The sequence below is a fragment of the Tetrao urogallus genome (genome assembly GCF_951394365.1).
Source record: "Tetrao urogallus genome assembly, chromosome: 4".
NCBI classification, from domain to species: domain Eukaryota; kingdom Metazoa; phylum Chordata; class Aves; order Galliformes; family Phasianidae; genus Tetrao; species Tetrao urogallus.
In genome coordinates, this window is record NC_136817.1 from 14,326,967 (window position 1) to 14,399,055 (window position 72,089).

At 42.6% G+C, this 72,089-nt stretch overlaps 1 protein-coding gene across 1 annotated transcript; it reads left to right on the forward strand.

Moving 5' to 3' along the window:
* Positions 1–21,407: 21,407 nt before the first annotated feature.
* SCLT1 (sodium channel and clathrin linker 1) lies at positions 21,408–42,705 on the forward strand (the record flags this gene model as incomplete). The annotated part of the gene is made up of 21 exons (XM_079534891.1): positions 21,408–21,441; positions 21,946–22,010; positions 22,727–22,779; positions 23,210–23,279; positions 23,435–23,490; positions 23,876–24,008; positions 24,836–24,958; positions 27,154–27,219; positions 28,349–28,416; positions 29,925–30,015; positions 30,207–30,298; positions 30,468–30,645; positions 32,027–32,125; positions 33,920–33,991; positions 35,051–35,125; positions 35,643–35,788; positions 37,555–37,747; positions 39,259–39,455; positions 40,307–40,385; positions 41,459–41,554; positions 42,643–42,705. 21 exons carry the CDS (start codon positions 21,408–21,410, stop codon positions 42,703–42,705), a joined length of 2,049 nt encoding a protein of 682 aa, XP_079391017.1.
* Between the last annotated feature and the right edge of the window lie 29,384 nt (positions 42,706–72,089).

Below are 72,089 nucleotides of genomic sequence, written 5' to 3' on the forward strand. Positions count from 1 at the left end.
TTGAGGTCCCTTCCAACCCGGGTGATTCTGTGATTCTGTGAAGTGCTCTGTAATGATAAGGGTTAGTAGGTAAATGCCTGCTGCTTGGGGAAAATAATCCTGCTCCCACAGAGAAATGTAGCCATGGAAAGCTGCCACTGTAACACTGCTACGTGCAGGTGAAGCACTTTACAAAGATTTGATCTCCCTACATTCACAGCTCTAGCTGAGTGAGACGAAGGATAACAATTCCTCACGGATGCAAAAGGAGAACAAGGATTAAAAGGGCATAGATCATGGATCAAGGCTGTAAGGTCTTGTAAATAAGAATGTGAGAATCACCTCTAGGCCATGGATTCTTTTCTTGCAATTTATCTTTCCCCTCTAAGTTACAGATGGGCCTTTCAACACACACTTGTATTGATTTTTTTGTTATATGCATCAAAGCCCTTATCTTAGGTCAGGATATAGTGAAGCTACCTGCTGTAGAGAGGAAAAAAAGATCCTTGCTTGAAAGGGCTGACTGGTGACTCGTGTGAATCACAGCCTCTAGTTGAACTGTTCTTCAGTGCCAGAGGAAATAATGTCTTACATGGGTAGAATTGAGGCAATGAGTAGACTAAACTTTACCCTTTGAAAACATGTAAAGTTTGTCCCCATTATGTGACAAGTTTGTGGCTGCTCAGAAAATTTATCATAGGGTGTTTCTGTGTACTGGTCTGGACTGGTTGTGGAAGAAATTTGTACTGAGGTGACTGCCCTGTCTTGCTTTGTGTAACAGCTTCAAAGTGTTGAATGACAGCAAGCCTGAAAGTCATCTTTAGGGACCTAAAGAAGTTTCTTTTTTTTTTTTTTTTTTTTTTTTTTTTAAAAAAAAAAAAAAAAAGAAAAACTGAAAAGCCTGCTGAAAATGGAGAAGAATACCTCTAGTTAGGCAGTTGATAATGCTTACAAACAGGCTGTGTTTCTTCATTCTGTTCTTAGGTGTGTAACAACAACAAAAAGACTTCATTCCAGAAAAGTCATTTTGTAGTGAAGCCAACAAACAGATATGCTCAGGAATTTCTCCTTAAACTTCAATGATGACAGAAAGCATGGAAGGGTAATTGATGAACCATCATGCGGATGTTTACAGAGCTGTTGAGATTTGACTGAAGAATGTTCAACCCTGGAGCTGCAGTGCTTTTGTGAGGAAGAAGCTGACAGGTCAGTGGGAGATAACCTTCTCAATTTCTTTTCCTGTCAGTGTAAGCTAGTTTCAGACCTGATTTAAAAAACAAATCTAGTCCAATCGTCTCCTCACCACCACAAGCACTAAACCATGTCATACAGCACGTCGCCAGGGACGGCAAATCCACAACCTCCCTGGACAGGCCATTCCAGTGCCTGACCACTCTCTGAGATAAATAGTTCTTCCTTATGTCTAATCTAAACCTCCTCTGATACAACTTGTGGCCATTGCCCCGTGTCCTGCTCGTTGCCTGGGAGAAGAGGCCAAATCCCTCTTCATCATAACCTCCCTTCAGGAAGTTGTAGATTGCTATGAGGTCTCCCCTGAGCCTCCTCTTCACACTGAACAATCCCAGCTCCCTCAGCTGCTCCTCATAAGACTTGTGCTCCAGACCCCTCACCAGTTTCATTGCCCTTCTCTGGACACGCTCCAGGACCTCAACATCTTTCCTGTAGTAAGGGGTCCAAAACTGAACACAGTACTCATGGTGCAGCCTTACCAGTGCTGAGTAGAGGGGGATGATCACCTCCCTGCTTCTGCTGGCCACGCTGTTTCTAATGCAGACCAGCATGCTCTTGGTCCTCTTGGCCACCTGGTCAAAGGCTTTGCTGAAGTCTAGGTAGACTATATCAACAGCCCTTCCCTCGTGTACCAGACTGGTCATCCAGTCATAGAAGGAGATGAGGGTGGTCAAGCACGACCTGCCTTTCATGAACTTGTGCTAGCTGGGCCTGATCCCCTGGACACCACGCACATGCTGTGCAATCTCATCGAAGTTTACTTGCTCCATAACTTTCCCTGTACTGAGGTGAGGCTAAAAAGCCTATAGTACCCCGGATCCTCCTTACGGCCCTTCTTGAAGATGGGAGTCACGTCAGGAAACCTCCAACCCTCTAGGACCTCACCAGTTAACCAGGAGCGCTGATAGATGGCTGAGAGGGTCTCGGCAATCACCCCTGCCAGCTCCCTCAGCACCCGAGGCTGTAGCCCATCCGGTCCGATGGACTTGTGACAGTCCAGATGGAGGAGAAGCTCTCTAACTGTCTCCACCTGAATCACTGGGGGCACATTCTGAGCAGCGTCCCAGACTTCCAGATCAGGCATAAATAGCCCAGAGGATAACTGGCCTGGCTATTAAAGGCAGATGTAAAGAAGAAATTGAGGACCTCAGCCTTCTCCTTGTCCTCAGTGACCACATTCCCTGCTGCATCAGTACAGGATGAGAATTATCTTTGGTTCTTCTTTTGCTGTTGATGTATTTATAAAAGGATTTTTTATTGTCTTTTACTGCAGTGGCCAACGTGAGCTCAAGTTGGGCTTTCGCCTTTGTAACTTCCTCCCTGCATACCTTAGTTACTTCTTTGTAATCTCCCCAGGTAGCCTGTCCCTTCTTCAGAGGAGGTAGACTCTCCTTTTCTCTCTGAGTTTCAGCAGTAGTTCCCGGCTCATCCACACCAGTTGTCTTCCCCTACGGCTCGCGTTATGGAATTCATGGACAGCCTGTTCTTGTGCCTTTAAGATTTCTGTCTTGAGGAGCATCCGGGCTTCCTGGGCCCTTTTACCCTTGAGAAGCGACTCCCGAGGGACCTGCGCTACAAGCGCCCTGAAAAGGTCAAAGTCCCCCTCTGGAAGTTCAGTAAGGTAGTTTTGCTGGTCACTCTTTTGACATCCCTAAGAATGGAGAATTCTGCAATTCTGTGGTCGCTCTGCCCAAGACAGTCCCCAACCTTCACTTCTCCCACCAGTCCTTCTCTGTTGGCACACATACACACAAAGATTCTATGTAAGTAACCATGTCTTTCTATTAGTGAGCAGATGTTAAAAATAACAGTGAGTTAGAAACATAGAAGATACATATTAAGATTTTTTGGATGGTAAGTTGTGCTCTTACAGTTTCAGTATTTGCAACTGCACGGAGGATTTACATTTATGTCTCTTCCATGTTTTACTGAAAACCTTACAGTTTGGGGTTTTTTTGCCAGTTTGTCAGAATTAAGAGATGGTGTGGAGGTTTTAAAATCTTCTTTGTAAAGAAAAATAACAGGGTGTAGCACAAAAGGTGTAAAGTATGTTTAAACTTAGAACCAATGTTGCATAATTCTGGAAGTGACTTAGTCACTCCTGAGTTAATATTCAAGCACAGTATATTTATGGAGTAGTACTTTCTGATAGAAAGAGGACAGTTACATTTTGAAGTGAACTGTTAGATCAGTGAATGAGCTAGCATTAAGATTTTGGTTCTCTGCTCCTGGATCAAACGAATGCATTAGACTTTCATGCAGAACTATTACTTCTTTGAGTTAAAGAATGAAGTCTCCCCCTACATCTTAATTTAAGAAGTTTCCTTTCTGTTTTCTGAAGGCTGTGAATAGAAATGATGGAGGAGGAGAGTGTGTGTGCAGCCAAAGTGAGTGAGCAAAAATCAGTGCAACTGAGCAAAAAGATATATATATATATATATATATATATATATATATATATATATATATATATATATATATATATATATATATATATATATATATATATATATATATATATATATATATATATATTTTTTTTTTTTTAATCAAGCAAGTAACTGAAAAGTAAGGGGAGGAATGGATTGAGTCGAATGGAAACAAAGATGTGTAGGGAGAACTTTTCCTCAAATGTGCTCAACAAAATTTTGCTAACTTCGTAAGATATTTTGAGGAAAAAGCAGTATAGTACAAGTATAGCTGCATAGCAGCTGCTTGGGAAATTACTTCAGCTGAAACGAGATTAAGAAAATAGAAAGCTCTCCAAACTTTACTTTGATTTCAGTTCACTCACTAGAGCTACAAAACTCTGTAGTGTTCAGCAGTTTTTTGTTCTATTTATTTTATTTTTATCACTACAAAAGCCTAAAAGTTATTAGATGATTTTAAAACAGGGATTAAATTACAATAAATAAACTGGTAGGCTACAACTACCTTGCAGTGGTCTTTTTAAAAGGAAAAATAGGTGTGTGTGAGCACTTGCATCTTTTCATTTGGCATGCAAAGCTAATGTGATGTGAGAAAAAAACTGTTCAGAGGAACAGTAGAGTAGATTATAAGCACTGAGGCTCTTAGGAAAATCTGAATTCAGTCCGTGATTTGCCATGGGGTTGCTTCTCATAATGGCTATTGTAAGAAGAACTGCACTGCCTGTACTTGATCACGTATCTCCTTTTCCTCCCCTGCCCTGGCTTGCAAAGCTAGAAGTTAAAAACCTCTTTCCATCCTCCTGGGAGAATGTCTCATCTAATGTGTGCTTGCACACTGATTGTTTGGATAAATGTGTAGAGAAAAATGTATGCATGCATGACAAATAATATACAAACATACATGTGTTTCAGTGATGTTTACTAGCTCTATCTGCAAACTTTGATTTTGCACTTTTTCACCTCTTATGAATGCTGATCTGACAGCTTTGTTCTGCCTAGCAAGAGAGAGACACAAATTTTACTCCTGCTGTTTCCTTGCCTGATAATAAACTGGTCTTGACATGATTGCTATCACAGTGCATTATGCCATAGCCAGTGGCACCTTACTGAGCTGAGGTTATAATTTCGAAGTAAATAAAAATTGTCATAACCTAAGCTGTACTGATCAGAATTAAATGTGTTCTAAAGACCAGAGAAGGGTTAATATTGATGAAATGCTGTAATCCCCAATTTCAATCCCAAATTCCAGAATTCCCAAAAGTTGATTGCATCTACAGGGGTGTTTCCTTGGTCTCAAACAGCTGTAAGACAATTCTTGGGCTTTAATGCGAGTCAGAACTCACTAGGGGAGTGACATCAACATCCCCTGTTCTGAATGGATGCTAACTTCAGAGAAATAAGTGCCTTCCAGATGTCCACAGAAGCAGTTTAGCAGTTTGATAGCGGTAAGAGCACAGAAGGGTGATGTAAGGCTGAAGAGAAAACTTACTGAAAAAAAAGATAGAGGAATTGATATAGATTAGAAAGGGTGCCTCAGGGAGAGATGTAAGCAACATGGACATATTCTTTACAAAATGGGACAGATACTTTGGAAAGTAATAGCAAGGAAGTATGAAACATTGCTCGATGTAAATAGGAGCACAGAAGAGAGGGCCAGAGAGGGAGAGGAAAAAAGAGAAAAATACGTGTATGAAGTGTATATGATGAAGGTCTCACTGAGGTGAGAGAAGAAAGAAGAAAAATGCAAAACTGCAAAGAATTGAGGATTATGAGAAGCCTTAGGCAAAACACAAACTCTGGCAGCAAGGGAAAGGAAGTTCTTTGGAAGAGGAAAAAAGTAAGTTTTCAAACAGAATGCAAAATATGTGTGTTTGGACTTTGATTCTCATGAATTTTGATTCTCATCCTTTTGAACATCTGTTGATCAGGGATTAGACTAAAATTCTTGTGCTTTATTTTCCTGGACAGAAAAAAAATCACTGAAGTTTAAAATATGATATATTTTTAGCGGCCTTTTCTGCCGGAGGTGTCAGTTTTTTGTGACCAGCACTGGATAGTATGGGGAACCACCCAGAGAACCTAACACGCTAGGACTTGAATTTTTAGCAGGTCTAGCTCCCTCAAGTAAGTATGTATGCCTGCAGTATGTCAGAGAGGAAAGGTGCTCCAGGTGGCTTGAGCTAGGCCAAAGATAGGTCATGTTGCACTGTGGCTGACCTAACACAGGGCTTAGTGTGTTAATGTTTTTATCCCTTCTTGCAATGTTTGTCCCTGTTCTTGAAAACTGTAACTCACTGCCCTGTTAGCTTGTTTTCAAATGGTTATTTTGAAGCACTTAGGAAGAAAAAGGAAAGGATCGGAAAGCAAAACCAAAGATATAAGATGACAAAAAAAAATAGACTGAGAGTAAAAACAACAACAAAATGCAGATGAAATAAAGTCCATCAGTGAAACTGGTAAATTTTCTAGTCCTGAAATATTCCTGAAAAGTTAAGAAAGAAAGAGTGCAACAAAAGCAACTTATATTTGTTCTAGTTCTTTGGGGGATTTTATTAATAGCTTTGAGGGTCAGTGCTGCAAGTTCAGCTAAGAGAGATTTATTTGTTCCTATTTCTGAGAAACTGCATCTGAGAATTTAGACCATTGCCCTCACAATGATACCCCAGTATTATTATTATTGTTGTATTTCTGCACTGTAGTTATTTAATGTATTGTCATGCCAACATATGCCGTTTTATTTAGAAGTTTTCCACATAAAAATTATTCTTGCTACTTCTGTTGAGCAAAAAGGCCACGTGGGGCAGCTTCACCATGCAGCTTGGCCTGCATTTATACTAGCTTTGAAGGAGAAACATCTTTGAACGGTGTTTGACTCTACTGACAATTTTCTGTGGAACTGTGGTCTTGGACACATAGGACTGTATATTCATAATTATGCTTTCAATCTGGAAACTTTAGCTTGTAATACTCATCTTCAGACTCTGATAGCATTTTCAGAAACGCTAAGTACCTGTTGTGATGGGATTTTTCTGGGAGAGACCTCTAATATTCAGTCTTGTCAGCAGTTTACCTCAGGAGGGAGGGGATCAAGACATAAGGGCGCTTCAAGCTGTTTTGGACAAAAAAAAAAAAAAAAAAAAAAATCCTATGGGGTAATTTCTCATTTGACTTCAGCAGTGAAGCACAGCTAATTCTTACCTGCCACCCTTGAAAAACCTTTTAAAGTAAGTGAATGGAAGTCTCTGAATAGGTGCTTTGTCTCAAACTTGATCAGTAGTAAATGCTTATACTGTGAGACTTTTACCTCTAAAATCAGCTGTACCAACACACTCTTGATGGGACTTGGAATCTGTAACCTTACCCAAAGGTCTGCACTCATCCTGTTGTGAACGGGGTAGGCATCGTAAGTGAGGAGACTATTCATACCTCTTTAATTTGTCCTCTCCTCGCCTGGAAGGACTGGGAGCACAGCCCAAAAGCTTTCATGCTGAAGTAACTGTAGCAAACTCTTTTCTATGTTGATGTAAGATAGGATTTGTACCCCTGTTCATCCTGTCATTTGTCTCCAGTTCTGACAAATCACATTCACTCTCATTGCTGTGGAGGCCTACAGATCGTTAGCAGTTAAAGCTAAATGTTTGCTCATCTGTGCTGGATACCTGATGCTCTCTAGATTCAAGTCCTATCCTTGCCTTCATTTTTTGAGGGCTTGTTAGCCATCACCATGCTTGGCTCCTGTTGTTTGTTCTGGTCTGCATCTGGAGTTTCCACTGACCTTCTGTGAGGTTTGTTCTGTAAGCTGTACTTGTTACGGCAATGCTTTGTGGTATGGGTAGATTTGAGTCATAAGCATCTTCCTGCATGTATTTAACCTAATGTGAATCCTTCCTAGTGTTATGTTCTATAATAAAAGTATATCAGCTAAAAACATTCATCCCTGATCACCAGGTAGTGTTGCTTGATGACCTCATGACAGTTTCAGTTAGCTCAAAGCGTGTTTTTATGACAGCGGAATGTGATGGGGAGGGAAATATGGGCATTTAAGGTAAGCCAAATTTTACATTCTTTGTATGGCTGTGTGTTTAGATACAGTAACATTAATATTTATTTTTCACACAGCGGAGTTATTAACCTGCTTTTGCTTAGGTTGTACTTTTACCTTTTTAAGGACACCTGGAAATTCACATCTTGAAATGTGAGTTTCAAAACTTCACACAACCTATATCAGAAGCAGAGGCGTTAAGGACTTTCAGTTAACAGATTCTTTATGTCGTATTAGAGTTAATGAAATTGCTACCTATGAGGTTTAGTTATCTGCTGAGAGGGCTCTCTGTGAAGAATCTTGGCTGGATTTTTGAACACCCAGGCTGTTATCCCAGGGTAGTGTTATCTCTCTGTAGCTTCCATTGGCTCATTTGTCTTCATTTAGTGGAGGTTACCTTGCTTTCACATGCGCTGGTGTGACTGGCTTCAAAACTAGATCTGGGAAATGGTCCATTTAAATTGAAATAAAATACGTTTACATTTCAGCAGGACCAATCCATTTTGCAGCACTGTTTTTGAGTGCGGTCACACAAGTAGGTGAATTAGGCAGGATGTTATTTTCTGCCTAAGGGCTGTGTCTGTGAGAAGCAGAGCTAGGAACCTACTATACTAGATATCCTTTTGGAAATGGCAAGGGATAGCAGTCTGACAATACAGAATCTCTTTAGAATTAAGAGAGCAGTGTTGTCACTTCTGTAGGCTGCTCCTGAAATATTTTCTACCATTACAATGAAGGAGCTAGTCTCTGACTTAGGTACTTCTGAGTTCCAGTATTTGCTAGAAGTGTGTTTTGCGCGCATATGCTTCCATATCCGATATGCTTCCATATTCCTGTCAGGAATCATTTGAACAAGTTATACCTAAACTTCGAATTTTAAGTTTTCCACAGTGCAAGTAAGGATACAAAAATGGACGGATCTTACTCTTTTAGCATCTGATCCAAAGGCCTTTTAAAAGTTGTAGAAAGCCACAATTTGTTTCAGTGAATGTTTAATCTCTAAACCATGTTCATTAATGCAGTCTTTTAAATAGTCAAGTGGATAGAAAGCTTTGGAGGGGGTTCCAGCCACTATGTGCCTCAGTCTGGTTCCTTATTCTACACAGGTCCCTCAGCAGCATAACTGTTTTCATCTTCTGCTTAGCTTTGCCATAGCCTGAAGCAGCAGAAAGTCCCTCACCCCTTTGCGCTTCGTGTATTTTTTATTTTTTTTTACAACAGCTAGTTCTGAAGTCTATCTAAATAGGAATGTTCTGTTGCTATTTGTTGCTGCTGTTCTTGTTTTGTGTAGGAGGATGTGTTTTGTTGATTTTAAGACAATTCTGCAATTTTAGAGACCTTTTAGTGGTGTATTTGGTGTTCAAAAGCAGCTGGACTGTTTTATCTCTGAAGTTTTCAAACTGGGTTTATTCCACAAACCCTTTAGCATTTTCCAGAATATACTGCCAGTCCTGATTTTTTTTTTTTAATCTCTTTAGATATTTACTTGTGCTGTCATCTTATTTTCCAGGTATTTTTGGTATAGTATAAAGGCTTGAAAACATGCATAAAGCAGGTGGTTTTAATACATTGCAAAAAGAAGCCTATGTTTTTGAAGAAAAATGGTGTAAGAGACAAAAGGCATATCACAACACAGACCTTCAGGGCGTCTAGGATCAAATGTAGATTATTAGTTTCATGCTGTAGCATGCAGAGGAATCTCAGGGTTCACTCTAGCCTGTGATTGAATACATATAAATAATTTATGTAAATATGAAAAATCATGAAATATTGTATTGCCTATGTAGTGGACAATGCTATTTCATGGGTCAGTTTTCTAAGCAAGTAGTTTTTATTTTGATTGGACTGGTCTTTTCAGTTGGGGTCTAATTTCAATTTCCACATGAAGTAGAAAGAGTCCTTGTTCTGAACATTGGGAATGTCACCACAAATATTTCAGTTGAGTCTTGTAACTTGAAAGTCCAAAACTGCTAAAGAAATCTCCATTCTAACATGATACAGAATGTGTAAATAACTACAGCTCGTGAACCCTGAAATACATAATCTTTCAGATCTTTGCTTTTTCGTTTGTCTGGCTGTTTGTGTTATTTATAATTTCAGGAAAGAATATAATAAAGAAGCTAACAGTTCCCCTTAATGAGAGCACTTAATACTTACACTGCAATTTTGTCATGTAGTGGATTTGTTTGATGACTGCACTTTCAGAGTTGAAAGTATATTTTGTCTGTGCCTTATTGCTGGGTAAGCAGCAGGAGCTTTCAATACCATCTTTCTGATTTGGGAATGCACGTCTGCGTATCTGAGTCCTTCTTGGTGCTGTCTAGCCACAGTAGAGTAATATTATATGAACCACTGACAAAGTTTGAGTGATGAGCAAGCTCACTGGATTCTCCCCACTGTTACTGTGCACGCTGGAATGTCTCCAGGTGATGTAAGTCAGTGGGGATGTCTTTGCATTCACAGTGACCCCTATGCTGCCAGTTTCCCAGTCAGGCAAAGCAGCTTAGAAGAAGGAGTCCATCCTTACCTTTTCTTGATTTTGTATGACATTGGCACTCTGAGAAGTGATCCAATCCCCATGTCTTAATGATCACCCACACCCACCAGAGAGTGGGATGTTTTAATTATTGCCAGCTAACCCAAAATCCCCCAGAAGATAAAAGTAGAAGAATAATTTACTTAAATAAACCAAACATAAACAACAAAGTTAGTAGGTAAAGAGACTAGCCAAAATAAACATCTCTATATATCTCCCTGTGTTTTAGCTCAACTTTTGCTAGCAAAAGAGTCAGAATACTTTGGTGCTTTATGGGAGGCATCCAGTTCTCAGACAAAGATCACTGCTCTGGATTTAAACATCACTGTTGAAAACTCTGTTTAGGGGTTACCTCTATCTGATAGATGCCCAGACTTTTCTTAGAATTCTGTTTGGATTCAGAGACTCCTCGTGTTTTCTTTTAATGCAATGGTTTCTTAGAGGTCAGTTTTAATATTTATCATGCAGGACGATATGATGCAATTCCATGCTGTATAGTGTCGTATGGTACAGCACTACTGTGGGTAGTTGGCTGGAGGGCTGCCACCGCTTGGAGACTGGCTAGGCATCAGTCAGCAGCCAGTGAGCAAAACCATTTTGCATCACTTGTTTTGTGTACCAGTAATCTACTATTATTTTCACTTTTCCGTCCTTCTAAAATATCTATATCTCAGCTCACAAGTTTATTTTTTTTTTCTAATTCTCTCCCCTTTTCCACTCTGGAGGGTAGAGGGAACTGCTGTGTGATGCACAGCTGCTTACATGACATTACAAACGCTTCTAATACTGAGTGCAGACCAGAAGTTTTGTGCATTACCACTTCTGGAGGCTCTACCTGCCAATAACCAATGTCTTAGGTGAGGAACTAGATTAGAGATCAAGGATCCTCAGGCCTTGAGAAATACCGTGATAAGTTATTGTCTGAACCCAGAGATAAAAATGGAGAGGACTGACTTCTCAGACTCTGCGCCTAAGCAGAAAAACGTTGTTTCTAATGCCAGGAAAAGAGTTCTGCTCTGTTTAAATATACCCAGGATAAAAGTAGGATCTGTGCAGTTAAGAGAGTTGATACATTGATTTCAGTGCTGCTGAGGGGCGGGGGCTGTAGAAAGTCTTTTTTTCTTGATTCCATGTGAATTTGTAGAATTATTCAGCAGTCCAATGTTATCTCCATCCAGCTGGTGTAGAAGTTAAACACATATACTGGTTGCCCAGTGTGAAGGCATTAGCCACTGCTGTGCTACGGTAGGTAAAGTCTTATGGAAAGTATGTGGATTAGAGGTCAAAATGAAATGTGACTTGATCACTCCTTTGCAATAGAATTGTTCCCTTTACTTAACATTTCAGCTGAGAACAACAAAAAAATTGAGTTAGTAGCTCCATTCTTTACCATCATATATAATTTCAGTTATACCAGAGGATCTGCAAGTTAGTGGAGCTATGCTAATGAGAGAAGTAAATGAAAGATAACGCCTGCCTTGACTTCAGTCCGGTTGTACATACATACTGTTTCCATTTTCTTTGCATCTCTAAATATGTAAAAACATTTGAGAGTTCTTTAAGACTGCACGCTGTTTTTAAAAACAGTTTTCTCCTTTGTTATTCTCCAGAACATAGATTCAGTTCTTAGATACTGTGGATGAAAGCCCAGCTCCACTGCAGCCTGTAGCAAATATCCTATTAACTTAAATGAAGCCAAGGTTTTGCCCTGAATTTATAAAGTGGTGAAGCACTACAAAATCGCATGTGCTATAAAGCACTCTGTAAATGCTAATGGTTTCTTTTCAGAGTGCTAAGACTTCAAGGATAATTAATTGTATGTGACACCTCCCTAGGAACTAAAACAATTTTATATAGATTTCTGTGCATCTCAGAAACTCACACTGTCCTTCTTTTCTAAATAGGTCTAGGTAAAAACTGTGCATTGAGAGTAGGAGTATAATCAGCACCAGCTCTGATCTATGCTGGTCTGTCTGAGAACTGAACACCGTTGTACTTATGCAGACTGGAAATGCCAGAGAAAATAAGGAGCTGTAATAGTGGAGCTAATTCCAAGCAGTTCAGTAAGATATGTTGAGTCCCTTTTAAGTCTGGTGTTTTTCTCTTGAGTATAATGTGATTGTCCAAAATTACAAACATTCTTGTGGGTACATTCAAACCAAATTGCTTTTGGTAAAGGACTCAGCTCATAGACTGTGCTGGACATCCTTTGTTTTCATACCGAAATGTATTTGTTTCATTCACTGGTTTGGAGGAGATTACTTAATGCAGTGACTTAATAGAGGAGGGAGGTGCTCTAAGGGCGTAGTTCTCCTTAGAGTCAGAAGATGGCAGTACAATTTCTCTTCTTGGTAACCCGGCGATCACCATGCATTGTTGTTTGCGTATATGCAAGGGATAAAGGGAATCCATAAAACTATGGCTTTTCACAAAAGAATGGTAAAAATCTACACTTGGGATCACAACAACCAGCTGCTTATCTGGCAGCGGTTATGACCTCAATCTTCTGTTAGTCAGTAACTTTGAATGTGGTTCTGATGGCCAGGTTTAATTGGCTCAGCACAGTTATGGAGCCAGCTGGTACCAGAATGGAGGGTGTAGGCTTGAGTTAAGGTTTAGGGGACTGGGAGAATATGAAATGAGAGTGTCCTTATCACCCTCCCTGATGCTTTCGATAATGTCTGAAAGAAGCAACTGATATTCTAAAGAAGCAAGATGAACTAAGTTTAAATATTTACTAGATAATATTAATTTGAAATTCTTTTATGGTGAGATGCAAGTTGTTCATAGTAAGAAAATGATGCTTTTGTTGAAATCTGTGCTAGAGTTTTCTTAATTAAAGAAGGAGTAAAGTCACTGTGTACTAAGTGCCCAAACAGAAACTGGAGGCAGACACTTAGCTGAGAACTGTGGGCTCTTCTCAACTAACTTGGGGCTTTTCTTTGCAGGCGCTGGGGTGGGGGGGAGGGGTAATATAAGGCAAGTGAGGTGCTAATGCTAGAGGAAAACTATTTATCTGCTTCACACATGAGTCAATAATGAGATTTTAATTCCCTTTTGCTTATGTTAAGTTCTGATAAATTCATTGCTTGCTTGGGTATACTGCTGGTTGTATCTGAATAACTTGCTTGACACGAGAGAAAGATCATGTTTGAGTTCTTTAGGATCTGGTATTCCTAACACAGGGATGCTCAGATGCATGTGATACTGCATCTGAGCTGTGAAAGCAAGAACTTGAGTATACTCAGTGAGTGCAGGAATTAGGGAGAAACTTTTATATGCTTGAATCGTATGGAGTACCTCTGTACATCCTGAGATGCTACTGTGAATTTGCTTAGAAATAAGGCTAACAGCTTAATCTTTTAACATGGATGCAGTTCTTTTAGATGGGAAATATCTACTTGAAGAATTCTAGTTCTGCACTGCAATAGCTGTGAAGATTGCATTTAGACCCAACAGTTGGGAACCAGAATTAGCTACCCTCGAGGGATTGATGAAAAACCCGCACACTCAGCGTAGAAATGGCCAATAGAAAACAGTGAGCACAGGACTTCATCCAAATTTTCTTGCTTTCAGGAGTTCCGGGCACTGGGATTATCTAAGGTCTAAATCAATCTCTGTTATATACAGAAAGTGATAGCAGGAATAGGCTCACACCTTTGATTCCTTCTCACCAAGCCAGAGCACTCGTGTACAGAAATAAAAGAACAATTTGTGCATGGAAAAAGACTTCTGCGAAGTCTAAGGAAGGGAAATGATACTGCAAACATATATCACTGTAGCTCTTTCTTCTCGTTATCAATAATCTTCATTTTAATCTTCAGTGACTTCTGCAGCATTCTGGTTCTCTTTAGGAATTCATTTTTGCAGTCATGACACAGTGTGTGACTTGTAAATTACAAGGAATTCCCTTAAAGAGCTGAATTGGACTGAAGTGCTGGAGAAGATTACTAACAAGTGTTTTGAATGAGTGCTTTTATCATTTTGATTCCACTTGGAACAATCACACACCCAGCAAGTGACTCAATTCATTCTGAATTTGAGATGAAGACATAAAGAGGTGTAAGTAGTTGAATGTGTTAGCCACACTGGAATATAACTTTCCTAGAGAATAATGTTGGTTTTCGTTTTAACTTGCTTCCTTGTATTTGGAAAATAAAAACCACAAGGGGAGACATTCCAAGTTGAGAAGTGGTGTTTGTGGAAGGTTCCTTCATTTCAGTGCAGAACTGAAAATGTCCCTATCATGAGCACAGATCTCTAGATAACACTGTGACAAACTTCTTGGGCACAAATGGGCATAGCAAGCAAGAAGTGTCTGTGCTGACTAAATGAAGCAAAAGAGCTAAATGTAATTATTTCTTATTGTTTTCTTAGGTCCCTGTCTGAAAGGGATAAATTGTGGAAGGTTGTGGGTATCAGTTATAGTGAAGTTATTGAGTAATTTCCATTTTTGCATGCAGAGGTACTAGAATGCAGGGAGAATGAGGAAAGTAGACAAGACAAGTGACACTGGTTGCTCATATGCTTTTCAAATAAAACTGTTGTATTTGCTATTTACAGATACACCTTACCATGTGTACACTAGTAACTCATTTCTACCTGCTGTCCTTTAGAAATGGTAAGCAAACTGAACAATCTATTTAATAATAATAAAGGCTGGGTAGACCACTGAAAATGGAATGCCACATGTACTGTGTTTGAGAGTCCCTTGCTAGGTATAATCTCATTAAAACATTTTCAGATGTGTTTCAGACCATGAATGGATGTTAAAGGTAGAAACTGCAACACTGAAAGAGTCTTAGATGAGGCTAAAGCTGTGAGACAGCTAATTATCTCTGTCTTATAAATGTGGTGCTCTCTGGGTATGAGAAAACTTCAACAGTTCTTCTTTTGTCTTCTGAACTTCTGCTGATAGGTACAATCCAGATCATATCAGAGAAAGAAGGAACCTGGACAGTTTTCTGACTGAATTAGGAATCCTCTCTTCTATGGAATCTTGCAGAATTGTTTCCCACTTTTCAAGTATAATGTTAATGGTTATGTATTTGTTTTTCCTGCCTCTCTAGATAAAGTGGCGAGGCATGGATGAACACTAGAACTCTACAATTTCAGATAGTAAATGGTAAATTTTACTCTTCTGTTTGTTGTTACCTTAATGTAGCCTTTTCTGTTTTAGCTGTGTACTCAGTGCAGCTTCTTTCTGCTATATCCATTCTGTGCCTACAAATCAGATCAAGATCACCAGCTAACATATTTGTTTTGATGTTGTGTGACTTAAAAAAAGATTATTTGTAAAACATTTGGTTCCATATGCATTTGATTTGGATAGAATGGGTGATTAGGAAGAATCAAGTAAAACAGAGAGTGAAGTGACAGTATTTGGGGTTGTAACCTTTTATCTGGTCTAGTGATGTAAGTATGGTTTGAAAAGGGAAATATTATCCTGCAGTCTTCGAATAGAAGAGCTGGATCTATCACCCTGTAGTACAAGGAAAACCATCAGATTGCAAGTAGATGGTAGAACTTGGAGGCTGTTTTAGGTCCAAGGCATGACAATCTTGCACCAAGAACAAAGGAATAAGAGAACCCTAATTACTGACATTCTGATGTAATACTACTTGACCCAGTAAAGGGGTGACCATTTTCAAATATTTCTCGGGGAAAAAAATATCTCATATTATGAGAATTATGGACTTAACATTGGAGAGAAAGGAAAAAAAAGCGTAACATCCCGAGTTCAGGGCTCAAATGTTGAGTTGTCACTTAAACTTTATGCAGGTGGCTTGATTTAACTAGCCCTCTTAGAACGGGCAAACTTGTATCCAACTAAGGGCAGGGCTTTTTGTAGTGAAGAGCTTTGTTTAGAGATAGCACTTTGAGTGTTACATTGTCACAACATGTAAATTCACACAGCAGTTCATGTTCCACAATCTCAGCAGTTGAAAGTCATCTCTGCGTGTCATCCTAGGGAGTGAATGGTTCATTGGCCACATCATGCAATCATATCACAAAAACCTTGTGGATTAAACACCAACAATCTGCCTTAATGAAGCCTGCCAGATCTGATTACAGTATTTGTCACTGTTTTCTGGCCTGACTGCCACAGCCTTGGCAATATTCTCTGCTTTTAAAACAAAGAAAAAATAGGCCTGCAGCTGGGAGCGTTGATTGAAATGGAAATCCACGAGGAACTGAAACAGAAATTTGGTCTGTACCTGTCTGTTTTAGGCTAGATGATATCAAATTAGTTTTAATCCCCATAATGACCACTTCCTTGGCTGAACTCAGGGAAGATCCATGCAGGGACTGAGATCAGATGTAGGATCTATGTACTCTCTGGGGTAGGCTGGTATTCAGGAATCCTCGGTCTGGAAATGTCCCCCAGTAGAGTGTAACTTCATGCACAGTACAGCAGCTTTTCAATGACCATGCACAGAGTGAGAGTACCTCTGTTTCTGCACTGACTTCTCCATAATTGCAGGTTTATGAGTCAGTACACGGATCACTCCCAGCTCAGCTGTGTCTGTTCCCGCATTGTAGACATGGCCTCAAGTATCTAACAGTCCCTTTAAGCACTTCAGGCAGAAATCTAGATTTTTGAAACAGACTAGGTGTTTGGAGACATTCACAGCAGCAACTCAGCATCTCTATTACCTAGGTACATCACAGAACCATCACAAAAGACATTCTGCCTGTCTTCTCTAAAAGTAGTTATTCTGACTGATTTCGTAAATGCTTTTACCATGAGAGATGCTGAAGTTTGGTTCTATTCTTGATGAGCAGCCAATGTCTGAAGCAGATGCAGGACTCTCTAGGTTAGTGCTTTACACAGTGATCTTTGTTCTCTTCTTCACTCCTTTCAGTATTTGCTAATAGCAGAACAGCTTCTGAAAGAATCCTACCTTAGAATAACCTGTAAAGGTCTCATTTTAAAAAGGGAACGTTGGCTACATTTTCATCTGGATGCTGGTAGAGTTGAATATTTGACCTTTGAGTATGAAGTTGCCTCCTGTCAGTCAGCCTTTGTGAGAAAGGGCATATGGAGGCAGTGGATTCCAGGCCATTGCTTTACTGTGAAGTAATATACCCTGGCCACATGCGCTGCGTAAGGTTGCTGTAGTGACACTTTCTCCGAGGGGAAAACCGACTGTCTGTATTCCCACAGAAACCACTCCTTGCTGAGACAGGGAAAGTGAGGGAAATGTAAACGAGAGAGAGAGATGCACACAGATGTTGTGTGATCTCTGCAGCATCCCTGCCCTGTTGCAAGTTCAGCCGTACGTTTCTGGGTTTATTTTTAGTGCACAGATTTGGACTGTATGACTGGCACCTTCTCTTGGCATGTAACCTCTGCCCGCCCCTCCCTTCCACTGAACTGGTTGTGCAGATGCTCTGCCTTGGCACGGAAGCGATTGCATCTGGTAAGAAAGTCCAGGTCTCTGGGAAATGCTGTGCAGGAAAAGATCTTGCAGTAAATGAGAATTTCCCCCTTGTATTGACTCTGCTTTTCTGAGAGAAGTCAGCAAAGACAGGTATGGAAATGATTCCTCGTGGAAAGGAGTAATTCTCAACTGTTTTGTTGGTGAATGATTTCATTCTTTGGAGGTATGAGCACGTGCTGCTCGGCAACGTGTATCTTTAAAGATCAGGATGTCTTGAAAAGGAATTAACTCCAGTCCTAGGATTTGTTAACTGACAAAAAAGAACAGCCATTTCTTCAATGTTACTTTAAAGTCACTGAAGGCAAGTATGGATTCACATTTCTGAAATGCTTTTGCATGTTGTTTTTGTTTGTTTGTTTGCAAGTAACGTTGGTTGGTTTTATTTCTTTCTTCAAGAGCAATAAACTCATGATATTCGTTCAAGGCTTGAAGTGGCCACAGCTACAGATGAACACGCTGGCTACTTCACCCTGTCATCTCTGCTGCTTAATGGAGGAAGCAGGCTGACGTGGTTAAATCAAATCTGGCAGCTGTGTTGTATTGCACACGGGCAGCAAGCAGCGCACAGCATACAGAAAATGAGTAGCTTTCAGATAACAGCCCTCCTTTTGCTGCCACAAGGCTTGAAAGGCAGACTCAGACCTCTTTCTCCTTTCTGTAATCACAAGTCACCAGAACAGCGTGCAAATATTACAAACGCGGTGGCAAATGTAAATATTCATTGCCCGTGCAGTGCTTTCAGATTGCTAATTAGGATTTCTGCCTTGGTGTTCTGATGGAAAAAGCAGAGGGATGAAAGCTGAAACCATCCCACAAGTGAATGCTTCTCTTCTTTCAGCTTTCCGTGGAGGAGCTGCTGAGGGAAAGGGATGTATGAAAGCTTTCCGGAACAGGTTGCAGTTGTTTGCTGATTTTTGGGGATGTCTGCTCACTACTTTGCGAGGGGAGAAGCCAAGCAAACGCAGGAGGTGCTTCTAGATAGATGGCTTTCTGCTTCTGTTAGGTAATATCAGACATGCAGCGAGAAAGAAACTTGAGTATTAACAAGCTGCTTGAGCAGGAGAGAGCTGTCGTGGTATTTTTCCCTTGAACCTTTAAAAATTCATACGTGCAGAACTGGACTTCTTCTTAAGAATCTCAGCAGTACCTTATTACCAGAAATGCAAGCAAATAGTCTTCATTCTCTCCCTCCTATTCTGTACACCTGGCCTTTCAGCTGACTGGGAATGCTGCAGCAAACAGGCAGCAGCAATATACAGATAGCTGTACTGGCTCTGCTGTGTTCCCGTGCTGGGATGACCTCTCGACCTCCACAGGCAAATCCTAAGCTTTCTCCTTACTGGAATCACTGTTTATGGGACTGAGCTGTCTGCTTTGTAGCCTTGTTTTGTAGTGTGGGAAAGGCACAGTCTAGCTAACTGTCTTCTTTCAGGGTATGTACGAAAGTGGTATAAAATGAATTGCAGCCACCAGGTGGCCCACGCGGATTCCTTTCTTAGCTCACTTCTCTCAGACTTAGAAAATTGTCTCTGTCCCAGTATGTGCTTAAGTAGGCAGAAATAATGTGCCCCTGCTCCTTTATTTGCAAAGGAGCTTTTAATAACGCATCTCCTTCCTTTTTGCCTGTGTAGTTGGGTCGGAGCTTTGAGAGAGCAGCAATTTGAGCTTGTAGAATGAAAAAACCTTGATTGAGTGGGCAGCTTGCTGTGTTCTGTCCTGGTTCTGTCTGCGCCTGTTGTCAGCCTTTCTGTCTCATTGCTGGCTGTTCACATAGCCTCCTCCTGCCCTCAGTCCTTCCCACTACTTTCCACTGTTTGCAACCGGAGAAACAGGTAGCTGTTTCTTCTCCCCTACAATTTCAAGTTCCTCACTGCAGGGATCTCAACGTACCTCCTTCTTCCTCCTTGTTCTTGAAAGCAGAAAAGCAGGGTAAGTGAGGCATATTTCTAGCCCTGTCTATGCTGTAAGAACGGCTGGCTCCAGGCAAGGTTTGGAGGAAGACTAAGCCAGAAAACTTCTAGCATAGTATGCTTTTTTTAGAAGATGTAGCACTACTTCATCTCCCCTGGGCCTTTGGACTGTTTGGTGTGGTTCTCCACATGCTCCTTTCTTAGCACTACTGGTCACATGTTAACATTTCTGATTCGTGGATGATCAGTGTGTTCAAACAAAAAGGATTTGGATGCATTACTTTTGGTTCAGAACTTGTTATGGAAATTACACGAGCGGTTCCTGGACACTGGCTTTTGAAAGAAAGCTTACTTATGTAAATGACAGTTTATGAGAAAAAGTAATACTGAGACATCGTGGTTTAGTAGATAGTTTGATACAATTTACACACAGTTGAGTATGATCTATAATATTGCAGATAATTCTTCTTTAAAAATGGGTTACTGTCACTGCCAAAATCTACGTTATTATAATTCATCAACAGTGAGTGAACTGAAGCTCCCCCTTAAACTTCTCCAAGTTCATCTGACCTACGGTTTTACTGTCTGCACAAAGTCTGCCAGCTTGTTTGCATCGCAAGATTCATCTAGAACTTAAACTATGTAGATTTCAAAGCAGTCACCAAGTCCTGCACCAAGTAGTCTGCTATCAGAAGGAAAGGTGAGCATCATAACCTGTATCTCAGTGACTGAGGAGGGGCAATTTTCCTTGCTTTAACAAACAGACGCTGTAGTTGAAAAAATATCTTTCAAAGAATTGGTTGGACAGACTAGAGCTGCAGTCCTGTGGAAAGGACCTCTGGAGATCATCCAGTCCAAGCTGTTTGCTGGCGAAACAGTGAGAAAGATGAGATTAATGGATATAAGAACCCAAGATGGTGATGTGGGAGGCATAACGAAGATTTAAAGCAATACAGTAAGCAATCATTTGACTTAAGACGTCCATTAAGAAGGTGAAGGCAGACATTGAACTATCAGTTCTGACAAGGTTATATGGAAATAAAGTGAAAACTAATTAAGCTTTTATGTTGGCATTTTTTTCTCTATGATACGCTGGACCAATTTCAGATGTGCTACAAGACATCATGGATAGCTTTGGAAACCAGGGAAGCTTGAATATCATTAACACCCCCTGCAACTCAAGCAGCAAGCTTACAGAAGTGGGATGATAGATGCTGAGGGAGAAGGATCAGCACATAAAGGGAGACAGGTACCTCGGCGTCTTAACTTCATTCTCAAGGGAGAAAATGAAGAAGCTTGTCTGAAAACACTGCCTGATTGACCCAGCGGAGGAGGCGAGAGCTCCCCGTTAGCAGCAGCTCGCGGGGGGAGCCGTGATGGTATGCGTTACACTGCGCGGAGATAAGGAGCCGTTTACAAGTGCAAGAGAAGCCCTTTCACCGATCCTCAACGCCGCCGGTACGAGAAGGGCCGGGCAACGTCAGCACCCGCCGCTCACCACAACCCCACCCGACGAAGTCGCCGCCGCCGGAAGCCTCAACCCCGGCCCGGCTCCGCCCTCCTCCCGCCGCGTGACCGGCGCTGGGCGCTGCGCTCGGCCGCCCGTTAGGGGAGGAGCCGGCGCCGTCCGTTTCCCAGCGGCGCGGCGAGGAAGGCAGGCTGCTGTTGCCGCCCCTTCGTGCCCGTCGCTTTCCTTTGGGGAGAAGGAGGGCTGGGCGAGAGGAGCGGTTGCTCCCTGCCCGCCCCTCAGCGGCGCCCGCCCGCCCGGGATGTCTTTGTCGGAGCGGGAGGGCGGCGGAGCTTTGGCGTGACGGCATGGCCGCGGAGCTCGGCTGCGGGGGAGAGCCGGGTGAGGGCTGGGCGGGCGGCCTCGGGGCTGCTCCCGGACCTTGTGGGGTGGGAGCGTTAACCGGAGCTTTAATCGAGTGCGTCTTCGACGGCAAAATACCGTCAGAGAAAACCTTTCCTTCTAGCGCGTGTAATAAGCGGGGAGTTGATGCGTTGCCGTAGAATCGCGGAACGGCTTGGGTCGGAAGGGAGCTGAAAGCCCGCCCAGCCTCTGCATCGTGCTGTAGGCAGGGCTGCCCGCAGCTCAGCTGCACCCAGGGAAGGGGCAGCAAGCACGGCTTCTCTGGGCAGCTGTGCCAGCGCCTCACTGCCCTCTGAGTGAACGTGGAGTTACTTATTGTACAGCTATGTTACTCTTGTAGATAGTTGCTTATATTATAATCACGTGACTCTAAATGGCGCTCGGAACAAATTTGCCTCTTTCTGACTGACAGCCAGCTTCATCTAGTTCACGGTTCACGATCCTCTAACTTGTATTATATAGTTACGTAATTGCATTTTTCAGATCAGAAGCTAGGCGTTGCATTGGAGCAGGATGAAGCAGATGAGATTTTGAGTAGTGTTGCTGAGGTATGTAAACTGGGGATTGAAAGTGGGTAAAAATAAATATGATTTAAGATACGCGTCTTCATATATGTAGAACACTCTGTTTCAGTCTGGTCTTGCCTGGCTTCGAGCCCATCACTGAACTGTAGAGTTACAGTATTTCTAAGCTGCAGCAGAGTAAGACTTTTTAAAAAGTGAATTCTGCTTGTTTTTGTTTTGTTTTGTTTTTGTTTTGTTTTTGTGGGTTTTTTTTTTGTTTTTTTTTTTGAGTGTCTTCAAAAATAGGTCATATGTTGGAGAACACCTGACTTCTCCAAAGTTTTTTTTAACTTCTGTGGATTTTTTTCCCTTGATCTCATGGGGAGATAACGTTTTGTGGTGAATAGCATAAACTTGTCTGAAGACTGTGCAAAAGGTGAGGCATCAGCACCAACGTGGGGCTCACGTGCACAGAAGTGAATGTGGCTCTTGCATAGATTTAAAATGGTTGTTCTAAGAAAGATTTGATGCAGTTATGCCTTATAGCAAAGCATCTCCAGGAAAAAAAAGCAATAAACATTTTTTCAAATCTGGCCAATGTTCAAGGACTGTAATATCAACCTGAAAATGATTGCTGGGGAGTCTGTATGTTCTTTTCTATATGGACTGAATAAACTGCTTTGTTTTGCACACGTGAGAATAAAAACAAACCACAATAACACGTGCAGTCATGTGCTAAAATACAAAATAATCAATTACAGAAAAGCGTCGCCGGAGGTGATGGCATATCCAGATCCAGGATGATGGACCAAAGGTACAATGAGTGGGAATACTGCTTCAGAAGGACTTGAAAAGCAAATAAGTGCATGAGTAGAGCTGTGATGATTTATTTGATTTTTTTACATCCTCGTATGGGTTACTGTACTGTTGTGCTGAAAGCGGTAAGAAAGCCTGGTTTCTAATCTTTCTGGATTTTGATCTATGTATGAAATGCAAATGTATTACAGCTCATCTAGAAAGCATGCTCTGCTTCTGTTACACAGGAATCCACAGTTAATGATCATACTTCAAAGGCAGTAATGGCACTTGTTCACTTGATGGTGGTGAGGGTTGGGCTTGGGAATAAAGAGGAGCGACGGTTTTGTTCCGTTCTCCAGATCTTGAATTCTGTAAAGCTGGTTAATAATCAGAACAATGTTTCAGCACTTGCAGACGGATTCTAAGCATGTTTTTCCATGTTTCAGCTTGATAACAAAAAGCGTAGAGTATGAAAAGTGCTTGGAAGAAATGAGGGAGCAGCTGCAGATTTATCAGGTACGTTTCTGGCTTCCTGTGACTCTTTTTGCAAAGTGAAGTCTTAAAGTCATCGATGGTATTGTGCTGAATTAACACTATCAGTGTTTTCAGTATTGTTTATTGAAAAAATAAAGTGCCACAGTTTGCCTCTAAGATGTTTTTTTTTTAATTAGGTGCAGATGAGTGAGATGAGACAGAAGTTTGAACAGGTCACTACGGAGAACAGGAGGTAAAGAAGAGCACTTTCCCTACTGCTGCTATTTTCTTGTGTGGTTTGGTGTTTTCTTTTCTGTCTTTTAAGCCTGGAACTCTTTTTCCTAAGACTTGGAAATACTTGAATCTGCTTAATAGTTGAAGATTTCATACTCACGTGCTTAATGTTACTCTAAGTGTCTAATATAGATTACAGCACCAAATTTAGGAGGCTTAGCCATATCTCTGCAAAAGAACTCGGTATTAATTTATACCCTTTTTATAGAACATATCTTGCTCAATGGATTTAAAAGTGAGCTAGGTGTGTATGGTACATACAAATCAAAGGTACAGTACTTCAGTTCATTTAGAGACAGCGTATTAGATAAATACCGCACTGAACTTAGTCCTTTGAATTTCAGGCTGCATGCAGAGTTGAAAGAGGCTCTTGAGATGCAGCTGGATGCTCTTCCTTTTATGCCCCTGGGAACTGCTATTCCTGCAGATGAAGAAATAGTGAGAAACCTTCAGGAACAGCTCCAACTGACTAATCAGGTGTGTGAGATGAAACACTTGTACTCTTCTGTGTCTTCTGTGTCTTGGCAGATTAGGGAAGGATACTTTGTTTCTTGGTTCAGTATTTGTTTATAACAGTTCCTTGACAGTATTTTGAGGCCTTCCTGATTACACATAGCTTAAAAAACAAAACAAAAAAAAAAACCTCAAATACACCCATACTTACATTTTCAACTTCAAAACCTGAAGGAAGTTCCTTTCTAGTTCCATACAAGCAGAAATTTTTTGTGTTCATTTGTGCCTCTAACTTTACTTTGTTGAATTTCTGTCCAGAAGATGAATCAAATATTTTGTTGGATTGAAGTTATTGTGGTAGGCTGACTTTTTTTTTTTTTTTTTTTTTTTTTTTTTTTTTTTTTAAATTAAAGTGTAATGTGAAATGAGGGGCAACTGTATGTGGAATACAGAAAGTAACAGATCTGAATAGATCAGCAAAATGGCCTGAATATATTACAGAGATGATTCAGTTCTTTTGCAGTGGACTAAGCTGAGGTTAAATTGACTCCTGATTTTTGGTATTTGAGTATTATATATACTGTAGTCCTAAAGTAAAGAATTGCAAGACTTTGACAGTTTCAGAACGTGAGTGGAGTTTTACTCTTGGTAAGAGCTGTTAAAATAGTGCAGAACTTGCAGCTCCAGTCTAGATGGAATGTGATCTTGTAAACATCTGGGGTTTTTTTGCCTCTGAGTTTGGTTTTCTGTGTGGTTGTAATGTGTGCAGAGAACAATAATAATTTAAAGAAATCATTTCAATAGAAGTGTACTGTAAATATTTTAGAGACCTTTATTCTTTAACTTTCTAGGAAAAAGATCAAGCAATAGAGCTCTGGCAAACTGTATCACAGGAGCTTGATCAACTCCAGCAGCAGCACCAGGAACACATGACTCAAACACAGATTCACATGGCTGAAAGACTGAAACAGCAAGTAACTTTCATGGACATTTTTGTTAGTTTTGGAATGCCTTCATACACTGCAGAGATTCTGCGTCTGTGTGTAGCCAAACCGAAGTGCAGTTTGTACCAGTATCATAGAGTCATCATAAAGCCATAGGATGGGTTGGGTTGGAATGGACCTCAAGGATCATTACGTTCCATCCCTCTGCCACAGGCAGGGCTGCCAACCACTAGATCAAGTACTAGGCTGGGCTGCCTAGGGCTCATCCAACCTGGCCTTGAACTGCTCCAGGGACAGGGCGTCCACAGCCTCCCGGGGCAGCCTGTTCCAGCACCTCACCACTCTCTCAGTGAAGAACTTCCCCCCGACATTCTCATCTAAATCTTCCCTCCTTGAGTTTAAATCCATTTCCCCTTTTCCTATCACTTATTTACCCACGTAAAAAGTTGATTTCCCTCATGTTTATAAGCTCACTTTAGATACTGGAAGGGCCATAATGGTGTCTCCTCGCAGCCTTCTCTGCTCCAGTCTGAACAAGCCCAGCTCCTTCAGCCCATCTTCATAGGAGAGGTTCTCCAGCGCTCTGATCATCTTCGTGGCTCTCCCCTGGTCCCGTTGTTGATTGTTTTCTGTAATAGTTGTTATCAAAAGTGGAGTGGTCAGATGTAGCCAGCGATTCAACAGTCAAAAGGACAGTTGGGGTTGGAAAGTTGGTTTCAGATATGTGGGCAGTATCTTAGGGAGTGCACCGTGTGCGTTTTGGTGCATGTAGAGAAGTACACAAGATAGATAAATATAAATAATCATCCTGCCGTTGTTCAATTCAAATATAAGTAGTTTCACTTACCTGTTGTCATTCAATAGAGAAGCTGAATAAACAGCTGAAAAATGAAGGTTGCTAATCTCCAATGTTAGTGTTTAACATTGCATTTCTTCAGCTGCTCCTTGGGAAGCCTTTAAGCTATTTGTTAGTGTCTTAGCTTGCTAAGTTAACTGGTTACGCTTCAGGAAATTTTCTTTCAGAGGGATAAATTAGGCTGTAAGAAGCTGTTTTGCTCTGAGCTGTAAAGAGTGCTCAGCATTCAAAGAGCTCATAAACTTCACGTGTACGTGTAGCTCACCACAGCTATATTCTGTGTATAAAATCTGCATCGTGTTTTCAAGTGCGTTAGACTTGTGGGTGCAATTATTGCTCCCCTATGTAGCAGGAATTTGTTAGTGATGTTTTTAGTCCATCTAAGCGACGCGTTCCTTTCTACAGCTGCTGCGTTCTCTCAAGTTTTATGGTTATTTCAAATAACAGTTATGAGGAGCCGTGAGGAGTTTCTTTGTTGTTCCAACTTCCTGTTTCTGTTATTGGATTTGTTTGCTGTTGGTCACTGGTAAATCGTAGCTGTTGGAGATTGAAGGGGCTGTAAGAGACTACTTTCGATGACCAAATTCTTAGTGGATTTTAATGCCTTTTTCTCAAGAATGAGATTGAGCAGCCTTTTATTCTTAAAAGCACTTTGTATCTGCTGTAGACTTTTCAGCTGAATCAGCCGTGTTTTACATTTTGCTTTTAACAGAGGAGCAGGAAATAGCAATCAGAGGTAGGCTGAGTAGAATCACAATCTACCGGAAAGCAGAGATCAGCTGTGAGATCCTTATTTATGCTGTCCAATCTCTACAGTGAAGTTAGTTGCTGGGTTAGGTTGCTTGCATGCATTTGACCGTGAAACTGTGGTATAAACTGAACACAATTAGTATATATTCCAGCCGAGGGACTTAACTCTTGGCTGTCCTTTGAAGATGCTTAGTATGTTGCTGATGACTATTTTGTTTTATTCAGGTTTCCCTAGCAAGACAGAACTAGAGTTTAAGTACAGTTTTCTGTGTGGACAGTAGGTGTTATATAAGGCAAAGCGTAAATAAAGCCTCTTCGTGCAGGGAGACACTTATAATTCTTAGTGGATACATTTCTGCTACAGTGTTAGCAAAAAAGCTTACAGTATCACCGTAATCTGTGTGGCTCCCAGAGGCACTGCTTTTGTATTTTGCTATTAGTTGCACGGGTTGTAGAAATTTGTAAGTGAATGAAATTCAGATACATTTTGCATTAGTAAATCTACTGCATACATACATCATACATCAATTCTTTGAAAATGTTTTCAGTTGACTACGACTGTGATACTGAAACGTTCTTTGTTGGTGATGATTCTAAGAAGCTGAATTCTACTTTTTAGGATCAACTGGCTAACTTTCACCAGCTTACTTCACACCTGCATGCAGCCAGTGAGAAAACAGAATTGGTAAGTAAAACCTAAGTGATTTTTTTTTTTTTTTTTTTTTTAAATCCTATTGGATCCTTAAGGTACAAATGAAAAGAAAAATATCCTTCCAGCTTATCTAGATGGAAAAGAACTTGTGTCACTCAGATTTGTAAACTTGTATAGCAACCAGTCAATAATCAAGAAGCAATGGCTCCTTCCTGAAGACAAAAACACATAAGTCTTGGTGGTTCAGAGGTTAGCTCTTGATATTACAGGAACTCTGTTTTTTATAAGAAGCCACGCTATTTTTTTTTAATCCATGTTTGTCCTGGATGCTGTCAGTGTGTAGAGTAAGGAGGAAAAAAAACCAACAGCAAAACCCAACCCACTGTGTATTGCAAGCAGTTCTGTTTCCAAGCTATGTCATTAGTTCTAATAGTAGCAAAGTAATGCACTTAGAGAGAGGGATTTTTATCCTTTGCAGTCAGTAACCTCAATCAACTGTTCTTTAAGCATAGCTACAATTAGAGCTGAGGGATTGCTGTCTGAAAGCAATCTCAAGAAAATACCATGGTCTTTCAAAACAGTTGTTTTGATTGAGAAGTTGCATGCTACGTCTAAGTCTAATCTGCTACGTCTAAACAAAGCAAGAGGTATCAAGAAACAGAATGACTGGATGCTTAAAATCGTGATACGGGAAAGGAATTGTGGGCAGAAATGTGAACTGGCCGTATTGTTTGAAGGAGACAGCATTAAGACAGAGGCTGTCCATTTGTCTGCATTCTCCAAAGTGTTTGACAAGGTCTCTTGCCAAGGATGTAAAGATGTCGTGGAATGAAGGTGTCCTTCCTTGAACTAAAAAACTGAAGAGTGAGAAGTAGAGAGCAAGATTAACGAGTCAGGTTTCTTATCAGGGCTAAAACAACCGTGTTCTCTGTGTTCAGGTTTAAATTTTTTAGCATACCTAGAAATGTTCTGGAAATGAAATCTAATAAAGAGGAGGCAGTGCTCACCTCAAGTTCAAGTATGTAAGGGAATGAGAACTGAAATAAGCTACAGAAATCTGAAGAAAAATCTTATGACATTCAGTGTGTGAGTGAATTTTTGATATTTTGTCAGTAAAATGAATGCAGAAAAGAACCTCTACAAATCTCTCCTTGTTTTACAGAGCAATCAGTTTCTGAAAACCGTGGCAGAACAGAATGTGGAACTAGAGCAGCTACAGAAACAACTGAGGTATAAACCAGGCAATTTAAAAATGATAAAAAACTTTTTCATTGGCTTTCCTAACTTAAGGTTCTATCATAAGCTTTTTTTGTCTTGCAGGCTGTCTTGGCAGTGATAGTTGAAAAGGTTTCAGTTAATGGCTTCTAGTGGCTTGCTATAAACATGCATCAGTAGTGGTAAAGTCCAGTATCTCTAGTTATTTCTAGTCCCTGAAATTGGTAGCACTGGATATTTGATTTAAAGGGAACAAAGTGTTCGATACCACAGCAAAACAGAAGGTTGTTTGTTGGAATACAATTTGTATAAAATCCAATTATATTGGATACTCTTCACAGTTTTGAAATTTGAACGTTCAAAGTAGTTGAAATTTCAACACTCAAAACTCCTGTTCTAAACCGTAGGCTACGTGGAGGTTAGAGTTAAGAGAAGCTTTGTGTCTTCATGTTTATTTTTGTTTCCTCTGTACAGTAAGTTGAGGACTGGGATCTGTTTATAAGTGCAGAGTTGGGTTAGTCACTGAAGATGCATTTCTGAGGGGGAATTTTTTGTAACCTCAGTTGCCTTAGCTAAGTGTATCTTGGGGAAGGACAGTGTGACAGGGAAAAAAAGCCACGACAAAAATTCAGGTGGCATTCCAGGTATTAGAAAATGAAGTATTTTCCATCTCTGACATCACACACAAGTTGCTGATGTGTGCTGATGTCCTTAGAAGAGAGCATTTGTCTCTACATTTTTGAATGCTGTTTGCACAAGGTAACATTGAAATTGTTGCAGGCAAACGGGATACCAGAACAGATCAAGTCTTGTGTTCACATGCACTATGTGTATGTTGATCAATGTTTTCACATAGGTATAAGTTACTCTTGCTTTTTATGCTGTTAAATGGTAGTTTTTATTGTTGTAAAGAATCTTTCTTGAAGTCGATTCTTAAAAGTAAGACATGTTTTCTAGTTTCTTTCATGACTTACCTGTGTCAAAGCCTGGATAATTGGGTTACAGCCCTGGTGGAGGGCAGTATATGTCTTTTTGTTCCCGAGACAGAGGAGTAGGAGTGTGCTTGTTTCAATGGATTTTTGTGCTGTGGAGAAGATCTGGTACATTAACTTCTTTCCTTTTCTGCTTCTGCTTTTGTTGAGCCTTTTTAGTTTACAATGCTTATCAATTAATTCTCGAGAAATGGTTAATGATTTGTAATTCCTAGTACAAATTGCTTTAGAAAGTGAAATCAAATTCTGAAAAAGATTACTCTTAAATATCTGAGGCCACCTGTATTTACATGATTGGATCACTTTAAGTTCCTGATTGCCTTGTCCTCCCAAATATTTATTCCACATATGCACGTTATGATTAATTCAGCCTTTCCTTGTTCCACATAAGAGGAAAAACCTCTTGCACTGCGTCAAAGAAGTTACACGAAGTCCGACTGCTCTTCACAGCCATTTCAACAAAGCTGTAAGAGTAAGATTTTTCCCCTGTACTAATTAAAGTGTAATTCACAGTCTATTTTCTTTACATAGGCAAGCTAAAATGGATAAATGGACAGCAAGTGCCAAGGTTGATGAAATGATCAGGTTGACAAAGACGCTTCAAGGCCAATTGGAGAGAAAGGTATTCTGGAGAAAGGGGTAATTTTCTGTTGCAACTGAATGACTAGACAGTTATCTAATTGCTGATGGCAAAATAATTCGAGTTATTCTCTAATTTATAAACCAAATTTAGTAAAATATAAAAATTTATGTATCTTTGTTTGTATAAATGGAACTCAGATGTTGCCTGGAAAACATGTATGCTCTTTCTAGGAAGAAGATGTGGTATCTGCCCAGCAAAGAGAAGCAGCATCTGACAAACTCTTGCAACAATTGCAGTCTAGTATAAAACAATTAGAAACAAGGTAAAGACATGTTGTTGATGTTACTAATGGGATATGTACCAAAAAAAAAAAAAGCCAAATGGGAACACAGCTCTGGGACCTTGCTTTCTGTGAGCTTAGTTTGAAAGAAGAATAGTTCTTTAGTTCAGCTTTGTATGGTTAAATGAGTAAAATTACTCCTTTGTTTCAGATTACATGTTAGTGTCCAAGATGCTGAACAAATGAGAACAGAAAGAACAGCCCTGGAGAAACAAATCAGAATGCTTCACACAAAGTGTGCTAATTTAGAAAGGGAAAAGTACGAAGCAGTTGCAAGAGTCCAAGATTGCGTACAGCTGTTAGAAGAAGCTAACCTGCAAAAGAGTCAGGTAAGTCACAAGTGAGGGCATTTCTTAGAGGTCAGAAAAATTTCATCACCTGCAGTTACAAAGTGTCCATTTATGTACATGTAGAGTTATACACACATAGACAACCAAATTTCTTTTATGTCTGTTGTACTAAAATGAGTAATGCAGAACAGAGCAAACTTATGATACAACCACACATCATTTAGTTTTGTCATACAGTATAAATCTTAGTGAATATTCAAAAACAAATTGGGCTGTAGTAAGATATTTTTAGCTTTACAAGCATTTTTGACCGAAAGAAGTGGCCAGACTAAAGTCATGGTGTAAATAACGTCTCTGAGGTGCTTAGTGAGCATTCAAGATAAGTAAGATAAATAACAGTCTCATTATAAACAACAATTTAGTGTTATGCTCTAGGAGGAAAATTCTGAATTTGCAGGCACTTGCTAATTTATTGCTCTGGCTAAAACATCCTTCATTTTGCAAACTGGGCATTTTATGAACTAATAAACAACACAGCCTAATACATGCAGTTAGTTAACTAAACTGTGGCCTCTCCGGTCTCTAAAAGATTATATGAGGGACTCACAGGTTGTCACAATAATGCTCTTTTTTTCCATGTTAACATTGTGAAGCACTTAAGCTAAGCTTACAAAATGAGATCAGAAGAATTCTAAGAGTATTTTTGAGGATCACAACACAAACTGAATGGGAGCAGTTGAAGAGAATATGACACATGAAGTGTCATGTCATTGACGGAGAACCTTCTACAGACTGAAATCAGATGTCCTAGTGACCTTTTTCATGTATTTCTCCATTTATCCCTGTCCACGACATCTGTTCTCTATGCCACGTAGGATTTTTCATTTTTTCCTCTAAGAGTTCAATATTACTTTTTAAAATTTTTCCAGTCCAGCGTCTCCTATTTAACAGTGGTGCCTTTCCTTCATCCTCTCCTGGAAGGGTTCCTTACTGCACTTATGTTTTGCAATTCCCGCCATCTTTTCATGCTGAAGAGCTGTTTGGTTCACTTTTATCCACCGTGAAAGAGTTTATATATGCATTTCTTAGCTGGTTATTAACTTTTTACCTTTGGTTTTCTGGGAGGTAACTGATTTAGTCTATTGACCATTTTAAAGAAGAAAAAAAAAAAAAAAAAAAAAGTGCTCAGCTCTATCTAGGACAGCGTGTGTGCTCCTGTGCATGTACTCTGATTCTTAACAGAGATCTTTGTGTCATTTCTGTTCTTGCTTTCCTGTTGGGTCTTGGTGTCAGCTGCTCTAAAGCACAAGGCAGAAAGTTCTTCTGAACACCTCTTACATGTGGTTTCTTTCCTTGCTGCTAGGTATGATGTCACAACTGAAGTATTATCAGTAATATTTCTGTTCTTATTTTTGTTTAGGCACTGTTTAAGAAGAAACAAAAGGAAGAGGAAATAAAAAAGATGAAAGATGAAATATTTCAGCTCACAGAAGATACTGCTGCAAGAACTAGAAAGGCAGTAAGTGATGATGTTTAGAAAGAACCAACTATGAACTTAGAGTTAAAAATTACATCATTATATATTATGTGTGCTCATATCAGTAGTTTTCTTGTGTTTTGTTAATGTAAGTAGTTAGGGCAGTACACTGACAGCATTATGCTCTTTGGCCTTATCATCTAGATAGGTATTCTTCCAACCCAAATGATATTCACACACCTCTCATGAACCAGAAGCGCTGCTGTCTATGCAGATACTGCTGTAGAGAAGGTGAAGATGTGGCACTTACTTCAGAAATTCTGTTCAGTAGCATGTGGTCTCATCTTGGAACGTAGTGATGCTTTTTGTATACATTCAGGTGACAAGAATTGTTGAGTTATAAGATCAGATTTTTGCCATCTCAGTGCTTCAAAATATACCTCTATTTAGACAAATAAGGCTCTTCCTTATGAAGTACAGCTAATTAAAAAAAACCTCAGTATTGCAGCACGCTTAAAAAAAAAAAAAATCAGAATTTGGTAGAGAAGCGACAAAATTTTATAGTTATCTGTTTTTGTAACATTCGTTTTTGTCACAAGTGGCTGAAAATTAGGAGCTTCTTGATAACAAACTATTGACAAATGAATTTGCTCTCTGTTGATGTCCCATCTGCAGTTAAAATAAAGCTAATCATATCTCCCTGGAGATTCTTAACAGTTATCCACATGTCAAATAGACTTGTTTTATTTTAAGGCACACTCCAGAGGAAGTCTTATATAAATTTGAAGCCAATGTCTTTTGTTGCAAGTCGAAAACACTGTAAATCAGTTACCTGGCCTATAATTTTTCAGAGGTGTAATTGATTTGGCCTCCTTTAACTTTCTTCATTGTGATACAAGCCCGTTATGAAAGGATTCATAATCAATAAAGATTTTAATTATTATATACATTTTTGAACCCTTTAAAATGAGGATGATTTGTTCCTTCTCCTTAGTGATTATCCAGAAAAGGAAAAAAAAAAACCAAAACCAACCACCCACAGAATTGTGTGGATTACTTAAAACTGCAGTATTTCATGTCACACGTGGTTTGGTGCAGGCACATGAGCCACAAAGCAAATAACCACTGTCTATTTGTGACAGTGCTGCACTAATCAGAATGTAGAAATTCAGACATTTCTCCTGTTTCGTATTTCATGTAATTCCAGTAAAAGAGAATCTATCAAAAGCATAAAGAATAAAATGTTAAGTACTGTCATATTCCTCTAGGAGTAACAAATATTTCCTTTTTTATATGATCAGTTACATGAGATTCAGATATCTTGCTCCTAGTGAACGGCAGCTTTCTAGTAGTCTTACTGTTCTTTTTTAAGACCTTGCTGTGATTCTTTCTGCTTTTTTTGTAAATACTCTCAATTAAAGTAATATGGATTGATAACATTCATGTGGTACCATTTGTCAGCTATTACAGTCTCCTATTTTTGTATACAAGCACCACACGTGTGCAAAGCATATTTGAGCCTCAAGTTGTATTGGTGAGATTTAGATTGTACATGAGGAAGAAGCTCTTTGTGGAAATAGTAGTTAGGCATTGGAACATGGAGGAGGCTGAGTCGCCACCCCGGAGGTATTGTGGATGGTGGTGTGGAGGATGTGTGCAGCGGTGCTTAAGGACACTGCTTAGTGGTGGACTTGTAGTGTTAGGTGAATAGTTGTAACTGATGATCTTAAAGGTCTTTTCCAATCTCAATGATTCTGTGATTCTGTAGGTAAAAATGGCATGAAGAAATAGTTTGCAATATTAATCATTCCGTTTTGCTTTGCTTTTTGACCACAGGTAGACTCTGCGAAGAAACAATACAATGTGCAGATCTCTCAATTAACAGAAGAACTTTTAGCTCTTCATATGGTACGGTATGGTTGACTTTTGAGAATGTTTGCACTAGCAAAGCATTTGAGACTTCAGTTAGTCAAGTTGAATATTTAATTAAATATAAAAGTAAGTCAAGTAAAATCCTACATAATATTATTAGCAGTTTGGTGAAGAGGGGTTCTTAGTTTTAGACAAAGAGGTTTAATATACTTTCTTTAGACTTGTGTTTGTCTTTATTGTTAAATGGAAGTTACTGATGATTAGTTGCAAATAAGCAATCATAGTGTTTTTCTTTTGCAATTCTAAAATGCTTTTATGTGCATATGCAGGTCAATCACGGTAGGCTTGGGATACTTTTATCTTGGCCCCTTTGAGAGGTTTTACTAGAATTGCTTTGTTTACAGTGTTTTCTGGAAGGAATTGTGTCTAAATTTGTATTATGGCCAGTAGAAATATTTTTGACTGTACAAGAAACTTTCATTTCAGCCCCAGCAGTCTAACAGTTTGCCTGCACACACGGTGTGCTAACAGGCACCGATACTGTGTAGCCCTGGTGTTTCAGTCATGCTTAGAAGATACAAGGATGTGAGTTGCAACTTTCCTACAGCTGGCGATTCTGATGTCTTCTACCTGTCTGCATTTGCCATAAGGCTAAGGCAAAGAAATGAGGGCAAATAAGCAGATGTATGGAATAGAACTGATGCTGTTTTTAGTTCTCTGCAAATATGTAACTAGTGAGCTAGATCCTATCCTGGGTCTCTTGTGGTGACAGGGGAAGGGGAGCGAGCTAGGCCTTAATGCACCTGTGTAGGTCCTGTAGGATCTACTATAGGGCCTCATATAGCTCCAATAGATCCTACAACAGCTCTGGATCTGTACCAGGTCTTCACAGATGCCTGTTTGCAGACAGCTTATTACTGCTGTGTAACAATTTCCAGTATAGAGCGTCTTCACATCTCTTTTGTACAGCTTAGTTTGCGTAAGGGACAACAAGCATTGAAAGTAGATGGTAACAGTGTGTGGAACTTTTATCGCGAGTTATTTATATATATGAAATGTGAATGAGAGGTTTGTTTGAATGACTTTTTGAAATAGGAATGCGGTGAAAAGCAGGGTCAAATAGAGCGAGCCATTAGAGAAAAGCGAGCAGTGGAAGAAGAACTTGAAAAGGTAAGGCAATGTGTGCTCTTTACATCATGTTTAAGATATACCCTCAGTATGAAAAAGTCTTCATCTTATTTTTTTCTCACTTCCCATGTTTTTCCCTAACACTAGAATGAAGGATTATCCTATGATCTTTAATTTCCTTATTTGTTGAGTTGATTTTCAGAACATTTAATGTGCATGTCAGTACTTTAAGTTTTAATCTGGGAAATTAAAGTTTTAATACTAAACTGAAAAAGAGCATTCTTTGGGAAGCGTAAAAAGTAAAAGGAGATGTTGGACATGATCTAAAAGCACACTGGTACACGTTCCAAATCAAACTTAAGCACAGCATGCTGAAAACGAAATGAATGCAAGATCTTGGAATACCTTTTTAGAAGCAGCACCCAAATTCAGTTATAGTCAGTTTTGTTTTAAATCCCTGGAACTAGGGCACAGTGAGGAGTAGCCTCTTTAATCATTACTACTGTGTCAGTAACCAGTGAAAGGTAAAGATGATCTGGCATGAAATTGTATTCTTCAGATTTGCAGAGAATATGGAGGACATGAATCTGACAACAGAAAACTAGAGCAACTGCATCAGAAATACCTACTTGCAGAGACTGCCAAATGTGACCTTCAGCTGAGTCTGCAGACAACACAACATAAACTGAAACTGCTGGAAATGAAGTAAGTCGTGGACTATAACTCACTGTAGAAGTAAAGGGGGGCAGCAGACCACAGAATGAAAGCTTTCCTTTACAGAATGAGAACTGCAAGCAGTTACTCAAATTTTCATTGTTTTCATAAATTGCATTGTTTAAAATCTTGCCGTGTGTCTAAATACTGTTTCTAGGAAAGGCTATTTCTGCCTGAAATACTCATGCAGAAATTATTACTCTATAAAGTCATCTACAGTGTGGTATCTCCTACTATACACATATTAGTCCATGTTACATAGCATACTGAATTTCAGGTCTGTGTTCAGAGGTAAAGATGTTATTGTAGTTTCAGTAGTATAAAGGTAAAAAGTGCAATGTGATGCACGTCTTTAGATCAGGTTATTCTCAGAATGAAAAGCTTAGGCTTTTTTGTTTTTTTTTTTCTTTAGGCGCTTATGCCATTTATGTACTCAGTTCGTAAACCCAATCTATTGTACAGAACAATCACTTAGGAATCTGGAATTGTTATTAAAATGAGAAGCTGCTCTTTCACAGTGCTATTTTCCTGAGATGGATAGAGTGTTGGGTTGCTTTCATGAATTCCCTAGACTTGATAAAATACTTCACTGACTTGTGCATAATCCTACAAACTTCCAGAAAGAGCAGGGGAACGTGTGTGTGTCTTGAGTCACACCAAAGATCTGTCCCAAATATATGAGGCTGCTCCAAAAGTAATGCCACGTTTCACTGTGTTGACCCATGATGGCAGAGGTGTCTGGTGGTGGTATGGCAGTAGAGATAGTAAGAAAATACGGGTGGAAACATTGCTGTTGTTGCCGTGCTGTAGATGGCGGCAGAAGGGCAGTCTGGTCTGACAACATGGCATCTGAAGAAGCAAAAGTGGGTCACCGAATTCCTCCATGTGGAAAAAATAGCTCCCATTGACATTCATTAACACTTGCTGAATATTTATGAAGCCCAAACAGCGGATGTGAGCACAGTGAGGCAGTGGGTGGTGCATCTCAGCAACAGCACTAGCAACAGTGGGTCACCTCCACAGGTACAGACTTGTGTTGGCGTGGCATGCAGGCTCTTGTTCGTAGCTGGCAGGAATGCACAGCTAAGGGTGGTGCCTCTGCTGAAAAATAGAGCATATTCTTAGCTACAGAACACTATCAGTGTTATTGTTGTCTTTGTATCTGTTGTAGTATCCATGGAAATAAATGGGAGGCGTTACTTTCAGAGTAACCTACGTATATATCTTCTCCAGTACTGTCCAAAAAGTAACCTATAGCAAAACTGAATGCTAGAGCAAGCTGACAGCGACTCATCATTGGCATGTTTGCACCGCTTAAAAACACACAATGCCACATCTGGATGTTTGTTTTTTTAATTATTGCTCTTACTGTTACATGGATTACTTGAGTCTCAGTAAAATCTTCTCCTCTACAGCATAGTGTGGCAGTGAGTTCCATACCTGAAATACAACATATGAATACATATGAATAATTATATATACATATTCATATGTATATACATATATAAAAATATATATGCAATATATATACAATACATATGAAAAACTTGGTTTTTCTGTTTTGAGTTGGCCTCTATTGCCACTAAAGGAAGCAATCACAAGGCAATATCTTACTAGACTAACTAATCTATTAAGATTTTGTTGCTGTGCACAGATATAGTCTCCCCTATCTCCAAACCATCACAGCTTCAGCAAAGTGACAGAAGGAAAATGTAAAATTGACTTAATTCATGACTTTAAAGAAGAGTCTCTTTCAGCTTTGAGGAAGAGAAATCTAATTACCAGAAGAATATCTGTAACTTGCAAAGCATTCTGGATTCAGAAAGAGAAAAGAACGGCTCCATCGGTGAGCAAAGGTTAAAGCTTCAGCAAGAGAATGAACAACTGCAAAAAGAAATTGAAAGCTGGAAAAAAGCGGCCTCAGAGGCACAGCAAAAAGCCAAAATAAAGGTATGGTTTTGTAACACTCTAATGCAATGGAAAGTACAGTAGTGATAGCAGGGTAGCTATCACTAGTCCTAGGCTACAGCAAGTGAGGATATGCTCAAATGCAGCAGCTATAGATGCAGAAACAAAAGATAAAATATGCTTTCCCTTGGAAGGTCACAGGTGGGCAGGGATATCCACCAAGACATCCTTGCCTCCACTGCCAGCCCTTAAATGAGGTCTGGGAAGTCACTCAGGTATTTTGCATGTACCCGAGCTGCCCTGGTTTGGCCCTGCCTTCCCACCAGGTGCTCAATCACTGGTTCAAGCCGTGTCTTAACATTTCTGCTACAGGTTTATATGCTGTTTTTTAAGGTTGATGTTTGCTTAATAAGACAGCATTTCTAGGAAAAAATATTTGGAAGTTTAATTTGAGGGCGAAAGTTTCAATGATGCTTGCTCTTTTTTCCTTTGTAAATAGTTTCGTTTCAGCATTGTGTGTCCTCAAGATTTATTTAGTAGCTCAGTCTCTGCTGACTGTGCTTGTTAAGACGATCCCAAGTGTTCTATCTTATTTCACAGGAGGAGTAGTCCAAATGGTAAAAAATTTTCTCCAACTGATCTCACTTAGTCTAATTCTAGATCTCCATTAATCTGCTGTCTGTATTAGGAATCTCTGCACAACTTTCAGTACAGCGTTCCTCTACTTAAGTGTCCACTGCATTATCAGAGCAGCGTGTGGCTAACAAATAATGCAGTAGTGTGGTTGTCAAACACTGCTGCTGCGCGTTCTGGAAAAGAATGTTTTTCAGTGCAAATAGTTGCAAACAAAGACATTTAGCTGAAAGACGGAACTTGTTTGTGAAGAGTTCCCTTAAATGCACCTGAGCAGACTGCATTGTGGGATAATGGAATAGTAGGTAACTTTATCAGATTCACGCACCTTTGCCTTCTGAGCGGAATAATAGCTTTGATCCTTGGTGTGCTTTCTAAATGTGTCCAGCAAAGAAGATTTCAGAAGCAGTGTTACTAATTATGAATGAGGAGCAGCTCATCCAGCTAGCTCTCTATACATCAAGACAAAAGAGGTCATATTAAGCAAGAAATCTCGTTCCAACCGTAGAACCCTTCATTCAAGCTTAACAAATAGGAAGCCGTCCAAAAGCACGTACCAGAATTCCGCGTGCCCTTATTCAGACAGGATACCATCAGTCACAGATGAGAGCTGTGGCTTGCCTCCATTTTCCTCTGACACGTTTAAGATGCGATCAAGAAAGTCCTGACGGATTTTGACTGGGTGAAAAAGAAAAATGTGTTTCTGTAGGGAAAAGCCAGAAGTGATAATGATTATTTTCTATTGCCATTGCACAATTTGGTCACCGTGTCTTTGGGAATATGTGTCCATTTGAGCATATAATTACAAGTTTATTACACGTTACGTGCTTTCCACAAATTTTAATAAATGTAGTTCAAGTGTATTAAAAAAAAAAAAAAAAAAGACTTGATTGTATCCTGTTTGTATTTTTTTAATGTAGATAAGCACTATGGAGCACGAGCATGCTGTGAGAGAACATGGATACGAAGTTCGTCTTAAGGAAATGGAAGACGTCAGTCAGAAGTCGACTGCTGAGCTTAGACGTCTGTTGACAGCTCAGCAAAAAGCAACAAATAGATGGAAAGAGGAAACAAAAGTGCTTACTGAAACTACAGAAGCTAGGATCAGTAAGTTAAAGTAAGTGCAATTTTGTTGTTGCTCTTCTGGCTGCTGTTACTGTATCAGTTGCTGTTTGGAGCAAGGGTGTACTCAGTAGAAAAGGAAGGAGAGCAGGCCATGGAATAGATCATGTGCTTCCAGCAAATAAGAAGCAATGTTCTCTTGAGAACCCTCTGACGTGACTCATAACGAAGCTAGCAGCTAACAACTGGCATTAAAATTTTGCATCTTGTTAACATGTGTGAATCTTGTTACAACAAAAAGTAAATTGGAATATCTTTCCATTTTTTTTTCTTTCAGAAAAACGCTCTCAGTTTAGAAAAACATAGCTTTGTATCATGAAGACTTCTGTCTTCATAATTATTCAGAACAGTCTTTATGAAAGTAAGCATGAAATAAGTCTCTAGCTTTATAAGTTGGAAAAAATGTTTGTAGAGGCACATCTTGTGCTCTTTTTGAGCATTTGCTCAAAAATTTATGAGGGTACAAATGAGTTATGTGATTGCCTTGAGCACAAATACGGTACAAACTTTATTTGTGCTGGTTGCCAGGTAACTGGCTCATATTCCTAACACTGCCTATGTATCTTAATTTTTATAGCAGCTAGTCAAAAGATGTTGAACTGGTTTTTGGGTTTGGTTTGGTTTTGTTTTTTAATGGTATCTATCTATGGATTGGTTAAAGAGAAGAAGGGAATGGAAACCACCAATGAGATGTACTGCAGCCTTATATTAACAGGCATTTAGAGTTCCATATAGCAGTTTTCAGACAAACGTATATGAAATAAATACTAAGGTTAAAAGGGTTTTGTATTTTTGTTTTCTTTTTAAGATTAAATGTTTTCTTTTCCATTTTCTTCTGATTAATAGGAGTGATCTGAGTCAACAAAAACTTTGTAATCAGGAACTTATTGCTCAGCTGGAACTGGCAAACAATAAAGTAATTGAGGTAAGAATGATAGGACAATTGCTTTCAGTTACAACCTGATGCAAATACACGAGGGTGCTAACAGAAACCCATTGAGTATGTTTCTGATTTAAAAAAACAAACGAACAACAAAACTTTATAAAGAAGGATATTTGACAGAGGAGAAGACATAGCAGAAAAACAATTGCTTTTGATGGCTGTCATTCAAATAGCAAAAAGGCATTAATTTTGCTGTCAAATTATTGGAGAAGGCAAAGGAGAGATCACTACTGATTACTGATTAGATTACTAATGTGGCAATTTTAGGCCGTTTAGGAAATGTTTGCAAAAACATGCCTTCGTACACATGCATACCTTTAAAAAGGAGGTGTTGTGCTATGGATAATGTGGCACAGGTAGAGATGAGGTTTTCAGCATACACAGTAGCGTTGACACTGTATGTGCATATCCCAGTATATGGATAAAAGCAATACCTATTAAAAATTAAGAGCATTGCTGTTTTGGAATATGCATTGTTAAACAATTAATGGTCACTTCAGAAAACAGCTGTCCGTCCAGCCTGCCTCATAAATCTGGGATGATAACCAATTCTGTACAGGAGAAATCCTTGCATTATGTTTTGTAGTGCTCTGTTGTTTGCGGGAGAAAAACCGGGATGATGTGAGAACAGGTTTATGAAACTAATGCTAAAGAATAGTGAAGACTGCATACATGGCATGTGGTGAGGAGAAGCTATCTGTAACAAAGTCATATGATTATTATCTAGTATACTCTTCTCCCCTTTGAATATAGCTAAAATATTTGTACTGCACTGCTGTGTAACTTAAATTACCTGCATTAAAATATCGTCTTTTACACATCTTACTTCAGGAAGGTGAAACTTCTGCTGAAGATGACTGTGACTGGGGAAGTCATATGATTCATATTTGAGCTGGAAGTTCTTTATAATGTGTCAGCACTGTGCTTTCAGTCTTACTGTAGGTGGTAAACAGCTTTGCTTGTTAAGGTCCTCTTGCTTTAAGCTCTTCACTACACTACGGATGGATCCAGAGAAAAGAACTTCATATTTGTAACAAGATGCTTCATTTACACAGGATGAAAAATTAATGACGGAATATCAGAAACATATCAGTAGGCTTCAGATGAGACTGAGCCAGGCAGAACAGAGGGCAGCTACAGCATCGCAAAAGGTACAAAGCCGTAAGAAGAAGCGCCATCGAAGCGCATACAAAAATCCCACTGAATGTGAGAAAAGAGCTCACTTGATGTTATTCCTGAGGCAGAGGTGATCACATATGTGTGCAGCATTACCACTGTAATTTGAACAGCAGTCTTGTGTCTTGAATGTGTCATCAGCAAACTGGTGCATATTTGATTAAATGCCACTTTGTGAAAGTACGATGACCTGACAGCACAGATCTGTTTATGAGAACAAAGTGGGTGCGAATTACGCTCGCGGTTCAAAGTGTGGCAATGAAGGTGGATCACGATTTCTATATTCAGAATATTTTCTTGAAGGAGTCGTTGCAGCTCTTGCTTACGAGCTTTATTAGCTTGGTGTAGCCTACTGCAGTGATGACAAAGAACAAACGTGCCGATTCCGACCCGTCTCCTGGAGAGCGTTCATGGAAGTGTGTCTGATTCCAGTCAGTGCTGCTTCAGTTCACTATCTTGATGTATGTCCCACTAAATGCTGACTGAGCATTTCTGAAGAGCAAGCAGCCAGAGGCAAGGCAGGGGAGGACTCCTGAAAGTTGCCAGGGAGAACAAAACCGAGGCGAACTGAGGGTTCTCAGATTGACAAAGATGACTTATTCAGTGTTGCATTATTGCACAGCGTAGCTTGGGCAGCATATTGATAAGAAAGACAATGATGGTAGTAGCAAACTAAACTACTAAAATTACCAGTCCTTAGCTGAAAGACTATAAACCATAGCTTATTAATAATAGTGATTCGATGAAAGAATAATTACAAATACAGAATAATGTTTGCAGTTTTATAATGCACGTATTCTCTGTAAATATCTTCCAAGTACTCCTGCTACTCTTTTTTCATCTGGAAATCTTTGGCATCTGAAATAAGATGCAAGAATTAATTACCTACAGAATGCATTGTGAATTCTACTATTTACCCCAAATTCCCACTTATCTCAGCTTTTCCCTCTCGTTCATGACATTTTCTGTATTGAAGCTGTACTGTTGTTTCAATCTTAGTAAAAAAAAAAAAAAAAATAAAAAATAAAAAATTAAGAAAATGTCTGCTTCTTTTAAACTGCAGCTCAGCATGTTAACTACATGGAAGAGAAAGACTACTTCTCTGAAGGAACTAGAAAATATTTAACATGAAACATCAATAATATTCGCACCACAGTGGAGGTAAGAAGGTAGCTGGAGAAACTCGGAATTGTACCATTAAAATCAAATGCATAGCAAGGTTTGTAAAACTTCATCTATATTTTGTTTCACTCAGGTAACAAAGAAGGCTGGCTGAAGATCCATACTGTCTCTGTTTGCATGGCGGAGATCAGAAGAATGCAAACTGATGTAATTCAAGTCCTTTAATGCAGTAGACGAAACAGTCTGATACAGTGCTGTGGCGTGTTACAAGTTTCAGTCTTAAAAAAGGAACTTGTTAAATCCAACTGTGACAAAATTGTTTACAGGGAATAGAGTTCATTCTATTGAGATTGTGAAACAGCTTTGTTCATATACAGTTGGTATTTCTTTTCATTTTGTAGAGCAGTAACTTGGGAACCTTTTCAAGATCTTAGATGAATCATAGTAAGACAGTAATAAACATCATGAATGTCAAATAGCTCTTATGATAGGAGCTACAACTGGGAAATGCCTCCATTGCCTTTCACTGTTAAGCGTTCAGTTCAGTTTGCTATGTCTCTGGGAAATGGTGTTGCTACAGCTGTTCTTACAGCTAGTTTTCAAGGACCCTCACCTTTCTTCAGTTCCGCTTCCCCTTCCCCTCCCCCCATTACTGTTTTACAATTGTTCCTTGCTTTTCCGCTTGGAACTTCAGTTCTCAAATCAATTTGCACAAGGCTGGTCATCCGGCTTGGATGAGCATGTTGGAACTCTGCAAATGCCAGCATGTGGGTATCCTTGATAGCTGAGAAACTTCATATGCATTACTCTAAATTTATAGATTAATTCTGTTTTCTATTTCACTATATAAAATAAACATTTTATATGTGTAGCTACTTTCGACCGATTTTGCACTAAGTTAACTTCTTCTGATTTCTCTTAAATATGAAGAGCACAATTTTGTTGTAAGACTTGTAATCCAGCTGATAGATAACGCTTATCCTCCTTACCCAGTGCTTGTTGAAAAGTGTTGTTCTGGGCAAACACAGTTCAGGAGACTGTCAGACCACCCCCATTGCATTTGCATTTTAGAGAACAAACACAAGTTGATCACCAGATAGAAGCAGGTTTTTGGCACCTCCCAAAAAGCTTGCTTGTCTATTGAAGAAGAGCCTGCAGGACAGAGGTAACCTGAAGGAAAAATTCTGCTTACCTCAGAGGAGTTCACTGTTTCTACAATTGCACATGCAACGGCACATTGCTCACAAACTGGCTGTTGGGAGGTGAGGTGCTAGTTGCAACAATCAAGACGTGAGATTTGCTGTTTAGATGAGTTTTACACTTTCCCTTGTGATACCGGATTACTTGGTGAAATTGAACAGTGGTCTTTTTGAACATCCCTACTAACCCTTATTGATCCAGGATTGGTTGTGACGCCAAACAGCCAAACCAAAGAAAGTGAGGCCGTGTCCCATTCCATGACTTGACCCTTTCTCAGCCATTATCCTGGACCTTCCCAGGAGTGCTTGAGACATGAGTCAAAATACAGGAAGGGACATCCTACCCCTCCCTGTAGCTTAATTGTCTCTCGAAGTGTCGTCCAGGCTCACACTAATACTGAGTCATTTGGGCCTCATGCCTTTCAGCAGAGGAGGTGAAATGCCACAGGCAAATAGTGGTGATCAATGGTTCTCTGTCCAGGCAGAGGCCAGTAATAAGCAGTGCCCCACAGAAGACTGTCTTGGGACCAGTGCTCTTTAACATCTTTATCAATGACATCCATAATGGAATTAAGTGCACGCTGAGCAAGTCTGCTGCTGACACCGAGCTGAGCGGCACAGTGGACACAGGGGAAGGAAGGGATGCCATTCAGAGGGACCTCAGCAGACTCGAAGGGTGGGGCTGGGTGAGTCTAATGAGGTTCAACACAGCAAAGTACAAGGTTTTGCACCTGGGCCAGAGAAATCCCAGGCATCCATAAAGACTGGGAAGAGCAGTCCTGCAGACAAGGACCTGATGAACCTGGTGGATGAAAAACTTGACATGAGCCAGCAGTGTGCTCTTGCAGCTCAGAAAGGAAATGGTATCCTGGGCTCCATCAGAAGAGGGGAAGATGCCACAGTAACTGTGTTGAGTGGCTGTTTGTCCGGGCTGATGTGAAGCACATTTTTTTTAAATATGAAAAGGGGGAAAACAAAAGAAACAAAACTTTATAAAGAAAATACAGCAAACAAAATCCTTATGTCCATCATCTGGACATCCCAATTGCAAGAATGCAGCCAAAATATGGCACTTGTGCTAAAGCAGGCACCCAGGCTGCTCTTGGACCCAACATGTGCCATAGCAGCACAGCTGATCTGTGCCTGTACTGCTGAGTCCTTGGCCACTGCTGTCCAACTCATGCATTGCTTGTACGGTACTGACCTGGAGAATGGGGAATGCAGAATTTTAACTTTTTTTCTATCAGGTTGGCATTTATTCCACTGTTAACTCAGCTTCATACTGCTTCAAGCAGGCTCATGGTACTAGAACTAAGCAGGACTTCTCTATTTTATTCCAAAGCCTTGTTAACTCCAATTGCTGCCCTAGAACTTTACTTGCAAATCAACAGGTAGGCTCTATTTGATGAATCGATGCAAACCTTTAAAGTCTTTACTTAAAGCTGGAGTTCTTACTTGCGTGTTTTTCAGACAGATGGTGTTGTCATCGCTGTTGGTGGAGATCTACAGCTTGAGAAAGGACAGCTCACCAAAGCTTTGCTAAGAAAGACAAGGCCAAGCTTCAGGCAGACTTAAATGACAAAGGCTTGGGAAAATGACCTGGTGAAGGATCTGTGCTCACATCAAGAGGTTACAGTCTGAGTTGCAGTTACGTGTTTCATGCTGTCACACCTCGATGGTCACAGGGAAGTGAATCTGCAGTGAAGGTAGAGGAGTTTTTGTTTACTTAAACTCTTAACTTTACGGAAGATTTGATGCAACATCTTCAAAATGAGGGAGGCTATCACAGGAGATGAGCGAGTTTGGGCTATTTTTTTAGCTGTGTTGCTCGCACCTCGTTGACTGTTGTGTTCTTTCTGATGCGCGTGAGATGATGCTAAGAGATAGTACTTTACCTTTCAGCTGAATTGCACCTTCTGGAAAAAGTAACTTTCAGTAGTGGAAAAAATAGTTGTGCTTTACAGATCTTGGGCAGGCTTGTCACAAAATGCCTGCAGACTGCTGAGGAACTATCTTTAAAGTCCACTGCTTTCCCAGCAATTGGAACAGGGATCTTAGGATTCCCATGTTCCGTCGTTGCTAAATTGCTGTTTGGCAAGGTGTATGAATTCAGTAGTAAAAAGAAAACCAATTCTCTTCGGGAAGTTCATTTTCTGTTGCATCCAAAAGATGTAAAAATTTCCAGGTGAGTCACAGTGCTTTTCTCTCTCAATTACCTGCTATTCTGTTTGGACCTGTCTCATGGTATGTGGCTATGCGTTGTTCTCCAGAGAATTTGCAGGCTGCTTGTTATCGTATAAAGCGTGGAGCCGTTTGCTGACAGACTCTTTTGAACGTAGCTTGTCCTGTGCAGCACCACTTGTTTCCTGTCCTTTTCTATTTCCTGGCAATAATGCAGATGAAAGCGTAATTATTCTTTTATTTTGTGAACTTGCTTGATTTTTCCATACGTAAGGCTCATCTGCAGATGGACTTGCTGCAACTTCTGCATAGATGTCTTCACTCTTGGAAAAGGAATACTCTCCGTGGGTTTAGATGAAGTCTATGAAGAATAATTACACTAGGATTGCATGCTGGTAAAACTCTCTGGTGGAAAACAGATCGGTGTTCTGCATCCCGCTTTTTTTCAGTGTCACTTTAGAAGAATGGCTTTCTGTGCTTTCACTGAACTTATTACGAGGGTTGACTGTAGTTTCCTTTTCTAGGCATTTTCAAATGAATGTGAGAGACGGTGCGGCAGTAATGTAGATGAGGCTAGCGAAGGCACGGGTAAGTTTATTTTCTAGAGGCTACGTTCATGGTGGTGTAGGGTTTTCTATTATTATTGGTATTAGTAATATTACTAGCTTTTAAATTTTCCAGGTAGCATATTCATGATAGATACTTAGATATGTGATGAACATGCTATTCCCACAGTCCAAGTGGATGTTGTAAAGGTGGTACGTAGTATGTATGAGCATAACATCTGAAACAGTGCTGGAGATACCAAGGAAAAAACATTCTTATGATTCATTATCTGGATGTAGCATCCATACGGTAAGGAAGCAGAAGGCAGAAGTGAGGCTCTTTTCTCTCCCTGATGCAGTCTTCCCTTATCTCCCGGGAAGAACCAGTCCGTTCTCCTTTATGTGTCTTAACGGTGCCTCTTTGGAATGCTCTCAAAGCTACGTTCAGATCAACAGCAAAAGCACCCTGAAATGTCGTCAGTGCTGTCCAGTTTAGTAGGACTGTAGAGTGTACTCTACAAATGAGTATTTGTTGAAAACTTGATCAAGTTTTTAGAAATAATACGTAGACAAAAATGTTGCTGTCATGCAGTTGAGAACCTGCCCTAAAACTCCCTTCGAGACGGGAGCAAAGGAGTGAGATTTGCAAAGCGTGCTGCTGTCGTACCTCCGTGCTTCATGAAGACTGATACAGATAGGTGTTGCCAAGAAACATCTCTATAGCAGGAGTGTGGTAAAACGTGTTTGTTTTTTCCTACTATGTCAACCTAAATATCAATGACGGGAGCAAAAGAAGGTTGGTCTGAGACCCCCATGAAAAGGAACGCTTTTCAGTTACTGATGTGGGCAGTGTTCTCACAGGTAGAGTCCAGAGACGAACTGTGGTCTCAGCAGGCATTGTACCCACGAATGCTCCTCTGCTCAGTGTCTGTATTTCTGTCCTACGGTTTTCTTTGGTTGCATTTCAAGCCCAGCACAGGATGTATATGAGATGACAATCGGCTCCATCAAGTTCCAGGTGGCCGCTGGTGATATTACCAAGGAAACTGGAGATGTCATTGTAAACATACCAAACAAAACTGTCAACCTCCAAACAGGTACTTCAGTTGGTATTACGTGTGGAAATAGTGTACGTGGTTGGGAGGACTGGGTGAGGCGAGGGGGAAGCTTTCTTGTTATTCTGATCTACTGGATAATGTGTTTTAAGACTTGCAGAAAAGTAAAATTAATAACTTGAATTTTTCAATAGAATCTCTTCAGAGAGCATCTCTTAGATTAAAGGAGATGAACCTTATTGTGTTTTTTAGCTCAGTGAAACTTTTTAGGTTTCTCAAGATATCGTTTTGGACTTGAAAAGTATAAGCTTAAAATTTAAACAAGACTAACTAATTATAACCTGTGCTTTTATCAAAAATGAGAGAGTATGGAGTATCTGATTCTGCCTTAGGCAGGACTTCAGTGGAATTCACCGTAGTAACCGTGGAGTCATATGCTTCTTCTCCTTTTAGGCGTCTCTAAAGCGATTTTGGAAGGTGCTGGGAAAGAGATTGAAAACGAGTGTGCTGAACTAGGTATGGTGCTACTTTTCTGTCCTTTTTGAAGGCTTGCATGCAGGACAGGGAGTTGTTCGGAGTTCTTTCTCAGTGCCTACTGTACACCTATCTGTCCTATGCGCTGTGTTACATCAACTAGTCTTTAATCAGTTATTGCGATGTATGTAAAACATCTAACAAGGAAAGGAAGAGGTGTTTTCAAGACAAGAGAGCATCTAAACCTTTGTAAAAGGCAAGATGATTGCATCCTCTATTTCCAGTACAGCTTTTGAGGGATATAGACAAGTCCACAGAGAACACAGGTGTGAGTTGGGGGTGACGTTCGCAGATGTCTTAATAGAGAAGCTGTGTTTCACTGGGAGTAACTCCCTACCTGCAACTTCTTTTCTTATCCCCAAGTGAAAAAATGTTTTCCACCGTCTTCAATAGCAACCCTCCACTGTACCCTCTGCATGACTAAGAGGGAAAATCTTTGCATCTGGGTTCCTGCCTTAAAAGAGGCATTTGTAGACCAAATTGAGCTAGTGAACGGCAAATACATTGGATGAGGAGTAAGGATGGAGAAGCGTTTGGCTTAAAAGAAGTGTTGGCTTAAAAGCCTGTTTGCAGGCTTCCCTTATTTTGATAACAGAAGGGAGAAAGTCTCTGGTGGGGAGCTCAGCTCACAAGACCAACGAAAGGGAAGAATTACATGGAGGAGACAGGCAGTCTCGTGTTAAGACTGACTGCAGTACTTGGTCTGCATGAAGTGTTCTACGTCTGCGGAGCAAACTTCGAAAAGGAAGGCACACAAAACTGTATTTGGCAAACAATGCAAACAGCTCAAAATCATGAAATGAATCCCAGAAAGTAAAAATAAAGAGAGGGAGTATTTATCAGCATGGGGAAAGAGAGTTGGAGCTTATCCTGGGCTGTACTTGTCATCGTTTCTTATCTCCTAATGACAATTACTACATATATATCTCATATATAATTGTTGGTTGTTTATTCACTCCTGCTTACATTTCAGCCTTGCAGCCTAATGATGGCTATATAACTACCGAAGTAGGAAGCTTGCCATGCCAGAAATAATCCATTTTGTCGCCCAAGGTGATATCAAAATGCCAGTCTCCAAAGTGCTTCAGGAATGTGAATTACAGCAGTACGCCTCTGTTAGCTCTCCAGCAGTTGGAGTAGGTTTGTCTCTTCTTTTTGAACTGGTTTGGTACGTACAATTCTGCAGATCTCAGAGCTGAAACAATGAGCTTGTCTGGAAGGGTAGTTCTTTAATGAAAGTATATTCAGCAACTACAGACTTCAAAACCATCACTGGAAACTTATGAAGAGACTGGTAACTTTATCTTTGCAGTTAGGTAGCAGGTGATGAGTACGAGTGCTCTAAAGCTGACTCTTTCTCGATAACAGGGATTCCAATTTATTTATAATATATGCATACGTTTATGGAGAACCTTAAATATTTGTTACCACAGCATGATGTGTAAAGCAGCTCATTGGTTAAACCTAGGGAGCTAATTCTCTGTTGGTAAAATCAGTAGATGATGAAGTTCTGTCTAGAAGACACGCGAGCGGGTATGGAACGTGAACAGGGATGGAATGTGAACAGGTCAAAACTGTCACATCAGCCATTTTTGCCTCCATGTTTTTTCATTAGGTCAGCAAAATTCCTTATATATTCCTTATGTAAGTAAGAGAATTCAGATTTAGGGTTTCAACATGAAGAGGCCTCTTGCGTGAATAAAACTAGAGCAGTTTTAGGAGTAAAGCGTTCCCTAGCGGCCTATTGAGAGCCGATTCTCTGGCTGGTCGGGTAGGTACCCCGGCCATACCATCGACATCATTGCCTCGTTGGTTGTTGTGTCAGTGAAAGTAAGCTTGCATTTTGAAATTGCCAACCTGAAGTTAGTTGAGTCGTTTGTGACCCATCTGATTACGTGAACAATCGTAACTATTCTGTTAAAGATGTTATAATCCTTTTCAAGGCTAACTATCTGTAACTGGTTCCAGGTCAGGCAGGCTGTTTTCCGGACATAGTCGCTGATGAGATGATGGATGCAGAAACTGACTGCAAGGAGGAACTCTACTCCATTTGTGAAAACTATTAAAACTGTCATTTTTCAGTCGTATCTGCTGAATGTGTTCCATACAAACTTGAAAAAAAGAGAAAATCCTGGTAAAACAGAATCAACATTACTTACTTCCAGGATGGCATGTAAGTACATATTACTTTTAAATAGAGGCAATGAATCCATCCGTTTTATGTTAAACATGCTCAACTGGTGCTACTTGCAGCATTTGTGTCTCTCGTTGTAGCATTCCTGATCCCTGAGAAACATCCTCCGAAGGAAAAATGTAAAGCATTTTTGGAAAATGAAGTTGATCGGGCTGTTGTTCAGATTTGCAGTGAACACAAGAAACAAATGGAAGAAGCGGAAACCTGACCGAAATGTACAATTCTGAAGGAACAGTTTCAAAGAGAAAACAAGGGTGACTCCACCTTGGATTTGGATGAGACTGAGGAACTGTGTGACCTACAGAAGAGATGAAATATTGCTCTGTTCTTGGGAGACAACTGTATTGGACTTACAGGATTTAGCCAAGATTTCTGGTTTGGTTATTCAAGTATCTGAGACACGATCCACGGGGTTAAAACTGCTGAATATGAAGCGATCAAGGCAGAACTTTATCAAAACTTAATTGAGTGGAAATATCTCGAAGAAGATTCCTAGGTGTCCTTTGACAGTATGACAAATACGTGCGTGGAAAGTGCTTTTATAAGAAAGCAGAAAGCTGTCTCAGTCGTCATCACAAAACCAAGTACCTGGTGAATGTAGAAGGTGGATGTGCTACAGATGGGGAAGGACAACGTATGGCGCTTACACGTACTGATAAATCTGCAGGTTAGTAAAAGCATCTCGATGAGTCGGGTTGGTATTCGCACACGAAGGTAGGTTGCATCCGCCTGAGTCAGAGTAATAGGAAGAATATGTAGAATATTGTGAGATGCTGTTTGTCCATTTCTGGAGAAAGTGTTAGACTGGGAGATGACAATAACAGGATCGTGCAGTTAAGTAAAACTGTTGGAAATATAGATAACGCGTTTAGAGGTTCTTAGCAGGCTTGCTAGCAATGATTAGACATGCTTGTAGCAGTTGTCCGTCTAAATCGTTTCTATTCTCCAGACGGGCCCTCTTCTCTTTATCTCAGCGATTTCCATTACAAAGAGCTATCTTTCTCCTGCCCTTACAGGACTCTTCCCGGTGGGTTTCTTTTCTTCACCCTGCTGTCATTCCGTTTTACATGGGCTCATTTTGTATCTTACCGAGATCAATTTATATTCCATTTAACTCTTGGAAACAGAAGTCGTCAGGTTTAAGTAGTTGTGCGCTTCTCAGTGCCTCACATATTCCATCAGATGTTTATGTTTGCTTTATTACTGGACAAGTTGTTGCTTTTGAGAAGGGGACACCCTCTTGATTTGACGGAGCCTGACGTGCTAGGTGCGCTTAGGGAACGCGTCAGCCACTGTTAGTGTTCAACAACAGAGCTCAGTACGAAATCGGAGGAAGGAAGGAAGACCTCCACTTTTCAGGTGAATCGTGCGTTACTGGAGCTCCAAACTCCATCCTCCTTTTTCAGACGCTCTGCTCCTAGTTGTTGAGAATTAAGTGTCTGTTCCCTTCCCAGTGTGGGCAGGAGGCAAATAAAGATGTTTCTCCTCCTCCAACGGCGAAGGAGAACAGATTTGTCTAGGAGCTACCATTCCAACACATCAGTGGTCAGTGCAACGACGATCTGTAAAATAAAGCGTCTTACTTTTCTGGGTTTTGTTTCTTTGTTTTTAAAAGATAGGCTCTTGGCTGACTGTAAGTGAACAGGCAATAATGATAAGCTATAGTAAGTATAAGCTTTCAAAGGAGGAGGGCATATTTCACTTTAAGCAGCGGATTTGGGTAAATGATTGATGTGCTTCTTCCGCAGATCAGGAATCAACAGCACTGCCCGAAAAATGGGACGACATGCAAAATCAGCAGCTCAAAATAGCGGAATTGAAACCAGATGCAAAAGACTACAAACAAGTGAAGGAAAGGTTTCTGAAGACCGCTCCGTCACTGAATCTAAAAATTGAAAAGGTAAAAGCATGTAATCATTTATAAGCATACATACAGCTAATGAATAACGACTAGTAAACAGTGGAAAAAATAAATTCCATTGGAATTTGTTGGAGAGGTCTTTACAGCAAAAGAAAAGGATACAGTTTTTCCTAATTGACTTAAAAGTGTGCATGTGTATTTAAGTCACTATCTGAAAAGGTTGCACAAAACCGTCAATAACCACCCAGTTGTCGAGTGCCTGTGATCCTCATGACCTTCAAACCTGGTGTAAAATATCTCTGCCCCCAGTAAGAAACTAATTATGAAATCCAGTTTTATGATGCTGTGAAAATGCAGATACGGCCATTTCAGTCGAAGTGCCCATGTGTATCGTCTGTGTTCATGCAGCTACCATGCCCTCTGCAGCGGGAAGGGCCACAGAACCAGGTACTGGATCAGGTAGCAAAGCTCAGCAAGCAGAGGGGATTCGCTGTCCGGAAACCAGTGTAAAGTAACTTGCCAGTGAAGGTTGTTACTACCGATGTCTTCAAGAATATTTGTTCTGTCTCAGCAGCGTGGACTGCTCACTTGTGGCAGTGCAGAAGCGTATACCGGATTGCTTGCTAACACGCCACTCCTCAGTGGGGTAGCTCTGATTTGAGCTGGTTTGGTTACATGAAGCCAGTTGTGATATCATCTAGTTTTCCACTACACTTTTCAGGCTCAAGCTGTTAGTTTCAAGCATTAGCTCCTCCTGGAGTGACAGGGGACTAAGTACATCTGCACTTGAGCGTTTCTTCTTCTGAGCTGCCAAGTACTCAACAGTCAAGTTGCATGAGAATTTATTGAGGATGTTCCCCCAAAGACCAGGGGATTAGTGACAGCAATAACGTCCGATGAACCGATTTTAAATTGGCATTTATTCGATGCAGCAGTTGCTTCTAAAGCACCTGGTGAGCGTGCTCTTTTCTTCAGCAGAGCAGAACGTTTTCTCCCTTAAGCCACGTGTGCTAAGCAGGTGGATGTTTTGTGTATGACCCAGAAGCCTATCTCATAGAGCAAGACTATCTCTTGTACTTTTCTGTGGATTGTTTCTGTTGCATTCTGGGTTGGGTTCTGCCGTTTGCTGTGCTGAAATCTGGAGCCACGTGCCCAACGTATTTTATGATCTAGTGTCCATGTGTCGGTAGCTAGGAGGAGAATCTTTGGACACTGAATGGTTGATACTCTGATGTTTTTTTTTAACAAGAAAAACGGAATGTCTTATTTTCAAACTTTGCAGATTGAAAGGGCCCAGAACCCATCTTTGTGGAAAGTCTACGGAATAAAAAAGTGTCAGATGGACGACAAAAACAGCGACAACAGCAATGAGAAGTTCCCGTCCCGTGGGGCAAGCGCAGAGTCGTTAACCTTCATTAGCAACTGTGGATTTAACCGCAGCTATGCTGGAATGCACATTGTATGTATACATATGTGTAATGTAACGTCCGTTTCAGAACTACTCATTTTCCTGGAGAGGGCTAGGAATAATTTGCCATGCTATCCGTGCAGTCCTGATATGTGTGCCAAACTGTTAAATCTCTCTGTTGCAAACAAAAACCAAAATTGCCACCTGCAGAGCTTGTGGATATCTTGGGAGTGGTTGCTGTTAATTAATTTGTGTTTGTTTGCTTTGGTCTACAGCTGCACCGTGTGAAAACGGAACTTACTTTGCTGTTAATGCCAGCTATTCTGCTAATGACCTCTACTCAAAACCAGATGCGAACGCGGAGCGGGTTCACCTGCACACGCCGGAAGAGCTGAGATACAGACCTTCTGGACACAAGTTCTCATGTAATACTCGTTCAGCGTAAGTGTACAAGGACAGTGGCAAAGGACATTGTGGAAATGATGACAGAGTAAATCTAATGTCACCGAGTGCCTCCGCTACAGCATTCTCCAGCAAGTTCCAAACCTCTTCTTCGATGTATGACCACTTAGGACAATTCAATGCTGCGATGGCAAATTTGAAATAAATTTAATATCAACCGATGCTAGACAATTATTGTTGTCCAGTTATTATTATATGTATATTGTTGAGTAAGTTAGCTCATAGCTTCTAGTTTTGTGTCTTTCTTGTAAGGAAATTGGCAAAGGATTGAAGGAAAAAATGTATATTCCCATCCTGTCAGTATTTAGAGGTAACTAAGGAAAAGGAAGACTGCTCCGTAAGTTTCCTTTTGGGACTGCAAATTGTCCCTTATGTCACGAGACTAACACCTTACTGCCTCCAGATTGAGCGCCTCGCCATAACTAGGGAAAGAAAAAGAAAAAAAGAAAAAAATGCTGTTTCTGAAATCATCTTTGAGATTTGTGCAGATCAGCTTTCAAAGACAGGCAGAAATACTCCGTGTCTGTTTATTTAAACTTTGGTCCAAAATGAGACCTTGCTGTTGTTGCCTCTTGCCAAGCAAGCCGAGAGCATAAAGCAGCTGTTCCAAAAAACACTGGGATTCTTTTTTTTTTCTTTTCTGATAAGACAGAAAATAGAAATTTTACTGTTGATCAATTTTGTGGTCAGGAAAGGGCGGGCTAATGAGATGGAAATCCCGTTGAAGTCATCACTGCATCTCTATTTCAAGAATGTTGACATGTTAGGCTTACACAGGCTTACACGTTTGACACACATTTTAGCAGTTGTCCCTTCCGTCTTGCTCAGAGCGCTAGATGGCAGCTGCAGTTTGGGCACCAAACAAGAAAGCGGTACAGAACTGGAGAGCAGACCTGCCGAGCGGCTCATCCCTACCTGGTTCTCCCCATTCCCTGGGCATCTCCTAATTTCAGTGAGGATGTTTGCCTGATACAGGTATGAACCGTTTGACCGTTTCTCTTACTTATCTAAAATCCTTTTTACGGCCGCTCTTTCTTTCGCTAAGAAAAGGGGAAGAAGGACTAATGAAAGCTTCAAGTAAAGGGCAACGTTTTCTCTTTCCAGCGTCTGCTTAGCAGCCCGGTTCAAACGCAGTTCCTGACTTCTGCCAGCAGCTCGCGCCGTTTATCTTCCTCGCACCCAGGAACAGAAGGCTTCCGGCAGAAACCTCCCCGGAGCTGCACCAGAGCTGGTGTGACAAACAGGAGGGACAGCACAAAGGCCATAAAGGAGAAGCATCCCCACTTCTTCTCCAGGTCGTGTGCAAGAGTGGAACGGGAAGGGAAGGCAGACGCACAACGTAAGCACCTCTGCGTAACAGAGTGCTGCATTGCTTAACCAGAGCTGCACGAGTTAGCGTGGCCGCAGAGACATCTTAAACATGCAGTTGCGTGTACCTTCAGTCACGGGAGCAGCCTGAACAGTTTACAGCCTCAACAGTCATGAGAAATGACAGCTTGTGAAAAAAAGCTTTTGAAATATATTCCACGGTAGAGTACAAAACAACTTGTTATTGGCACACCCTGGGCTCGTAGCGAGGCTTTTGTTTTTAATAACGCCACTCACCACCGTACGCGACAGCATCAGGCTCTCCACGCGCACACACACGTGTCTGTCAGCCGAATGGACGGGGCCTTTATTTTGAACCCCTAGGCAGCCTGTGCAAGCCCTGCATTCTGTAAACAAAGCGCGGCTGCCGCCTGGAAACCATCTGGCTTCTCAAGTATGAGAGGAGCCAACACATAATAGTCATTTCATACCGAAATCCAACCGATATCCAAAAAGCTTAGAAGCTGAAACAGGCCTATTTAAGCCATCATCAGACGCTCAGCATCTAAAAGCAGTATTCAATACATAAGTTTAGAGCGGGAGGTTGTTAAAATTTTCTCGCCCCATTCTCAACATCAGTCCGATCCTGTCCAGTCACCAGTTTGCGGGCTGACCCTAATGCTTCTAATGAGAATAAGAGGGTATGAATCTACCTTTGAGCCAGTATTACTACTAACGTGGGAACGTCCCACGAAAGAAATATCGCACAGAAGCAGGTGTTGTACTCTTCGCCATATCTTATCACTGCGTGCAAGCAAAGCAGAGCTTAAGCAGAGAGCTTAACATTAGAGATGGAAAGACACGCAGTGCTTTCGCTCTTCCTCCTGCTGTGACATATTTTTCTTCCCTCTTTTCATGCAAGAGAACAGTGGGGAATTGCTTTTTATTAAGTTCAGAACTTTTATCCATTGGGCACGATGTTAGCTATCTACGATGTAGTCCACCACCACTAAACGTGAAAGGATCAGGAGAGCAATGTATTTTCACCGGCAGCAGCATTACGCTGAGAGCCAAGTGGGGAAACAGGTCTGAGATGCGGCTGTGCTAGCTGCATGAGAGATGTCCTCAGTCTAGTTTTAAGGAGAAATTCCATGGAGGACCGAAAAAAAAAAAGAAAAAAAAAAACAACAACACTTCAGAGACCAGTCTTACTGATCTCTGCAGGCAGCTCTATTCAGTTTCAACTTGGGTAAGTGGACATTTCTGACCTCAAACAGGGCCTGCCCGAAAAAACCTGCCTGTCTTTGATTCACGCCATACAAGTGAAAACCCTGAAGAGTGCTGAGAGATCAGGAGCTTACAAGGTCTATTGAAACGGCAGCTGCGCACTTCCGCGCCCGTTTCACAGAAGCAGAGGGGAAGGAGACTCTTGCAGCTACTGCCAGGGCACTGAAGGCTAGAAAAATCAACTGCAGCCGCAGCACAGAAAATCCATCTCTGTGGCATCAGTACATGTGAGATCCTCCTGCAAAGTGCTGTTGTCCATCAGCGCTGCACTTAACAGAGAGTCTACGAGACTCCGCATGCCATTTAGCCTCGGCAGAGATGCAGTCAGAGGCTAGGGCAGTTTCTTTAGCAACCTGAAAGGCTCCAGACCAGAACAGGAGATTCGCTTTAAGGCAAGATAAGCACATAAAAATAGTTTTCATTTACCATTTCCTTTGCTTCCAAAGGGCAACATAATCTCCATCCAAACAATGCGGAAATAAAGTCAGACGTCCAACTCGTTATTAACCAGGGTGACATTAATTTTTGCAAATATTCCCTTAGAAAAATTCGCACAATTTTACATTTGGGAGAACGGTCAGAATTTGTCTGATGAATGTTGTCAAAATGGAAAGCACCAAACAGGAATGCTGCCAGGAGACTTGGAACGAGGCTCCCAAATGCAGACTGTGGAAGTCATCGTAAGAGCGCGCCGATGCCGCCACACTGCACACTTACGAACAAATTACCCCGAGCCCTTTTTCTGGATCATGCTTCAGATCAAGTTTTGAGGCTCCAGAAATGTAAAATAAAGAAAAATGTTTGTAAACATTGACATTTTTTTGTTGTTTCTTTTTAAATACTCTGTCTTCAGTGAGAAAGGCCATACTGAAGAAACTTTATCCAAGGTTTTCCCTGGCATTTAGGAGCTGCTATGGAAAAGCTCAGCGGAGGCTGCAGTCACGATTTTGAAGCGCTATCCACCTTATAGAAGAACCCCACAAAAATAAATAAATACATAAACAAACAAACAAATAAATAAATAAATAAATGCATGAATGAATGAATGAGTGAATGAGTGAATAAAAAGTTCCCTGACTACTTGTCTGTTGTGCCAGTTGCTCTGAACTTGTTTTATTGAATGATTTAAAAGCAAATGATCAATGCGAACGTCGTTCAGGTGTCACAGGTGTGTCCTCGTACTGCCTACGTTCCCTTTCATGCTGTGTAATGTAGAGCCACCTCAAACACCTTTACTCTGCGTTGGGTTTCCTTCGTAGTATTTGCTAGCGTCAGGTGAACAGAAGGAAAATCCTCCTGCGCCTCCAGGGAAATAATGAAGCGCATAGGTAATTTACAGCATTCCAAGGAGGACAGGGGCTTATCCATCTCAGATCGCACAGATCCTTAGTGCCGGCCCAAAGGGCCCAAACTGCGATTTCTGTAGAACTCATTATACAAGCAGCTGTCTATTTTTTCTGTCCCCAATACAGTGAAGGCTCCATCAGCTGATCAAATCCAGCAAAAACAAAGCTCGGTTGACAGGCTTCATCGCCATAAACAGCTTTTCCCTCCGGTTCTAGCGGCTTCTACTCACCAGACGCCCACTCCGAACACCCAGCAATTATGCCTTCAGAACACACGTGTGATTTTACACGCATACCGGAGTTTTGGTTGGAACTCGATGAGCTGTTGCCTTTTTGAGGAAAAAAAAAAGATCCTTGTGAAAATTTCAAGAAGTCCTTATTAGGTCTCCCTGTTAATCACTGGGAAGCTGCAGCTCTGACCTTTGCAGCCAAGGCTGTGCTGTGCTTCTCAGTACAGAGAGATCCCTCCACTGCCTCCTTTCCCGACTCCCTCCACACCGGCCCCATCCACGCTCTAGACCCTACGAGCAGTCGTTTCTCTCGGCGCTGCTTGTGCATCTTCTCAGTCAGAACGCTGAACTCCAAGGTATGGAGTTGAGGTACGGTGAAGTTCATCAGGAAAGCCGCTTTACAAGCTGAAGCCAGAAACTCTCTGACATTTTGGTCTCCTGCAGGGCTGATCGGAACGTGTCAGGTGACAGAGTAGCAAGGCAAACTTTGCTGAGGCTTGTGCAGTTGCCCCAGTAGGGCAGACCGACCAGCCGACCGACCAGCCGGCACTGCAGCTCATCCGCTCACGTTGTTGTGAAGGAAGGCTGCTCGCGGCAGCTCGGGTTGTCAGGCAAAGGATAAAAGCCACCAGCCTACCCAGAAAGGTCCCTCCAGCGTGAGACTGGCATTCTCTCGAGGGGGGATGGCGTTCCCTTCAGCTGCCTGTTTTCACCTGGTTAACGAAATTTCAAATGAAAGCAAACTACCGGAGGGGAGCAGAGAAGCTGGAGTTTGTCCAGGTGAATATCGGCACCAGCGACCTTGCATTTCTATCCCTGGGAATGGTTCACACACTGCATTTGCAGGCTTCACCTGACACCTCTGAAATGCAGCCGTCTCGGAGGAAACTCGCTGGTCATTTAATAGCGCTTAGCCATGCCACACAACAACTCAGGGCAGGAAGGAAGAGAAGGAGAACACCGTATGAAATTAAGATGGCACCAAGCAAAATTTAGGGGGAACAAATGCCGCGAGAGCCATCAAAATCAGAAAGAAAAGAGGCCTTGCTTTCCATCTGTCAGATGAAGGAAGAAGGACGGCATCTCAAGCAGCAAAGCACTGTGCCAGGCTGCTGATCAGTGCCACCTAAGAAGGAAGACGCTCCCGTACTGAAGAATAGGCAGAATTCAAGCTGAAACACGAACGGCTTTCATCGTGAAATGCAGAGTTCTCACGGCAGCTTTTCCCCAGGACTGCAGCACAGCCAAAATCATAGTTCGCACTTCGCCTCTAGCGAATGTCACACCGGTCAGCCACTAGAGCCAAACGAACGCACGACGTAAAGACCGTCCCCTCTTACGGCTGAATATTTGGTCGGGTTTGTTGTCACGACCGTTTCTGTTCACGCTAAAAGGAAGCTAAATGCCACTTAACGCCCTTTTGCCTGCTGTCGGCAGAGAAAAGCACGGCTTCCAAAGACGGAAAGCCAAGCTGTCCCGGTTCGCGTTGAAAAATGCGGCCGTTATGTAGCTGAACCTTTCGTATTTATTTCTTCGCAGGACAATCCGACTTCCTTGAGAGCGCGCTAAATGATTTGTAGCGTCTAAATCGCAGAGGAGAGATTTAATGACTTCCTTTTTACAGCTAAACGCTATTAAGCACTTGCAAAAGTATCCCGTGAAGTATTCACGGCAGCAGCTTCCACCGCCGTTACACGGAGTACCAATCGGCTCCGCTTCCGATTGCAGCGGTCCGTTCGGGAGTTTGTCACATCGCCACTCTCGTATTTCCAGTGCCGCCTTCAGTCACGTTTTCTCCGTTAGGTACGAAGTTTTGACACGGTTCGCAATCTTTTTATTTATTTCTTTACTTATTGATTCGGACGAGGGGAGAGAGACAGCTGAGCGGAGACAGCACGCCGCGGGGGCCTCCCCCGGAACCCGTTAAGGCCGGGGGCTTTGTTCGGAACGGCGTCGCGCGAGACGCGAAGCGACCCGTTGGAATGAGGCACACTGACTGGACTCGTTAGCGAACCCCGCCACGGGGGGAGGAGAAGCGCATAACAAACCGCCATGGAAAGCGCGGCTTAAGTCCCTCTTTCCGATCGGGAGCCCACGTGCCCAGCTGTCAGATTCCCCGGCCGGCCCTAACGAGCCCCGCCGGCGCTAACGAGGCAACGAGTCCCAGCTGCCGCGGGACCGCGGGCACAGCTGCGCCTCGTCCGCAGGCGGGGCGGGTCCTCCCCAAAGCCTCTTAAGCTCCGCCCGAGGCCACCGGGAGCCACGAGAGAGCCGCCGGGAGCCACGAGGGAGCCGGTAGGGGTTCCGTTCCTCCACCCCGTCCTCGCGCCGCGGGGGCAGCGAGGCGCCGCGCCGGGCTGCTTTTCGGGCAGAACCTCGGGATTCTGCGTGACTTTTTCTGTCGCGTTGTTTCGTTTCAGGTTGCGGCGAGGATCAGCCGGAGCCGGCGAGCCGTTCCGGTGGCGACGAGACCGCGGAGGCAGCCGGCGCTCGGGAGCCGTTCCGGCCCGCCTCCCGCGGCAGGAGGCCGCCCGGCTCTCGCCGCTCTCCGTTCGGGGGCCGGCGCGGGGCTCCCGCCGGGCTCCTCCGGCTTCGCGGAGCCGGGCAAACACCGCCGCCCGGCCGCCGTCGCGTTTTCGGAGGGGCTGCCGCTCGGTTCCCCGAGTCCCAGCGCGCTTTCGGCCCTCCGGGGCTTTTTTAGCGGGAGCTTCAGTCGCTCCCTGTCCGGTGGGTAGGAGCGAGCGGGATGGGGCCGCATTCTTCCGGCCTCGGTGCTGCCGAGACAAGGCTTTTCGTTTTGCAGGCTGAGCGGAGGCTGCAGCGGAGGCTCTCGTCATCCCGAACCGGTGAGACGGTGGAAGCGGTGAGCGGTCCGGGAGTCACTCGGTAAGATCTGTTTTCTCGGGGCTCGCGTAGGGCCGCCGCCGCTGGGGTCCCACGCGGCCTTTTTAGAAGGGCACGAGGAGACCACACGGGTTTCCTTCCCCTCCCTCCCGCCTGCAACGGGCATCTCGAGGAGCGCGATCTCGTTCCCATCCCGGAGTTGCGGTGGGACAGCTCGCACGGCTGGAATGCCGTTGTGGATGTTTGCGCGTTCCTTACAGGAGAGGCAGAGGGGCGGTGGAGTTACTCTTCGGGTCAGAGAACTGGACAGCACGGAGCCCCGCTTTCCTTCTCAGGGAGATGACGCCTGCCAGCGACTTGAAAGACCTTTTTCCGGAGGAGTCGCAGCGGATTTGGCGAGGGGAGACGACGGCGGACCAAGCCGGTAGGCTCGCGCGTCGTCGGGACGGGCGAGAGGAGAGAAGGGCAGCGGATGTTGCGGGGGGTTCATCAGTGCTGTCAGTCAATAGGCGAAGCGCAGGAGCGGCATTGACACCCGCAAGATGAGAAGCGAGAAGGCTTTTTCCGTGAGAGCGGCGCAGGGGTCGCGGAGTCCCCTTCTCCGGGAACGCAGCCATCGGGTGACTTCGTCGCAGGGTGAGGCGCCCGAGTCCGGGAGCGGTTTCACCAGGAGCGACGGGACGAAGGAGCCGCGAGTCCCGCGTCCGGAGGGCCGCAGGCATCCCGCCGGCGAGAGTCTCCGGAGCGAGGTAAGCGGTGTTCTTTTGTTTTTGACTGGCGTGCACTGTGAGCAGGTGGCGGGTGACAGTGTATGTGGCAAGTCTGGTCTTGGAGGAGAGGAGTGATGAGTGAGGGTAACCTGCACGGTTTAGGCATGTGTTTAGTGAGGGAGCTTGGGGTCTTGGTGCTTTTTTTTTTTGTGGTGTGTTTGGTGAGATGCAGCACTGCCATTTTTTTTGTTGTTGTTCTGTCAGGTGCAGCTTGTTTGGAGAGGAAGGTCCTTGTCCTCGGCTGAGGAGGAAGCAGAGGAGATGGGCCAGGTAGTACTTGGTGTTTGTGGTGGTGGTTCTTTGGTGGCTGGTGTTGTGTCTTGGTGGTGGGTAGTTGGTGAGCATGGTATGAGGGGGGAAGAGCACAGGCCACATGCTTGGACTTGGTGTCTGAGCGTGTGGCCTGTGCTCTTCCCCCCTCTGGCCTGGGGCTGTCTGGTGGGATTTGCACTATCTCGAAAGAGATTATTTTTTTAGGGTGGGAGGGCGGGCAATGGTCAGTAACGGAAAAATTTTCGCTCTGGGGGCAGCGGGGTGGCCCTGGAGGGGCCTGGGGGAGCCTCTGGTGGAGGCTCCCCCTGAGGGGGGGGGGGAGGTGGGGGAGCCCCGGGTGTGACTGGTGGGGCTCCCCCTGAGGGGGGGGGGAGGTGGGGGAGCCCCGGGTGACTGGTGGGGCTCCCCCTGAGGGGGGGGGGGAGGTGGGGGAGCCCCTTGTGTGTGGTGGGGGCTCCCCCTGAGATGGTGGGGAGAGGCCTCCCTGGTAAAGGGGTCTCTTCCTTGGGTCCTGGGGTGGCTCCTGTGTGGTGATGGCTGATATGTGGTGGTGCTCCTGGTCCTGAAGGTGGGAGATGGAGCTGGTGGGAGCTGAGCTCTGCTGAAAGAGAAAACTTGCTTTATTTCAAAACTCGGGTAAAACCTGTTTGAAGCTCTCTCTGAGATGGGAGAGGATGCTTGCTCTGTAGCAATTGAATGTGCCTGGAGGGGTGTGGGGGGATTTGCCTCTAAAAAGCGTTCCAGTAAGCAGCTGGAAGTGTGGTGCTCCTATGGTATTTGTCTTGGTGTATGTCCTGCGTAGGCCCTGGGTGGTTTCCCTTATTGGTGAGCTATATAGACTGAGACGGCTAGGAAGGAGGCCGGTTTCTGCTCTGTGATGTTTTTGCTGTCTCCTAGTTAGGGAAAGCTATCTGTCTAATGGGAAAACAAATAAGAAAAAAGAAAGCTTTCCATAGCTCCTTTTGGGAGATCTCTGTGGTGAGGCTGAGTTGCTAATTTCTATATAACTAAAGGTAGAAAGCTCTCTTAGCTACTGAGTAACACTTGACCCAGGCAAAGAGAGTGCCCCCTGTAAAATGGGACTGACTGAGCCGCTGGATAGGTGACCTAAAGACTTGGTTATCTAAACTTTATCTAGTGAAAAGCTAGATGTCTCTCTTGGAGAAGTCTATGGCTTCCCTTCCTCTGCAGCAAGAAGAGAGAGGAGAAATGTGAGGGAAAGAAGAGTGATAGTATCCCTGTGTGCTCCTGGAGTACTGGGAGCTGAGCTCGCGTTGGCTAGGTGGGAAGCGGGTGGTGATGTGTCTCTCCTATGAACAAATAAAATGATCTGCTTCTGCAGGCTGTCTGGAAAGGCTGTTTCTACTGCAGGTGGGGCTGCTCTGTGCTGTGTGCTGGAATGGGGACGCCTAAGAGTATCTGCGCTGAAGAGGAATGGCTAGGCTTGGCTAGCGTGACTTGTGGTGGTGAAGTGGATGCCTGCCTGTCTCTGACTTGAAACAACAGGAAATCCTTGCTTACCTCCAAAAAATAAAGATGCGCTGCCTGTTTCTGCGCTCTGTTTTCTTCTGTTTTGTTGCTGCTGATGTTATTGATCTCAGAATGCTGAAGCCATTGGCTATTTGGCTTTGTGTGCTCTGTAAAAATAAATAAATAATGGAGATTTAAGTCAATAACAAGTATTTTTATACAGTATGTACTGCAGAAAGATGAGTCAGATTTGCTTGACTTGCTGAGTGAGATAACGCGGTATGTTGCTAGTGTTGGTGTGGTTGCAGCCCTATCTCTGAATTCAAGAAATGTTTCTATCTGATAGAGCTTCCTGAGCTCTGAGGAGGGTGCGCTGTCCTGAGAGTGGAGTGGGGGTGACTGCTTTGTGAAAGAAAAACTCCTTTTCGAAGTGCCTTTTCGAGGTGAGCGCGCTGATGCCTCTCTGGTTTCTTGCTAGGTAACCTGAGGTGGTGCTTCATGGCGAGCCCCTTTGCGTTGCGTCTCTAAGTTAGTGCCTGTGGCCCTTGTCCCAAACTGAGCCTGAACTCTAATGCCAATAGCAAAAATACTTGGTGCTCGGTATGGAGCTCTTGAACAAAATAAATGGAACTGTGTGGGGGTTCTGCCTCTGCGTTAAGTGCTCGTGTGTAGTATGTTGTATGGTTGGGTGAGAGCCTGCCGTTAATTGGCTTTGCAAGTAGTTAGTTCAAGGTAAGTAGCAGCAGAATTATAAGTGCAGCTGGTAGAGACTTCAGGATTGCAAAGGCGGTCGAATGAGCGGGATGTGACAGTGAGTGCCTAAAGGCTTGACCTCAACAGAATTTCAATGAGTTAGGAAGTTATTTTGCTCACCTGTAGAAGGTGATGTGGTCAGGCGCTGGATGGGTTGTTCCTGGCTGTAAACAGAATTGTTTTCACCCCTGTTTTCACCGGGGTGGGCACCGAAAATGTATGTTGCTGAGCTGAGAGGAAAAGTTCATGAAGAAACTAATACGCTCGCTCATTGCAATGTCTCTTTCTCTTTACAGAATGAGAAAACAACCTGCTGTGCTCTGGCAGCCCTGGGCTGTCGCTGCTCCTGGTGAAGTGCCCCTGCTTTCTGACAAGATTTTCCTTAGCTCCTGTCTGAACCTCCTGTGCCCTAACGTCAGGCTGGGGCGGGCCCTCCTCGACTGCTGCTATGTGCTGCTGGGTCTAGTTTAACTTGCTGCTGACTGCGGCCCCTGGGTTCCTTTTGGTGGGAGTGGCTCCCTGGCCTTGTCTGTGGCTGTAGCTTGGGTGGGCTGAACCCGGGTGCTTGCTTCTGTCTGACCTTGTATGGTTGATGATTGTACAGCCTGCTGCTGCTGGGTCTTTCTGCTTCTGAACATGCTGGATGTTTACGAACAAATTATCTTGACCCCTTTTTCTGCATTATGCTTCACATCAAATTATATAATGCAAAATAAAAAACAATGTTTGCAACCATCAGTGACTTATTTTTTTTTTAAACACTCTATCTTCAGTGAGAAAGGCTGTACTATGGAAATTTTATCCAAGGTTTTCACTGGCATTTAAGAGCCGAACAGATAGCAGCTCCTCCTGATTTGCTGTAAGGGGCAAATGTAATAAATACACATTTGACTCCTGGGTCGTTATTGCATACAAAAATACCTGAGAGGACTGCCCCTGACAAGAAAGCCTTGACTCTGACCCCCACCCTTCTCCCGATTGCCTTTACTCTAACGAATGCTTTGAGCCTCTTATGTATGGGGCTGTGCCGTTGTTTTAAGAGATACAAGTAGGAAGGGCTCTTTTCTGACGAGGGCTGGGGGTTTCTGTGCCCCCTTATGTGGTGAGCCCTTTTCTTACCTACACGAAGCCATAATGCACGCTTGGAACTAAACCACAAGGGAACGCATCTCCCTTCTGTAACTGGGGTGCTCTCTCCAGTGGGGGGTGGCTCGAAGTGGTGATAAGCTTGTAGGGACGGTTACAAAACAGAAGGTGAGACAATTACTGAATCGGGAGGCGTTGGACAGTTCAAGTGAATGGATGCATCCCTCTAGTAGAGCAATGAAATAAGATCGGTCTTAAATCGGTAATGAATTCAGAGCTATGAGTTAAGGCGCTCTCCCACCCGAAGTTGGATATCTTTAACGGCTGCTATCCCAGTCATTTTACAGTTCATAGCGTTAGCGTGTGTCCTACCATTCATATGCAGAGTGGCTGAGCGAGACAGACGGGTTGCCGCTATAGAGCCCTGAACCACCAAAAAGCCCTTCTCGGGGCCTGTAATGAGTTTCCCGGGTGCCTGCGTTCGGAACGGAGCTGCCAACCTGCGTACTTTGTAATTGTAATGTTTGTAATTTGTAATGTCTTTCATTACAGCTGCAAGAATAAACTCTGCTTAGCCTCGCTTTTCACAGAGGCCCGGCTGTGTGTGTGCGTGTGGGTGTATTCCTCCATCAGTGAAAAGAAAATGAGAAGTTGTTTTCCTTGTTTCAATTTTAAAATTTCTGTAACAAATGGGAAACAAAATCCTCAAGCCTTAATTCCTGTACGCTTGTCAACAAAAAGTGGCATTCGACTGTGAATAGTTTCAGTAGTTTAGCCTTTGTTCTGCCACTGTTTACGCAGAGCACCTATCCCGGAGCACTTGAGGAAGCTCTAATCTTCTCTGGTTTCTACGCTTACACGTGGTAACGGCCCTATTGGGCACCTTTCTCCTTCAACTCAAATTACCAAATGAAAAGATACCTTCCTCCGCCCGAGCCTGCTCCCTGCGGGCCAAACTAAGGGGATCTTTCCTTGGAAAATAATAACAGGAAAACTAAACCGTGTAAGGACGATAGGAAGTCTCATCACCTTCCTTACCTGATTTCGCCTTTCTCAGCAGTTCCTGGGCTTCTAAGTACCCAGTGCAACAAGAACAGTGGAACGAGGAAAAAAAAATAAGGAAAGGGCAAGGTTTTGGATTTCGTCTTCCTCGCTGCACCGCCCCCGGTGCAAAGAGACGACGTCACAAAAAAAAAAAAAAAAAAAAAACAACTCACCCATCTCCAAAGATGTAGGCTCGTACCAGAACTCCACCGAGAAGGGAACTCCTGGAAGAGAACTTTCCTCGGTGGCGGTCGGCCCTTAAATGAGGCTTAAGACGGGTGGAGCCCGGCTCCGGTCCTTCCCTTCCCGCGGCTGAATCGCTTTCACCTGTGCTCCCTCCCCCGCCCCGCTCCGCCCCCCTTCCAGGTGCTCAATCAGCACTTCGGGCCCTGACTGGACGGTTCCCTTACAGTCCTGCCAATCTTAGTGCTTAGTGCTTACAATGTAGGGATGCTTACAGTAAGGACCACGTACAGAAACAGACAAAAATGTACAATACACGTGTATACGTATAAACAACTCCTTAAGGATGCCTTTCTGAGAGCACGAGAGTTCTCCAGCTCCCGGCAGTACAAACCCAGCTCGGGAGGCAGGAAACTGGCACAAGACACAATGGTGACCTGCTGGATTAAAGCTGGCAGAAAAGAAGGAGAAAGTAAGGGCGGCTGCCACAGGTGCACAAACAAACAAACAAACAAACAAACAAACAAACGCTGCTTACCTGCAGAAAGCCCCTGGTGGGCAAAGATCTCAGCAAAGTGCCCTCACTTCCACTGCCCACCCTCAAATGAGGTCTGGGAAGGGGTGGATCCTGGCTCCGCCCCTTCTGGTCCCTCAGCGACATTAAATGCACCTGAGCTCCCCTAGGTTGGCCCTGCCTTCCCACCAGGTGCTTGATTGCTGCGTCGAGCCCTGACTCAGCATTTCTGCTACAACGTGAAGCGAAAATGCGCTTTCAAAGCGTAACAAAAGGAAACTCGCACTGAGATCATTCCTAGGAAAGCGTTATTTTATAGAATGTCGGTTTATGGATCGCGAGAGATCATGAAGCATTGTTAAAATGGAAATGGAAAGTGTAAAATAAAGTTTGATTCTGCTGTTCACCGCGTTTGGTGTTTTCGGCTCCCTGTATGCACGGGAGCCGTGGTACTGCTGGCATTCATTGTCTGTGGGTGGCTTGTGCGGTAATGAAAGATTGCAGTGGCTGCTACCAGTCGAGTGGTCACGATGAAAAGACAGGCCTTAGTAGCGTGTTCTTACAGAGAAAAAGATAGCTAAAGCTTAATTAATACGTGCATAAAGATGTGCACTAATATGTACGTATATATACGGTGTCCGACGCAACGCTGAGCTCAGCTAGCGCTTTGTCCAAAGTTACTGTGGCACAACTAGGTAATACTAACATGCAAGTGCTGCTCGAGAAGTTGGCCTGTGACCTCGGAGGTGGATGTTGGCGGTACGGCAGAAGGGTCTGAACTTTCCCGCCGGTATTCCATGGCACTTTGCTGCCCTGTGACGGATGGCACGGAGCGGTGGTCTGACAAAATGGCGCCTGATACGGAAGTGCCCAGGAAGCAAAAATGTGTCACTGAATTCCTTCACGGCTAGAAACCGTTTCCCTTTGTCTCGCTCCGAATTATAGCAGGGAGAGGAGGTTCTTTTATTATCTATATACCCGGCGAGAGATTAAGAAACAACGGTTCCAATGTTGGTCCGACCAGTTTATTCCAAATCTTAATCAGGGAAATGGGGAAGGGGAGGACGGACGCTATTATGAATTAGTGTACTGGGGAAGGGAAGGAGGCTGATAGAAAAGACAGAAAAGAAGCAGCGAGGAGTCTTTATAGGAAGCAAGAGGGAGATAGTTGCCACCACGGATCCAGAGAGGTTTGTAGTTCGGTCTTTGATCTTCAGTAGTGCTGGGTCATGAGGCAGAGTTGTTCTCTTGAGACAACCACGATGATAACGACCGTGGCGATGATGGCCCCTTTTCAATAGTTTCAAAGTGGTCGAGTCAGTTCTCTTTTGAGTGATGGCTCAAAACCAAGGTGCTTGAGTCAGCTCTCCTTGGAGCGGTGGCTTCTGGCTCTGGGACCTCAGCAGGAAATTCCTTTGTTCTTATCTTCCTGGCCTTGCCACAGGATAAGAGGGAGCAGGGAGGTACCGACTTGCATCTCGCCTTCGCGGGATACGATGGCGTCATCCCCCAGCCTCCCGTACCGAGCTGGAGCTGTTGAGTCACGGGCCAGATCTTCCGCCAGTGAACGCTCCTGAGCGCTCTCTTCCCCTCTTCTACAGAGCAAGCAGCTCGGCAGGAAGGGGCTTTCCAGTGTTCCCAAAGTGATATCGATAGTCACATGGCTAGCACCCATCTCTTGCCTCCTCGACAAATCAATCAGAGTCTTAGGACAATAAAACATCAGGAAGCAAGCTTTGAGCCAAAAAACAAAGAAGGATGCTCACGCCGCCCTGTGGCTCAAAGATGGCTCGAAATGAAGCGTGAAGTGACCTTCCACGGTGGTAGGGAAAAGGCAGAAAATAAAGATAGCGAACGAGCGGGAGGAAAAGAGGAGGGGGGAGAAGGGGAAGATAATCCTTACACAATTACTAGGAAAGATTTCTTAGGCTTGGTTACAAACGTTGCCCTGATCTGGTGGACTTGTCCATCGTCAGCTGAAGTGGTTACAAAGCACATGAAGGATGCAACACATGGAATAAGTTGAATAAAACGTGGAATCGTACAAGGTACAAACGGAAGAGTTGCAGCAACGTACAGTAGATAAAATAGGATACATTTGACCCGTGGCCCGCCTGGAAGCCGAGAAAATAAATCGAAGTCTGAGCTTTTCCAGGTTTGGACAGGAACACGGGCTGTTTTCCGTATACCCTGGGCAATGTGTTTAACAACTGTACCGTAATCATCAATCTTTAGACAACGATTAGAACGATTCAATTTGCCACAGACGACACTCGGCGATACCTCAGGAGTGGTGACACAGATGTTACCTGATGAATAAAAGGTAGAATGTGAAAAGAGACAACCGTACATTTGGCCATGACTGTACCTTTACCAATAACCAATACTAATAAATAAATAAGTAAAACAAGCAGAGGTATTCCTGTCAGCTGCTTTCCCCGCCCGGGAACTCCCAGGATCCGGATGGGAATTCTTCAGTAGAGGATGTCCTGTTTACGAATAGCCGTTCAAGATTACACTTCAGTTAATACACTGAAAGCGTATCTAGTCCAATTGGACAAGATGTGGACTTGCCGTGTAATGTTTTCAAAGATGATTTAGTGTCTCGAGAACTTTCCCCTTGAGCATTTCCAAAGCACTTCAAATGCTGAGAGATATAAATATTAGTTTGGCAAGTTCAAGTATAGTTACAGTCCACAGGACTTTGCACAGGACGGTGTGTGCAGGATACCCCCGCAGTACGAACCGCCGAAGAGGGGTAATCCCAGAAACATACGCTTATGCTTTAATCTCTTATTAAAACTTAGACGCTTTCCAACAACCGGGTTTTGGATGGAACTCCTGAACTGGTGTGATGATGAAAAGCATCAGTGCAAAAGGCTTTCTGATAGATTTCTTTTGGGACCGCATCTAACAGATATTGGATGGGTCCCTTCATTCATTTTCCAGTTGGTTAGGAATTGGGAAACGCTGTGGAGGAGTGACAGGAGAATTGTACTCGGTTTGGTAAAAAGGGCTGAAAGGAGGGGTCAAAAGAAATGGTATCACGGTGCGGGGAATGCCAGTAAGACAGGATGACCTGTAAAAACCCCGAACCCGGTTGTGAAGGTGAACGGCTCACTGCCCGCGCCCACGACGACGCAAAACATAACGCTATTGCGACCAAAATGTAATCAAGAGGTACGTTCAATATTCTAGCGTGATCAAATCTTCAGTATTTCTGTCACGAGACACAAATGGTAAAAATCAGCTATCAGCCTTTTTGTGTTCTGTCAAGGTCCTGCGAGGATCTTCTGTGAAATAAAACGAGACAGCGACTTGCCCTTTATGGGCTTTGTTAATAGGGTTAAAAAATGAGGAAACGGTCCAGCAAGTGTTGATTTCCTATTCCTTTTTCGGGTGTGTCTGTAGCCTTCCAAGGATAATTTTTAAGGGATCCTATTAAAGTTAGGGAAACTGGCCTCGGGTTAGCTGAGTCGATACACGCGGTCTGGCCGAGGAGGTAAGAGTGTTTCCCTGGCTTATCGGCCGTTGGATCGTGACTCACGGGGATAACTGGCAAGAGTGGTGAGGCCTTTGGACGCAAGGTGTGAAATCGACGATCTTGTTTCCCTTTGTTCTCAGCTTTCTAATGTATGCCTATAGGTTTTAACGACTCTGGAAGCCCCCTAATTAAAGCGGTCGTTCTCTCAGGATCGACAGGCGTCGTCGTCGTAGGTGATTCGTGGTGCGGCTGCAGCTTTCCGATGTGCATCGTTTGGAGACGAGCGGCCTTTTGAATGCTCTCTACTAACTGATCGGTTGTTCCAGTAATGGCCAGACGGTCTCCCCTCTCTAAAGGGTTGAAACCACCTGCCCGATAGGCAGCCCTCTGTGTCAATGACCAGGGAGCACCATTGTTACCGGTAGTTAAAAATGCTCCCGGTCCTCAATAACCTTGTGCTTCCTTTTCTGTTAACCGAATCTGGTCGCCACCGGTGAGGCTAACCCTCCGTACGTATTCTGTCTCTGATTCCTTTGGAGAGAGGCTGAAATCTTTCTTCCATTGTGCTAGTTCGGTGGCTGAGAAGGGAATTTCTTTAAAGTTCGTTTGAGGGTCTAGATCCTTGCTATTATCGAATGTAGATTCAGTTTTTATCAAAGGACGCGATGGGGCTACTGGAGTTTCTAATTTTTCTAGCCTTTCCTTCGTTCCTTCTAATTCCTCCTGAGGAAAAGTTTTTTTTCTCGAGGCAAACTGTGGGTGATGGTATCGCTGGCATGCTTACGCGTTAGCAGGTCCTTAAAAGCCATTTGCGACAAAGCCGAATTCCGTTTCTCTCTTTCTAATCGTTCCTCCGGGTTCGCTATGTGATCCTGCAAAGTTTTTACCGGTTCTTGTGTAACGAACCGATTCCTGCGGTGCTTGTATAGTTTGGGTTTGTGCCGAATGCTTTGCGTTTCGGAACTCCTCTGCTGCTTTTAAAGTGGCCCCGAGTACGGCGCAAATAAATGACTTTCCTTTTTCCGGCTCGGGTACGATTCTTTTGCGGAACGCTAATACGGTCCGAAACGCTCCGCAAGTCATACCGGTTCTGTCGGGCCCGATCCGTACCTGATAAAGAGGTCGAGCACCGTGTTTTTCTAAAAGATCAAATAATACATCTTCGCTTTTCACGGTGGCAATGCTGTCACTCATTCTTCAATACGATGAAAGACCTACAATTAGGGAGGTGGAGGTGCACGTATTCGAAAGCTCAAGTGACTCCTTATCTCCTCAGGGAAACGGACGCTTTTCAAATGCAAATGCTCCGATCGCTCTCCCCTTTCTCTGAGGGAAGCGCGCAAAAAGGTTCGAATTT